Source organism: Bidens hawaiensis, unplaced genomic scaffold (assembly GCF_021521415.1).
Source record: "Bidens hawaiensis isolate Kalapana, Puna unplaced genomic scaffold, B.hawaiensis_p1.1 tig00001721_1, whole genome shotgun sequence".
Taxonomy (NCBI): domain Eukaryota; kingdom Viridiplantae; phylum Streptophyta; class Magnoliopsida; order Asterales; family Asteraceae; genus Bidens; species Bidens hawaiensis.
This window is the reverse complement of record NW_027491098.1, coordinates 1,212,229-1,270,557: the sequence shown is the minus strand read 5'-3', so window position 1 is coordinate 1,270,557 and position 58,329 is coordinate 1,212,229. Positions and strand designations below refer to the sequence as shown.

At 35.5% G+C, this 58,329-nt stretch overlaps 5 protein-coding genes, 1 long non-coding RNA gene and 2 pseudogenes across 6 annotated transcripts; all 8 read right to left on the bottom strand.

Annotated features, from left to right (window-relative positions):
* Nucleotides 1-783: 783 nt before the first annotated feature.
* Nucleotides 784-2,898, bottom strand: LOC143596544 (uncharacterized). The gene is made up of 2 exons (XM_077075297.1): nucleotides 1,258-2,898; nucleotides 784-1,140 (listed from the first exon to the last, which is right to left on the bottom strand). Exons 1-2 carry the CDS (start codon nucleotides 2,896-2,898, stop codon nucleotides 784-786), a joined length of 1,998 nt encoding a protein of 665 aa, XP_076931412.1.
* Nucleotides 2,899-8,975: 6,077 nt separating this feature from the next.
* Nucleotides 8,976-10,088, bottom strand: LOC143595241 (uncharacterized). The gene has a single exon (XM_077074314.1). The coding sequence runs from the start codon at nucleotides 9,995-9,997 to the stop codon at nucleotides 9,137-9,139; it is 861 nt and encodes a 286-aa protein (XP_076930429.1). The 5' UTR covers nucleotides 9,998-10,088; the 3' UTR covers nucleotides 8,976-9,136.
* Nucleotides 10,089-10,785: 697 nt separating this feature from the next.
* Nucleotides 10,786-11,656, bottom strand: LOC143596535 (uncharacterized; annotated as a pseudogene).
* A 4,730-nt stretch (nucleotides 11,657-16,386) lies between these two features.
* On the bottom strand, nucleotides 16,387-17,762 carry LOC143596527 (uncharacterized). The gene is made up of 6 exons (XM_077075287.1): nucleotides 17,727-17,762; nucleotides 17,392-17,640; nucleotides 17,180-17,300; nucleotides 16,750-16,859; nucleotides 16,467-16,682; nucleotides 16,387-16,392 (listed from the first exon to the last, which is right to left on the bottom strand). Exons 1-6 carry the CDS (start codon nucleotides 17,727-17,729, stop codon nucleotides 16,387-16,389), a joined length of 705 nt encoding a protein of 234 aa, XP_076931402.1. The 5' UTR covers nucleotides 17,730-17,762.
* A 41-nt stretch (nucleotides 17,763-17,803) lies between these two features.
* On the bottom strand, nucleotides 17,804-18,729 carry LOC143595234 (uncharacterized). The gene is made up of 2 exons (XR_013146487.1): nucleotides 18,491-18,729; nucleotides 17,804-18,256 (listed from the first exon to the last, which is right to left on the bottom strand). It is a non-coding gene; the product is annotated as an uncharacterized LOC143595234 (long non-coding RNA).
* Nucleotides 18,730-19,613: 884 nt separating this feature from the next.
* On the bottom strand, nucleotides 19,614-22,602 carry LOC143596521 (uncharacterized). The gene is made up of 5 exons (XM_077075279.1): nucleotides 22,545-22,602; nucleotides 21,851-22,424; nucleotides 21,368-21,752; nucleotides 20,252-20,726; nucleotides 19,614-20,179 (listed from the first exon to the last, which is right to left on the bottom strand). The coding sequence occupies exons 1-5, from the start codon at nucleotides 22,600-22,602 to the stop codon at nucleotides 19,614-19,616; spliced, it is 2,058 nt and encodes a 685-aa protein (XP_076931394.1).
* A 6,114-nt stretch (nucleotides 22,603-28,716) lies between these two features.
* LOC143595226 (uncharacterized) lies at nucleotides 28,717-29,803 on the bottom strand. Its single transcript, XM_077074309.1, has one exon. The coding sequence runs from the start codon at nucleotides 29,710-29,712 to the stop codon at nucleotides 28,852-28,854; it is 861 nt and encodes a 286-aa protein (XP_076930424.1). The 5' UTR covers nucleotides 29,713-29,803; the 3' UTR covers nucleotides 28,717-28,851.
* A 697-nt stretch (nucleotides 29,804-30,500) lies between these two features.
* Nucleotides 30,501-31,371, bottom strand: LOC143596512 (uncharacterized; annotated as a pseudogene).
* Nucleotides 31,372-58,329: the final 26,958 nt, after the last annotated feature.

Sequence of the window (58,329 nt, the reverse complement as noted above, 5' to 3'; positions counted from 1 at the left end):
TAACTCCGTAGTAAGAATCCTTGGCGATTTTTATCATTGTTTCACGATGTTGACGTAGAGCTCGGTCGTTGATGCTATTAATGTAACTCCACTATTTTGAACGGCACTCTTTCTATCTCGATCACTGGTGTAAAACGTATAACCATTAATGTCGTACCCTTGATATGATTTAACTCTACAATCTGGACCATCTCCTAATCTTTTCACGGTTTCATCAACATCAATTTCTTTTACCTTATTTCTCATCCACCTCGATAACTCTTTGTTTTGAGTTTTTATGTACCATATATCATCCTTATTCGGGTTTGTTGACCGTAACATCTCCATGTGTTCATTAACATACGGAGCAAGACACGCCATGTGTTTTAGGACCATTAAATGTGCTGTTTGTACATCTTCACGATTTGGGATGATTGCTTTAAGACCAACTACCGCGTGACCCTCAAGTCAACCCGAATGACGAGTTTTAGGAACACCAACACTGTCGACACCCTCTATATAGCTTGTGAAAAAAAAAACAATTATAATATTGTAAATTAATACTAATATATATCATATGTTAATGATAACATTACCTTTGCAGAACTCAATCACCTCTTCAGAAGTATACCCTTCAATAATACTACCCTCTGGTCGATTACGGTTTCTTACATGACCCTTTAAGACACCCATATATCTTTCAAAAGGGTACATGTACCGTAAGTATACCGGACCACAAGCCTTAATTTCTTGAACGATGTGAGCTATTAGGTGAACCATTATATCGAAAAATGATGGTGGAAACTACATCTCCAGTTCACAAAGGGTAACATAAATGTCTTTTTCCCATTTATCAAGTTGTTCAACATCAATAACCTTTGAGTGAATGTTGTTAAAAAACAAACACAGTTTTGTGATTGTATTTCGGACGTCATCAGGTAACAATCCACGAATTGCTATAGGAATCATATGTGTCATCAAAACATGACAATCGTGAGACTTCATTCCAAGCAATTTACGGTCTTTCAACGACACCAATCTTTTAATATTTGAAGAATAGGTTGATGGAACCTTAATATCATGTAAACATTGACAAAATTGTCTTCTTTCTTCTAGTGTTGTATTATAACAAGCAAGTGGCAGAAGAACACGGTCACCTATCTGTTACGGGGCAAGATTTGTACGTTTATATAAAAGTACCATGTCTTTTCGGACCTTTTCACCATCTTTAGTTTTACCCTGAATATTTAATAATAAGCCTAACAAGCTATCACATACATTTTTTTCTATGTGCATAACATCTAGACAATGGCCTACCTTTAAATCTTTCCAGATGGCTCCTTTATTATCACGAGATCTTTTCCCCAACACAGTATTTTTAACTCGAAAATATGGATTGGACCGTGTTTGCATCGTTCGGTGCTCAACCTCTCCGTTAAACTCAACTTTTTTATTCCTAAAAATGTGACCCCTCGGAAGGAATCTTCGATGGTCCATGTATACAAGTTTTTTGCAATTTTTTAAATATATTGAACTTGTTTCATTCTCACAAACAGGACAAGCTTTCTTACCCTTCATCTTGTATCCCGACAAGTTACCATATGCTGGAAAATCATTTATTGTACAGAAAATCATGGCACGCAATTGAAAGTGTTCTTTCTTATAAGCATCATATACCTTTACACCTGAATCCCAAAGGGTTTTTAAGTCATCAATCAAAGGAGACAAGTACACATCAATATTATTACCAGGCTGTCTCGGACCCTGAATCAACAACGACATCATAATGTATTTTCGTTTCATGCATAACCATTGTGGAAGATTGTAGATGCATAAAAGAACAGGCCACGTACTATGGCGACTACTCATGGTCCCAAATGGACTGATCCCATCTGAATTAAGCCCAAACCGTATGTTTCTAGCCTCCTTCCCGAATTCACGATACTTGTTATCAATGGTTTTCCATTGAGGTGAATCCGCCACATGTCTTAGTTTTCCGTTAATTACACGTTCTTCTGAATGCCAACGTAATAATTTGGCTTCTTTTTCGTTTGAAAATAACCTTTTCAGTCTCGGTATAATAGGGAGATACCACAATACTTTAGCAGGCGTTAGTTTTTTTGTCATCTCATCGTCAACGTCACCCGAATCGTTTATCTGTTTATACCTTGATGCACCGCACACAACACATTTATGGTTATTTTCATACTGATTTCTATACAATATACAGTTATTTGGGCATGCATGAATTCTTTCAACTTCTAATCCCATCGGACACATTAACTTTTTTGCTTGGTATGTTGAAATTGGTAATTCATTATCTCTTGGAAGCCTGTCATGCCAAAACACTAACAACTCTGTGAAACTTTTATCACTCCATCCATTTTTTAACTTCAAGTTAAGCAAGTTTAACACTGTATCAAGTTTCTTAAAATTAGAACCAGGATATAATGGTTTTTCTGCATCTTCAAATAGGTGTTGTAAATTTTCAATTTCAGCATCACCCATGTCAGTCTCCATGTCATGTAACATTTCATTTACGTTTTCATTGGGATCATTTGAATGGTTATCATCGTCTATGGGGTCATCTGATTTTTCATCATCACCGTTAAGGTTTAATGAGTCATTGTTATATGTGTTATCAATAGTGGTCGATGACGTGCTAAAATCAGCTAGTGATTCTCCATACCTTGACCAACAATGGTATCTAGGCTTAAAACCATTTTCGAACAAATGTGCCTCTATTTCATTGGTATCATTACAATACTTAAAGTTTTGACATTTGGAACAAGGACAACAAATCGACCGACTTCCTTTATTAGCGCGATGTGCTTCGGCAACCCTAAGAAAACTTTTAACACCTTCCGCGTAAATTTCGGATTGTCGCAAAGCTTTGTACATCCAATCATCACGATCCATCTGAAAATTAAAATAAACAAACAAGTGATGTAAATGTATGTAAACCGGCACTCTAAGGTAGTGGATCCTAACCCACTTTTTGGATATTCTATCTCATATGTATACATTTTAACGTGCTAGCTATTTAAGAAAAAATCGGCAGCATTTCTCCTTAACTCCTCAAGTATGCGTATAAAACGCAAACCCGATGGAGTAGGAGTAAAAGCTACCGTTTTTTCTTACGTAGCCAACACGTTAAAATGTATACACGTCATAATGAGATAGAATATTCAAAAAGCAGTCCCAAAGGGGACAATCCAAAATTTATCTCTATTAGATAAATTTTAGACGGGTATTTCTATAAGGTTATCTTAAATTCATATTATGACAACTATATCATATATAAAATATCTCTTAAAACTAAAACGTACCTTCAATTAAGTGACAAAATTTAAGATGTGAAATTTTGAGCTTTTCTTGCTTGAAGTGAGGAAGAAGGAAGAAGCTAGAGAGTGAACCGTGAGAGGGAAAGAAGATACTATATAATTTTGAAATATAGCCGTTTACAAAATAAGAACAATAATGGAACCTATTGCATTTGAATCGCACCTTTTAGCATTTGATAATATACATTTTTGAACCGCACCTTTTGCATTTGAACCTATTCAACGTTAATTTGTTTAAAAGAACCGCATCTTCTTCTTTTACATTTAATACAAAAACAAAATATTATGAATTTGGTCTAAAGGTGCGGTGGATCTTGAAACCGCACCTTTTGTGTTTAACCCATCGCATCTTATGCCTATTTGTGTACTAGTGACATTATTTAAGATTAGTTTTATCATATTTTATATAAATATTTTTGATTACATATATTAATCACAAGTTTACATATGTGTAAAATTTATGTACTAACAATTTACATAGGTGTAAAACAAAGCATAGATATGTATAAAAACTAATTTTCTAAATTGTAATCGTACATATAGATATAAAAAAAATGATAAAACTACATTCAAATAACATTAACATACAAATTTTTTTATAAAAAACGTTAGTTTTCAATGGTTCATTCAAGTTCTTAAATAATTTAACAGTTCTGTAATGACACTAATCATATATATATATATATATATATTGGGGTACAACACCATTACACTCCTAAAACAAAAACCCTGTTTGATTGGGCGCCACATGACACAAAACGCCCCATTTTGTAGCCCCTCCACTACACAACATAATGGTATTCTACTTCGGTATATATCAAAGTAGTACTGATTAATCATTTTATTTAGAGGATTAACCTACTTCAAAAACTTTGAAAATCTACAATCAAGATAATCACACTATTAGCATATTAATTATATGATATATATCGTAGTTTTTATTCACTTCCATATTCATAAATTTAATAACACAATTTGTATTGAAATTCATACTCCCCCTAAAGTCAATCTAAGGACTTGCAACGCAATCAACTATATGTAAATAGGTCAACGTTGTCATAAAGCCTTATTAATCAACTTTATAGGCAATTCAGCCAAGAGCTAAATTACACAATACCACAATACTCTCTCTCTCTCTCTCTCTCTCTCTCTCTCACACACACACACACTATATGAATATAAGCACATGTTTCTTAGGGAACAAAAAACAAAGGAAAACCATATAACCTTTGCCACGAACTCCGATTGAATTAATTTTAACGGCGTCAGATCCGGCTCGTTGATACTTAAATATATATATATATATATATATATGTATGTGTGTGTGTAGGGTCTAGATAATGTACAAACAAAAAACTTGTTGCAAAACGTACAAGGCAAAGAGAAAAAAAACACGATGACATTTTCATAAATAATATGATTAAAATTGCGCTATAGTTTTACAATTAGAGTAATAGTTATAAGCTACATATAAAACTATAGCGTAGCTTGTTTTCAAAGTGTATTTTCAAAGAAAGTTTGGAATTTGATTTAGAGCGGATGTGATAGTTCGCGAACACGTGTTGTTGCGGATGCTTTAAGATTACGATATATTGTATCTTCATTTTCTCTATTATGATATTTTCTATCTATTTAAACAAAATGTCTTGATTCTATAGCTGGAGGGATAATTAGAAAGAATTTTAAAGAAGATAAATGCCCAAAGTGTATTCACAGTATTAGGCGGGTGGGTATACATCATGGAGGGCCATTGAGGGTGTTGAGGTGGCATATGTGAGACCCCTGGAACACGACGCCATCCCCCGGTCACTATTAACGGGTGCAAATGACCACCATCACAATGATCATTCTCCCCACAAAACCAATTAGTGTTGTATCCTTTCTATTTTTTTTTTAATTTTTTGGTATAAATAAATGGAATGGTGGAGAATAATGGAGACATGTATCCCCACTTGTGACCTATTAGTAGAAGGCTTGGGTTTACTAGTGGAGACCTAAGTTTGATCCCCACACGTGACACTTAGAATGGTTAGACCATCCGTAGTCATGCGTTGTCCGGCGCGTTTTAGGGTATAACGCCGGGGCACACCCCCACCCCCCGCGTTTTGAGTATTTTTTTGGAGCGTCTTGTGTAAAACGCGAAAAATGGGTTTAATATCAAAAATATATCCGTTAAATTCATTATAGATCTTCAATATAGATTAAAAATAGATAAAGAACAAAACCTTAATTGCAATGGATCTAGGGTTTTCAAGTATTTGCATCTGTAGAGGCAGCAAGAAGAAGAAGAAGAAGAGATTTAGGGTTTGTTGGTTTATAAATGGTTGAGAGTTTTTGTTTAGTCCCTATGGTACTATTTATTTATTAGCTTGAACCTTGTTTTTAATAGTATTTGAATTTAAGTCCTTGCAACTTGGTATTTAAATGAATTATTATTTAAAAAAAACAAATAAAATTAATAGTGACGGGGCGCCACGTGGCGCATAACGCCTGGGGGTGGAGAGTTATGACTACACCCTATTTTTGTAAAAAAACATAACTCTGACTGAGCGCCACGTGGCGCATAATGCCTGAATGTGGATAGTTATGACTACACATGGTCTTATTGACAATGAAATATTTGATCTAGACCTTACGATGTTGTCAGTTCGAATCCCGAGCCCATCGGTTTTTACTTCAGCCGTGTGTTACGCTGGAGAGTACAGCTCTTGTGGTAAACATCTGTCAAGTGGCAGCCGGCAGTATGATTTCCTAGGGGAATGCCAAGCCAAACTCTGAAGTTAGCGTGATCCCGGTTAAGACAACATAGTCTAGCTAAAGTGGAGCAATTGGGTTATCCAAATTGAAGAGTATTGTGGTCTAACACATAAAAAACCACCGTTCTAAGAAAAATAATGTTTATTTGTGGAGAATAAAGTACGACATAGGTTGAATATTGAAAGAAAGCTGAGATGGTGATGACGTAACAAATAATATAAAATGATATAAAATTTTGTATAGACACATTAACGCATAATCTTATGCTTAGCATGGAATATTCACCAAAGGGTTTTAAGTTTAATATGAAACATGAAAAGAAAAAAAAACAAAGTTTGAAGAAACACGGATCTAGTCACCCAAAGGGTTTAGATCCAATGAGTCCACATGGTACATGTCAAACAACTACTAAACAATGATACGAGTCCGATCTCCCAAAGTCCAATGACGGAAACCTGCAAAAAAACCACCGTGAGCTCGTTACGGGAAGAACAAGAAGGGGGTCTTCCCGTAACCACCCTCCAACGTGAGATTAAGTACAATACCGGTAAACAGATAAAGTACTTAAGTATTTAGAGTAGAATATTGAGAGCGAATGAATACCTCATGGAGATTGAGATTGTATTTATAGCCGAACGATGTGGGAATGTGATTGACCCAACTGTCTTTTTCTAGAAGATGCTTTCGTAACCGTTTGGACACGTGTCTTCATATGATAGGGCAAGCTGTTTGGCCCATGTGCATGGTTGTAACAACCTGGACACGTGTCTGTCCGTGATAGGATGGGCTAAACTTGGTCATGTGCACAATTATAACAACCTAGCTAACTGTCTTTCTTCTATTGGTTGTTGGGTCACGTGCTTCTCAAGAAAGGATCTTGGTAAATCTTCTAGAAGAGAATTAGTTAATTATAGCTGTCATATGACGTTGCCTTCTGGTCATCTTTGCGGGTGAGAACAGTACCCCGCGGATGACTTCTGAGGGCGTCTAGATCCTTCCGCATGTAGTCTCTAAGATGTGTTATTGTTCTTCCTTTGGCTTTTGAGTTATGCGGGTGATTTATATGTCCTGCGGGTGGCATATGAGGGGGTCCCCTCTGACTCGCGGGTGGTGCTTAAGGGTATTTTGGTCTTTTTGATACCCTACCTCTATAAGGTTCATTATGAAAATATAATTATTTTCTTGTAGTCATTTAGGGTTCCTATATCTCAGTGTTTCTTTTTAAACCTGCGGCTCCATCCACGGTCACAACTCACATCTTCCTTTGTTTGTCTTTCCCAAACACCCTTAATAATTTCGGTGATTCATTAATTTTCAAATACAATTTAATTTGTTGATATATCAATACATATGTTTTAACAGTAACAATGCTACTGTGTAATGCCAACAAATACGTACTTGTTTGTTCTTGTTTTCTGTATTGAAATCATATCATATCACCCTTGACACCATAACTTGTTCTACACTGCACACAAACATCCACTTATATACTTACACACTCAATGGCCGGCCCCTATGGTTACACGGATTCAATTTGTTTTTAATATTGGGCACTCATTTAAAAATGTTGTAACAAATTACATGTGGTAGTTAACGGATAATTAATGCAATAGCATGAACATTTTATAGAGAATATAAGATTGGTATGTTAAGTACCCAGAATCAGGCCCTGATTCGGACATCTAAGTAACCACAAGATTACATTTTATATTAAAAATTTGTATACGGAAGATAAAAGTTTGTATGATTAAATGTACAGGTGGACAAGATAACTGTGATGTCAATATCAAGGACAATCTTGATTACAAGATAAAACAGTGAAAAACTTGGTACAAACAGTCAGGAATCCTGTTTACAGGATGATCTTTTCAGACCTTTCTTCTATTAATTATCAGAAATGAAATGTTTAGCAATAATATATTTTTAGGAGATTTGAATTCAGTTACCTTTTAATGTATTTGCAACTAACAGCTGGACAATGCTTAAGATATATACCATTAAACCAGATCATGCTTGATGGCTGGTATATATAAAACATGTTAATACAGAAAAAACTTGTCTCCAAGAGATATCCTGGCTACTCAACTCTATCTATGAGGTCAAGGGTTCAAATGTGATTTAATGAGTAGCCGTTAAAAGAAAAATATAGCAAAACGTTGACAAATTAAGAATATTAGTTTGATGGCTTGAAATAAAAGCTGAAAACTTTTATTTGAAAAAGAAATAAAGCAGGACTAATGGGAGGAAGATGGAACATGATCTATCCTAAGTGCCAATTTCTTCTCCTTAGAATTTTCCTTTTCAAATGCTTGAGACTACAATTTGGCCATGCGTGATGCAATTTAAGTCAGATGTGCAAATGATTCTTTCGAAAGACCATAAACGCAAAAAAAGAAAAAATGCCACTTGTTTGCAAAAACTTAAATTACTAGTCACTTGATTAAAATAAAGGTAAATCCGGTGCAAAAGGTTTTTCATGGCCGTGGTCCGAGGAGTGTCTGGCCAACTTGGGTCTACATCTACCCTATATATCTTCAAGAGGTTGTTTTCACGACTCAAACTCGTGGCGTACCCGTGGACCTCACGCTCCAAGCTAGGTCACATGCCAACAACCTTACCATTGCTTCAAGGTTTGCCTTTTAAAGGCACTTGAATACATAAACATGCATCTTTGATCAATTGGTTAACACAAAAAAAAACAACAGGCTCAACTCCTTGAGTGATGTTTTCCTGGTCTTTATGTACCCAAAAGCCATTATTAGGGCATACTCAACATGTGTTAATTAGGTGCTCAAAAGCCATTAGAAGAAATCAAATGTAACATGGCCAGATCTGAATCTTCAGATCAATCAACAGTTCATTATGGGAAATCAAATTCCTTCATAAACATAATCAAATTGATTAATAACTAATCAACAACATGAAGAACTTACATCATTGCCTCAGCTCCACCATTAATTAATTATAGTTATTTTGTCACTAGGAAGCTGGTTCTCAAGATCCCTAATACAAATTACAAACAAATAATTAGTATGCACATTTCCATATGATTAGCATTACACATATTCCAGATCTGAGTCATTAACTGCATGATCTCCCAGCTGTTCAAGAAACTCTCTAACCTGAAAGCTTGAATCTATTAATTGCTTGGAAGTTTCCTGATCCATTACTAACTTTTTTAAACGGGTTTTTTCTTTCGTTCTTTCTCTAGCTCTTGCTCTTGCCTCTGCCCTTGACTGTTCTCTTGAAAATGTTTCATGAGATCCAACTTTGCTTTTTTGTGTCAATTTCTTCCCTTTCACATCTACACATTTAAGTCTTGACTTCTTCATTTTGCCATTTTCCACATCTGAATCTCGCTTAATAGTTTCAAGAAACTTGGCGTTAGATTCTTCAGTGAGAGTTGAAGATGAACACTTTCTTGTTTGTGCAACCAAGTCCTTAATTGCAGTTAAAGACTTGGTAAGGAGCCAGTCAAGGGTTTTGCTTGCTTTATCAAACCCTAGCAAATCTTGAAGACAAAAGAACTTTCGTGAGACGTCGATGGACAATCTCACTCTCCGATCCCTAGGGCCTCGAGCGGTGTAGATCTTACTATACCCATCTCTCTTGGAGCTCGGCATTTTCTTCTTATATGAGGAAATCACAGACTCTAAGAGATCATCATGATCTTCAGAAAACTGCTGCTGAAGAACAAAGTCTTGTTCATGTGTGGTAACATCATTAGTGACCGGATCAGGATCATGAGCTGGAGAGCTGTAGGTAGGAGAGACAAAATCGTTGGAGGTAAATAGGTTGTCAATTTGCTGGTGGTAGTTAAAGTGATCGATATCTTTTTCATAGTCAAAGAAAGAATTTGAAGGAGAGAAGACATTGGTGGATGAGGGGACCTGTGAACAAGGATTTGAAGAAAACATTGTAATTCAAAACAATTATAAGCAAGAAAAAAACCATTAACTTCAGTCTAGTTTTGTGTCAACTAGCATTTTGAAAGCTTCTCCCCCCTGTGGCTGTGGTGGTGTTTTGACTTTGTATTGAACTAGTTATTTTAGGGCACTATTAAGTAAAATGCAGAAAATGTACTTGCTCTTCGCATTTAAAAGCAACAGACAGCAAGTGGAGAAAACTTATTCCATTGTTTCGGTATTGTGGCTTTGTTGTATTTAAGTAATCTATTTTAGGATCTGCACACACATGAAACCGAACAAACACGAAAGCAAAAAATGAAAACATTAGGTTTTAACGTGGTTTAGTCTAAATTAACTTACTTCTACGGGTGACAACTAGGTATTCATTATTGAGTGAATGTGAATATATATACACAAGAACATATATATAGAGAGAAACAACTAGGATTTGTAACTTAATGGAGAAGATATCTCCAACGAGTTGTGCTTAGTGTCAGCCGACCCTTGTCTCCTCTTTTTGACATCAACTAAGTTAGGCCTAAAAAACCCAAGAATCTCCCACTTGGTGGCCTCGAATTAATACTTTCGTCTGCACTCCCAATCGTTCTTGTAGGACTAAAATGTTAGCTTATATAATATATTAACTCATTGTTTTCCTTTTGTTATTTGCATGTACTTGGGCCAATGGGCCTTTCCTCGTATATTTGGGCCATGACTATACATATCGTTGTTTTGCCACTAGGATTACTGGTTCTCAAGATCCTAATACAGCATTGCACATTTCCATATGATTAATATTACACATATTCCAGATCTGAATCATTAACCGCATGATCTCCCAGCTGATCACGAAACGCCCTGACCTTAAAGCTTGAATCTTTTGGTTGCCCGGAAGTTTCATGATCCATTACAAACGGGATTTTTGTTTGTTCTTTTTTCTAGCTCTTGCTCTTGCCTCTGCCCTTGACTGTTCTCTTGAAAAAGTATCTTGAGATCCAGCTTGCTTGTTTGTGTTGTTTTCTTCTCTTTTCCATCTACACAATATTTAAGACGTGACCTCTTCTTCTTGCCATTTTCCACGTCTGAATCTCGCTTAATGGTTTCCAGAAATTTGGCATCAAACTCTTTAGAAACAGTTGAAGATGAGTAGTGGTTTGTTTGTGCAACCAAGTTTGCGCCAATCGGTTCGTTTATGGAACGTGGATTAGTAGGTTTATGGAAGATTTAGTCTTTGATTGACCAAGTTTCAATGAACCTCACGTTGCATTAGTTTATCTATTCTATAGGATGGAGTTTAGTATTTTATTGTTTTATATTTACCACGTTTGTTTTCTTTTGTCTATTTAAAAAGCAAATTTAGTTTTATGAAATAGAGGCCCCGTATCTTTCAATTCAATATCTTCTTCATTATTTCCTTTCCACATTCTGATTCACATACACAAGTAGTTCAAGTGTGTTTGGTGTTTGTTAACTTGGGGCCTGAACCAACATTAATTGCGGCTAAAGACTTTCCAAGCCAGTCAAGGATTTTACTTGCTTTATCAAACCCTAGCAAATCTAGAAGACGAAAAAACTTTTGTGAGACGTCAATGGACAATCTTACTCCCTGATCCCTAGGCTTCGAGCGGTGTAGATCTTACTATGCCCATCTCTCTTGGAGCTCGGCATTATTTTCTTATACGAAGAAATTACATACTCTAAAAGATCATTGTGATCTTCAGAACATGTTCTGATGCTGAAGAAAAACGTCTTGTTCGAGTGTTCTAACATCATTGGTGACTGGTGGATGAGCTAAAGAGCTGTAGGTATGACAATCAAAATCACTAGAGAGAAATGGGTTGTTGATTTGGTGGTGGTAGGTAAAGTGAGCAATATTATCTTTTTCATAGTCAAAGAAAGAAATTTTAGGAGAGAACACATTGGTGGACATGATTTGAGGAAAACATTGTAATTCAATCAATTATAAGCAACAAAAGAATCATTAATTTTTAAAACCTCTCTTCTTGTGGTGTTGTCGCTTTGTACTTAGTTCTTTTAGGGCACTATTAAATAAAATACAGAAAATGTACTTGCGCTTCGCATTTAAAAGCAACATATAGCAAGTGTAGAAATCTTATCCCCTTCTGATGGTTATTAGATGTTGTGGCTTTATTGTATACAAGTAATTAATCTACAAGATCTTGAACTACCTGAGGGGAAGTAAGAAAACCATAACACAATCAAAAGAATGAACTTGTTACTTGCACCCAAAATGTCACACTCCAAACTACGACGGAATACACCGGGGCACAATCGATTGCACATTAACTCACAAGACACCATTGCTATTAATGTGACAATAACTAATTATTTGAATTCATATAATCAATATACATCACAATATAAACAAAAACAATCCATTATACAAACTTGCTTTTTATATTTTATAGCCTAGAGTAAGCTAACTATCTTCTCAAACATCCAAATCTTCAACTAGCAAACCTCTAATACATATAAAAATAGAGTTTGGTCAACAATAAGTTGAGTGAGCAATACACAAGTTTAGGTGTATTATTATATGCTAACAATTCATCTGTGAATATAAACCATTACAACATTGATGATATATAACAATTACCAAATAAAATAGACGTGGACTCTTTCGGTCTAGCACAAAGCTAGTACCGGGGTAAGGTATGCATACTCGATGAGGATGATGTGGCCCAATTAAATGCCAAAAAATAAAAAAAAAAACATATAACCAAATAGCATGTCATCGATGAGCAATAAATCCATAAACACATAGTATCGAATTGTGGTTAATGAGATATAGATGTAAATAAATAAATAACTTTGATATGTATGGTATGCATGTTATCCCTAAAAAGTAAAAGATGAAAAAGTGGTGTGTGAATTACTCACCTTGAATTTGGTGAGTTCAAAGATTAAGATCTTGGTTAAGCTTTGGTGAGTCCTAACAAGTAAAGCCTAAATCCAAGTAAATAAAGCTTCTTTAGCATGTGATTGATAAATAAAGGTCAAAGAAACATATATGTATTAAAATAACATAACTAGAAGTTGAAAATGAAACAAGGAAAACGAAATCAGTTTTGGACAGATTTCTGTCACCGAATGCATAAATGTTTAAAAATAACAATAAATTCTTAAAAATTAATAATATCCACTCACCTAAATTAGAATGTAAGTAACAAATTTTATTTAGAAAGTTTCCCAGATTCGGACCCGAGATAGGCTAAAATAGACGATCTTCACGGAGGGTACAGATCGCAAACTAATTTTGAAATAATAAATGTGAAGCAATACGAAATAATAAAAATATAAACAAATAGTCATTAGAACCGTAACTCAATAAAGTTAATGATGGGATTTGGCCTTGCATAATTCTAGTTTGTTATGACCGATATGTGGATCAATCTTTGAAAATCATTCTTATTTTCAAATCTGAAACATTGAAAATAAGAATGTTGTTGACGCTTTGGAATGAATTTTGATGAAAAATTTTAAACCACCTATGATATGATGAATACAATATGTTTGATCATGTATCATCAAAATTCTTAAGATATAAATTAAATAAAACAAAAACTTCAAGAATTTAAAACATGTTACGATATGATCATAATTATAACAAAAGGAAAACAAGAAAAATATGAAAATATAAATTAAAACGTACTTGGATTTGGAAGAACGTTTTAGGGAGAGAAGTAGATATTAATGAGAAAAGGGATGATGTGTAAGGCCAAAAATTAATAATTTATGTCGGTGAGAAAAGCGGACATGAAACGATGGCTTCAACACACACGTTTAGCTTTAATGAGATAATGATTCTAGAAGGATAATTTAGCTTTAAATGGGGGCTTTATGTGTTTGTTGTATGTGTCTTTTCCAAGGTGTAAATCACCCACCCAATGGGAGATCACCCTGGGTGGGGCCGGTTCATTTATTAATTTATCCATCTTTAACCGACAATGAGATCGTTTTTTTATTTTATCTTTATATTATTAATGCTCGGTCGTTTGATTTACCACACCCGTCTCGATCGCTTATCAAGAACTAAATCCGTTCGTTGTCGGATCCGGGGTTTCGGGACCTACAAGTGGTATCAGAGCAGGTCGAATCAACTGATTCAACTTTTCTCTTGAATTTCGGGTTCTATTTCCACGATTACCCGAATCGAGACTTAAACACCCGTTGAAGTTTGAAAATAAAGTTTCCAGATCAGGAAATTAAGTTGGAAATAAAGTGGTAAATAAGCGTGTTTGAAGCTTCTTCTTGTAGATCCGTATGTTTGGGATCTACAAGTGCCAGATCCGGGGGTTTCGGAAACCGTTCCGCTATACGCTAAAAATCCGGCCACCCTACGGTCCTTATCGACGACTATTCTAGAAGTTGATGATGTGAAAAATGAAACGCCGACATACGTGAGTGTCGGTTATTTCTAAACGTGAAAACTATTGTATGAAGATGTGGCAGAGGGGTTTAATGGTAATTGCTGGCGGTGGTGGATCGTGAAAGCCGGTTCTATGAATCGAATCGAACTGAGCTCGTTCGAATCGATTGGATTCCTCTTTCCGGCGAATCGTTTGTATAGGCGGGGTTTTTAGTGGTGGCGACGGTGAATGGAGAAAGAAAGAAAGAAAGAAGAGAGAAGGGCATCAACATGTCACCGGAAATCATTTTTCCCGGTGAAGGATTTTCCGGCAGCGATAGTGATGACGTTGGATATGGATGTAGCGGTGTTGAAGGATGGATGTTCCGGTGAAGTGGTGGCGGGAGGTAGATTGAAGAGAGGGTGGAGGCTAAAATGGTTTGGCGGCGGCGGATGTGGTGGTCGGAATCCGGTTTTCCTATGACTAGTCATCGGAGCTCGATTTTCTGGCAAGACTCATCATGGTGACGGCTGGGTTGTGTAGCTAGGGTTTGATCCTTAACTATCATGATGATGATATCTTTTGTCAAGTTAATTTTGTTGGGCTGGTTTTTTTTTATTAAACCTGCTATAGCCCAAATCTGTTGGTGGACCTTCTGATTATTTTTGTTTTTAGGCTTAAGTATGGATTGTGAATGTGGGCTCTTAGAATATTAACCGGGGCTAGAGGTGCACAAATCGGGTTCAACTGGAAAACCCGAACCGGTTCGAAACCTGTTTTTTCACACCGGGTTGTAAAATGGCACCGGTTCCAATCAAGAACCGGTTCGGTTCCCGACCCGAACCGATGCCCAGATATGCTAACTTTTAAGAACCGGGTAGGGTATGAACCGGAACCGGTTTTTACGTAAAAACCGGTTCCACCGGTTTTTTTTGAAATTTAAATATCATAGCCGTTAGGAACCGGTTCCAACGGCTATATAGCCGTTTTTGACCGTTGGAACCGGTTTTTTAACTATAAATAGGTTATTTTTTTACTCTAAATAGCAAGGTTTGTTTGTGTACTTGTTAAACCACTTCCAAAACTATAAAACACACTCCAAACCACAATTAACCTTAAACCGACAACAAATGGCAACTAATGATGACGTTGTTATGGTGATCGAAACAACAAGATGCCCCGATGTTTGGGTTCATTATGATTTGTGTCTCATGACCGACTCACATGAGTTGGCACGTTGCAAATATTGCTCGAAGTTTCTTAAAGCAGGGTCCAACTCGACATTTCGAAAACATACGAATAAGTATTGTCGAGAGAAAAGAAGTTTGGAAGCTAAAAAAACGGAAGTGGGAGAGTTGTCTGGCTCTACAACCCAAAAATAAGTATTCCCGGATTAAAACGACGGACTTTGTTTTTTATGTTTTAGTTGTTATGTTTAGTATCGTTTATGTTTTAATAATGTTTGTAATAGTTATTTTTTAAATAAATAAAATGTTCGTCGTTATTAAAAAAGTAACAAAAATTAATCATGAGTAACAAAAGTAATTATAATAAAACAAATCAAAATTAATATTAGTTGAACAAGTTACAAATAATTTTACCAAAACAAATAATTACAACTCTTCTTCGTCTTCATTCTCGTCTTCACCCTCGTCTTCGTTATCGGAAGAAACCCCGTCCCCCGCCTCCTCATCATGAATATGACGCTCTATTGGTATTTCGTCTTCAAAGTTCGCCTTGTGTTGTACACGATCCACCGCATCCAAATGGTCCTTTAGGCAAATGCAAACCTCTAGAGACTCGGGAGTTAGTTTTGTTCTTCGCATAGATAACACCCTCCCACTAAGAGAAAAAACCGATTCGGAAGCAACCGTTGAGGCTTGTACGACAAGCAAATCACGAGCCATGGTGAAGAAGAACTCAACTCCACTCTCGGGGAACTTGGTGACTTGCTTGGTGCCCTTTGGTTCACAAGCTACAATTTAACAAAAATATATTCTAGTAAATACTGATGCAATAAAATATATTTTAACACTAAAATAAATTTAAACATATAAACAAAAATATACCCTTATCGATATTCTTGGCCACTGAATGATTTGACCAACCAACGTCTCAACCGTATTAACTTCTGTTGTTTTTGTTACATTGTAGACTTCAAAATCTTTAAATGAATCAACAATGCCATCCACGGAAACCTTGACACAATCTACCATTATTGGCTTACAACGTAAAACCGCACCGATGGTCGGCCACGCCTTACCTTCAGCCACCTTCACTAGTGAGTCACCCACGTTTATTAGCAACTCACATCGGGTTTCGCTCTGCAAGACCATTCAACATTTTTAATATATATGTACATATATATAGCAAACAATTAAAATATATTACCATGATAGGTGGATAGTTGACATGTCCATCAGTACACGTGTCCACTTGTCGTATCGAGTTTCTACCATAGTTCACATTTTTAAACAACCCTCCATGAACTTTAGTGTAGCCTATAAACTCATTATAACAATATCAATTTCATCAATTTATATATATATATAAAAGGGGAGGATTCTGTGCAAAATTTGGTTAACAAAAAAATCATGACCACATTATTATAACAAGAAGCAGCATACCAACTTTTTGGTGCCAACAAAAATATAGCAACATTATTATAACAAAATATAACAGCAAGCATCATAACAACAAAAATATATATCTTTATTTATTTTTTATTTTTTTGGAATAACAGATGAACAATTAACAAATCTAGAATGTGCGTACAAAAGATTTTTTGCAACAAATATATGTATATATGTATAGTCATTACCTATGATCTGGGACACCGTTCTTGATCGCCCGCCGTGCTCGGGTCCAACAACTCGAACAAGCGGGTCTTCTTTATTTTCATTATAGCTTCCATCAGCTATCATAACTTGCTCGACTCGATACTACAAAAAACATTTGTTAAAACATCTAACTATAACATTAATAAATCAAACTGAATTCATTTTCATATAACTAAATAGCATAATCATTTACCAAAGCATCAGCCTTCTCAATCCCATCATCATCAAGTGAATACAGCTTGGTTTTTTTGTTTTTTGTTGCATGACCCATTATAAACAACCTAGAACGTGAGTTTTGTATTCCTTTAAGTCCCGGGTAGCTTTCCTCAAGCTGGGGCCATATGATACTTTGCTTTCGTTTCAAACCTCTATAGCCTTCTCGTCCTACCTTAGGCGTGTTTTTTCTCTTTGAATTACTAGCTTTTGCTTTTTCTCTTTTTTCCTTTACATAAGTCAACAAATTGTCGTTAATTACATGCAAACATATACATATAATATTATTAATATTAATAAACAATTCAAATATACCATAGCCTCCTCACTAGTCTTTTGTATAACGAACAACTTCCATTCTTCTTCATCAATAAATGGAAATTTTTCATAAGCTTTCGGGGCATCGGGACTAGGGTCTGGATTATATATATAATTTGTAGCAGTCCTAGATCGAAAGTTTGTGCCAAGTCTCACAGCCCACCTCCTCATATATTCTTTAGGCGCATCAGTCTCAATCTTCCAAAATTGCTATAGAATAAAAACACCAAGTTAAAATAATAACCAATAATTTATAGGTATTTCATATTAAGTTAAAAATATAATACGTGCCTTCGTTTCTGACCACACGTAATCAAACTCTTTGTCTTCGAATTTTCACATTTGAATATGAATTGGAAAGCAATGTTGAACCGTCATCCCATAGAATGAACTAAATTTGCCAAGTATTTCTGGATCATCATGTAGCGGCATATTATTTTCATCAAATCTCATAGGTAACTTGTCCTCGGGAATTTTAGTTAAAAAAGCAGCAATCCCGCGTGAGGTTTTCTTTATGTTACTCATACCTATGGTGAGTGAAAGTCAAATTAATACACTTGCAATTAAATATAATCTAACAAACTACTACACGTGCAATTAATACACTTTAATATCAGGCCAGGACCACATACAACCCTTTATTTATTCACAACCACATCAGCCCAAACATATAAATAATGAAATTGAAACAAAACAATAACTTTGGTTCAGGTTCCCCACTGCCTAAACAATTAACAAAAATAACTGAAGATGTGACTTACTGTGCTTGTTGAAGAGGCAAAGAGGGCTGACGAGCAGTACAATTTCAGTCAACAGTTCGTCGTGGGTGGGGCTTATTTCAGTGGGTGGTCCGATTGGGGCTGAATGAGTTACTGATAAGTTAGAGTTTGCAATTAGGGGTGGTGTGTGAATAGATTGGCGGTGTACTTAATAGTTTGGCGCCTAATTGAATGGATATAGATCACTGGAGGGAATGTCAAATACTTTTGACTTTTGGGGGTGGAATTTGGCGGTGACTTGGAATTTGGCGGTGTGACTGTGGTGTACAGCATAATATAAAGCCAAATATAATTTGTTTATGTAAATGATAACATTTTTATTAAATGGCTATTAAAACAACAATAGTGGTGTTTAAGTTACGCAAATAATTTGTTTAATTTATGTAAATTATAAGCAAACAATAAAATACGGTTGATGGAAAAAAAAGTTTGGTTTCGGTTTTTTCGGTGCGGTGGGTTTGTGACTAAAACCGAACCGAAAACCAAACTTTCGGTTTTATGATTTTCTAAAACCGTTTGATTTCGGTTCGGTTCTTAACAATATACAATATAGAACACTTATAATAAAACAAACAAATAAAACACATATTTTTTAAAAGTTTTAAATGAAATCACACAAACAATCGACAATGTCTCCTTAACACTCATAATCAAACACGTATATTTATCTTCATCATTCTTATTTATTCTGCATAAAATAAAATTATTAATAAACTGGTTATTAAAATTTTTAAAAAAATAAAGATAAATTATATTAATAAACTGACTATATCAAACCTTCATCAACATAAATCTCATCAATGTCATCACGTAAGTATGTGGTGTGCCTCATATTCTCGTAATCACATGGTTCAATATCGACCGAAAACGGTGGTAGATCATCAAAGTGGTCATCTTCCTCTTCGTTAACGACATTATCGACACCAAGAATATGTCGTTTACCTTGAAAGACAATGTGGTATCTTGGTTTGCTCGGGTCCTTGACAAAAAAAACTTGTGTGACATGTTTTACCATAACGAATGGTTCAGATCTATAGCCGTCGGTTGCAAGGTCAACAAGTGTAAACCCATATTTGTCAACTTGAACACCTGTACGGTTGTTCACTCACTTACATCTGAACAAAGGAATCTTAAAATCATGATAGTCCAATTCCCAAATTTCTTGTATAACTCCGTAGTAAGAATCCTTGGCGATTTTTATCATTGTTTCACGACGTTGACCGTAGAGCTCGGTCGTTGATGCTATTAATGTAACTCCACTATTTTGAACGGCACTCTTTTTATCTTGATCACTGGTGTAAAACGTATAACCATTAATGTCGTACCCTTGATATGATTTAACTCTACAATCTGGACCATCTCCTAATCTTTTCACGGTTTCATCAACATCAATTTCTTTTACCTTATTTCTCATCCACCTCGATAACTCTTTGTTTTGAGTTTTTATGTACCATATATCATCCTTATTCGGGTTTGTTGACCATAACATCTCCATGTGTTCATTAACATACGGAGCAAGACACGCCATGTGTTTTAGGACCACTAAATGTCCTGTTTGTACATCTTCACGATTTGGGATGATTGCTTTAAGACCAACTACCGCGTGACCCTCAAGTCGACCCGAATGACGAGTTTTAGGAACACCAACACTGTCGACACCCTCCATATAGCCTGTGAAAAAAAAAACAATTATAATATTGTAAATTAATACTAATATATATCATATGTTAATGATAACATTACCTTTGCAGAAGTCAATCACCTCTTCAGAAGTATACCCTTCAATAATACTACCCTCTGGTCGATTACGGTTTCTTACATGACCTTTTAAGACACCCATATATCTTTCAAAAGGGTACATGTACCGTAAGTATACCGGACCACAAGCCTTAATTTCTTGAACGATGTGAGCTATTAGGTGAACCATTATATCGAAAAATGATGGTGGAAAGTACATCTCCAGTTCACAAAGGGTAACATAAATGTCTTTTTCCCATTTATCAAGTTGTTCAACATCAATAACCTTTGAGTGAATGTTGTTAAAAAACAAACACAGTTTTGTGATTGTATTTCGGACGTCATCAGGTAACAATCCACGAATTGCTATAGGAATCATATGTGTCATCAAAACATGACAATCGTGAGACTTCATTCCAAGCAATTTACGGTCTTTCAACGACACCAATCTTTTAATGTTTGAAGAATAGGTTGATGGAACCTTAATATCATGTAAACATTGACAAAATTGTCATCTTTCTTCTAGTGTTGTATTATAACAAGCAAGTGGCAGAAGAACACGGTCACCTATCTGTTACGGGGCAAGATTTGTACTTTTATATAAAAGTACCATGTCTTTTCGGACCTTTTCACCATCTTTAGTTTTACCCTGAATATTTAATAATAAGCCTAACAAGCTATCACATACATTTTTTTCTTTGTGCATAACATCTAGACAATGGCCTACCTTTAAATCTTTCCAGTAAGGTAAATCCCAAAAGATTGACTTTTTTTTCCAGATGGCTCCTTTATTATCACGAGATCTTTTCCCAACACAGTATTTTTAACTCGAAAATATGGATTGGACCGTGTTTGCATCGTTCGGTGCTCAACCTCTCCGTTAAACTCAACTTTTTTATTCCTAAAAATGTGACCCCTCGGAAGGAATCTTCGATGGTCCATGTATACAAGTTTTTTGCAATTTTTTAAATATATTGAACTTGTTTCATTCTCACAAACAGGACAAGCTTTCTTACCCTTCATCTTGTATCCCGACAAGTTACCATATGCTGGAAAATCATTTATTGTACAGAAAATCATGGCACGCAATTGAAAGTGTTCTTTCTTATAAGCATCATATACCTTTACACCTGAATCCCAAAGGGTTTTTAAGTCATCAATCAAAGGAGACAAGTACACATCAATATTATTACCAGGCTGTCTCGGATCCTGAATCAACAACGACATCATAATGTATTTTCGTTTCATGCATAACCATTGTGGAAGATTGTAGATGCATAAAAGAACCGGCCACGTACTATGGCGACTACTCATGGTCCCAAATGGACTGATCCCATCTGAATTAAGCCCAAACCGTATGTTTCTAGCCTCCTTCCCGAATTCACGATACTTGTTATCAATTGTTTTCCATTGAGGTGAATCCGCCACATGTCTTAGTTTTCCGTCAATTACACGTTCTTCTGAATGCCATCGTAATAATTTGGCTTCTTTTTCGTTTGAAAATAACCTTTTCAGTCTCGGTATAATAGGGAGATACCACAATACTGCGTTCGTTTTTTTGTCATCTCATCGTCAACGTCACCCGAATCGTTTATCTGTTTATACCTTGATGCACCGCACACAACACATTTATGGTTATTTTCATACTGATTTCTATACAATATACAGTTATTTGGGCATGCATGAATTCTTTCAACTTCTAATCCCATCGGACACATTAACTTTTTTGCTTGGTATGTTGAAATTGGTAATTCATTATCTCTTGGAAGCCTGTCATGCCAAAACACTAACAACTCTGTGAAACTTTTATCACTCCATCCATTTTTTAACTTCAAGTTAAGCAAGTTTAACACTGTATCAAGTTTCTTAAAATTAGAACCAGGATATAATGGTTTTTCTGCATCTTCAAACAGGTGTTGTAAATTTTCAATTTCAGCATCACCCATGTCAGTCTCCATGTCATGTAACATTTCATTTACATTTTCATTGGGATCATTTGAATGGTTATCATCGTCTATGGGGTCATTTGATTTTTCATCATCACCGTTAAGGTTTAATGAGTCATTGTTATATGTGTTATCAATAGAGGTCGATGACGTGCTAAAATCAGCTAGTGATTCTCCATGCCTTGACCAACAATGGTATCTAGGCTTAAAACCATTTTCGAACAAATGTGCCTCTATTTCATTGGTATCATTACAATACTTAAAGTTTTGACATTTGGAACAAGGACAACAAATCGACCGACTTCCTTTATTAGCGCGATGTGCTTAGGCAACCCTAAGAAAACTTTTAACACCTTCCGCGTAAATTTCGGATTGTCGCAAAGCTTTGTACATCCAATCATCACGATCCATCTGAAAATTAAAATAAACAAACAAGTGATGTAAATGTATGTAAACCGGCACTCTAAGGTAGTGGATCCTAACCTACGTTTTGGATATTCTATCTCATATGTATACATTTTAACGTGCTAGCTATTTAAGAAAAAATCGGCAGCATTTCTCCTTAACTCCTCAAGTATGCGTATAAAACGCAAACCCGATGGAGTAGGAGTAAAAGCTACCGTTTTTTCTTACTTAGCCAACACGTTAAAATGTATACACGTCCTAATGAGATAGAATATTCAAAAAGCAGTCCCAAAGGGGACAATCCAAAATTTATCTCTATTAGATAAATTTTAGACGGGTATTTCTATAAGGTTATCTTAAATTCATATTATGACAACTATATCATATATAAAATATCTCTTAAAACTAAAACGTACCTTCAATTAAGTGACAAAATTTAAGATGTGAAATTTTGAGCTTTTCTTGCTTGAAGTGAGGAAGAAGGAAGAAGCTAGAGAGTGAACCATGAGAGGGAAAGAAGATAATATATAATTTTGAAATATAGCCGTTCACAAAATAAGAACAATAATGGAACCTATTGCATTTGAATCGCACCTTTTGCATTTGATAATATACATTTTTGAACCGCACCTTTTGCATTTGAACCTATTCAACGTTAATTTGTTTAAAAGAACCGCATCTTCTTCTTTTACATTTAATAAAAAACAAAATATTATGAATTTGGTCTAAAGGTGCGGTGGATCTTGAAACCGCACCTTCTGTGTTTAACCCATCGTATCTTATGCCTATTTGTGTACTAGTGACATTATTTAAGATTAGTTTTATCATATTTTATATAAATATTTTTGATTACATATATTAATCACAAGTTTACATATGTGTAAAATTTATGTACTAACAATTTACATAGGGGTAAAACAAAGCATAGATATGTATAAAAGCTAATTTTCTAAATTGTAATCGTACATATAGATATAAAAAAAATGATAAAACTACATTCAAATAACATTAACATACAAATTTTTTTATAAAAAACGTTAGTTTTCAATGGTTCTTTCAAGTTCTTAAATAATTTAACAGTTCTGTAATGACACTCATCATATATATATATATATATATATATATATATATATATATATATATATATATATATTGGGGTACAACACCATTACACTCCTAAAACAAAAACCCTCTATTTGTTTGATTGGGCGCCACATGACACAAAACGCCCCATTTTGTAGCCCCTCCACTACACAACATAATGGTATTCTACTTCGGTATATATCAAAGTAGTACTGATTAATCATTTTATTTAGAGGATTAACCTACTTCAAAAACTTTGAAAATCTACAATCAAGATAATCACACTATTAGCATATTAATTATATGATATATATCGTAGTTTTTATTCACTTCCATATTCATAAATTTAATAACACAATTTGTATTGAAATTCATACTCCCCCTTAAGTCAATCTAAGGACTTGCAACGCAATCAACTATATGTAAATAGGTCAACGTTGTCATAAAGCCTTATTAATCAACTTTATAGGCAATTCAGCCAAGAGCTAAATTACACAATACCACAATACTCTCTCTCTCTCTCTCTCTCACACACACACATACTATATGAATATAAGCACATGTTTCTTAGGGAACAAAAAACAAAGGAAAACCATATAACCTTTGCCACGAACTACGATTGAATTAATTTTAACGGCGTCAGATCCGGCTCGTTGATACTTAAATATATATATATATATATATATGTATGTGTGTGTGTGTAGGGTCTAGATAATGTACAAACAAAAAACTTGTTGCAAAACCTACAAGGCAAAGAGAAAAAAAACACGATGACATTTTCATAAATAATATGATTAAAATTGCGCTATAGTTTTACAATTAGAGTAATAGTTATAAGCTACATATATAACTATAGCGTAGCTTGTTTTCAAAGTGCATTTTCAAAGAAAGTTTGGAATTTGATTTAGAGCGGATGTGATAGTTCGCGAAGACGTGTTGTTGCGGATGCTTTAAGATTACGATATATTGTATCTTCATTTTCTCTATTATGATATTTTCTATCTATTTAAACAAAATGTCTTGATTCTATAGCTGGAGGGATAATTATTAAGAATTTTAAAGAAGATAAATGCCCAAAGTGTATAGCGGGTGGGTATACATCATGGAGGGCCATTGAGGGTGTGGAGGTGGCATATGTGAGACCCCTGGAACACGACGCCGTCCCCCGGTCACTATTAACGGGTGCAAATGACCACCATCACAATGATCATTCTCCCCACAAAACCAATTAGTGTTGTATCCTTTCTATTTTTTTTTTCATTTTTTGGTATAAATAAATGGAATGGTGGAGAATAATGGAGACATGTATCCCCACTTGTGACCTATTAGTAGAAGGCTTGGGTTTACTAGTGGAGACCTAAGTTTGATCCCCACATGTGACACTTAGAGTGGTTAGACCATCCGTAGTCATGCGTTGTCCGGCGCGTTTTAGGGTATAATGCCGGGGCACACCCCCACCCCCGGCGTTTTGAGTATTTTTTGGAGCGTCTTGTGTAAAACGCGAAAAATGGGCTCAAATATCAAAAATATATCCGTTAAATTCATTATAGATCTTCAATATAGATTAAAAATAGATAAAGAACAAAACCTTAATTGCAATGGATCTAGGGTTTTCAAGTATTTGCATCTGTAGAGGCAGCAAGAAGAAGAAGAAGAGATTTAGGGTTTGTTGGTTTATAAATGGTTGAGAGTTTTTGTTTAGTCCCTATGGTACTATTTATTTATTAGCTTGAACCTTGTTTTTAATAGTATTTGCATTTAAGTCCTTGCAACTTGGTATTTAAATGAATTATTATTTAAAAAAAACAAATAAAATTAATAGTGACTGGGCGTCACGTGGCGCATAACGCCTGGGGTGGAAAGTTATGACTACACCCTGTTTTTGTAAAAAACCATAACTCTGACTGAGCGCCATGCCTGAATGTGGATAGTTATGACTACACATGGTCTTATTGACAATGAAATATTTGATCTAGACCTTACGATGTTGTCAGTTCGAATCCCGAGCCCATCGGTTTTTACTTCAGCCGTGTGTTACGCTGGAGAGTACAGCTCTTGTGGTAAACATCTGTCAAGTGGCAGCCGGCAGTATGATTTCCTAGGGGAATGCCAAGCCAAACTCTGAAGTTAGCGTGATCCCGGTTAAGACAACATAGTCTAGCTAAAGTGGAGCAATTGGGTTATCCAAATTGAAGAGTATTGTGGTCTAACACATAAAAAACCACCGTTCTAAGAAAAATAATGTTTATTTGTGGAGAATAAAGTACGACATAGGTTGAATATTGAAAGAAAGCTGAGATGGTGATGACGTAACAAATAATATAAAATGATATAAAATTTTGTATAGACACATTAACGCATAATCTTATGCTTAGCATGGAATATTCACCAAAGGGTTTTAAGTTTAATATGAAACATGAAAAGAAAAAAAAACAAAGTTTGAAGAAACATGGATCTAGTCACCCAAAGGGTTTAGATCCAATGAGTCCACATGGTACATGTCAAACAACTACTAAACAATGATACGAGTCCGATCTCCCAAAGTCCAATGACGGAAACCTGCAAAAAAACCACCGTGAGCTCGTTACGGGAAGAACAAGAAGGGGGTCTTCCCGTAACCACCCTCCGACGTGAGATTAAGTACAATACCGGTAAACAGATAAAGTACTTAAGTATTTAGAGTAGAATATTGAGAGCGAATGAATACCTCATGGAGATTGAGATTGTATTTATAGCCGAACGATGTGGGAATGTGATTGACCCAACTGTCTTTTTCTAGAAGATGCTTTCGTAACCGTCTGGACACGTGTCTTCATATGATAGGGCGAGCTGTTTGGCCCATGTGCATGGTTGTAACAACCTGGACACGTGTCTGTCCGTGATAGGATGGGCTAAACTTGGTCATGTGTACAATTATAACAACCTAGCTAACTGTCTTTCTTCTATTGGTTGTTGGGTCACGTGCTTCTCAAGAAAGGATCTTGGTAAATCTTCTAGAAGAGAATTAGTTAATTATAGCTGTCATATGACGTTGCCTTCTGGTCATCTTTGCGGGTGAGAACAGTACCCCGCGGATGACTTCTGAGGGCGTCTAGATCCTTCCGCATGTAGTCTCTAAGATGTGTTATTGTTCTTCCTTTGGCTTTTGATTTATGCGGGTGATTTATATGTCCCGCGGGTGGCATATGAAGGGGTCCCCTCTGACTCGCGGGTGGTGCTTAAGGGTATTTTGGTCTTTTTGATACCCTACCTCTATAAGGTTCATTATGAAAATATAATTATTTTCTTGTAGTCATTTAGGGTTCCTATATCTCAGTGTTTCTTTTTAAACCTGCGGCTCCATCCACGGTCACAACTCACATCTTCCTTTGTTTGTCTTTCCCAAACACCCTTAATAATTTCGGTGATTCATTAATTTTCAAATACAATTTAATTTGTTGATATATCAATACATATGTTTTAACAGTAACAATGCTACTGTGTAATGCCAACAAATACGTACTTGTTTGTTCTTGTTTTCTGTATTGAAATCATATCATATCACCCTTGACACCATAACTTGTTCTACACTGCACACAAACATCCACTTATATACTTACACACTCAATGGCCGGCCCCTATGGTTACACGGATTCAATTTGTTTTTAATATTGGGCACTCATTTAAAAATGTTGTAACAAATTACATGTGGTAGTTAACGGATAATTAATGCAATAGCATGAACATTTTATAGAGAATATAAGATTGGTATGTTAAGTACCCAGAATCAGGCCCTGATTCGGACATCTAAGTAACCACAAGATTACATTTTATATTAAAAATTTGTATACGGAAGATAAAAGTTTGTATGATTAAATGTACAGGTGGACAAGATAACTGTGATGTCAATATCAAGGACAATCTTGATTACAAGATAAAACAGTGAAAAACTTGGTACAAACAGTCAGGAATCCTGTTTACAGGATGATCTTTTCAGACCTTTCTTCTATTAATTATCAGAAATGAAATGTTTAGCAATAATATATTTTTAGGAGATTTGAATTCAGTTACCTTTTAATGTATTTGCAACTAACAGCTGGACAATGCTTAAGATATATACCATTAAACCAGATCATGCTTGATGGCTGGTATATATAAAACATGTTAATACAGAAAAAACTTGTCTCCAAGAGATATCCTGGCTACTCAACTCTATCTATGAGGTCAAGGATTCAAATGTGATTTAATGAGTAGCCGTTAAAAGAAAAATATAGCAAAACGTTGACAAATTAAGAATATTAGTTTGATGGCTTGAAATAAAAGCTGAAAACTTTTATTTGAAAAAGAAATAAAGCAGGACTAATGGGAGGAAGATGGAACATGATCTATCCTAAGTGCCAATTTCTTCTCCTTAGAATTTTCCTTTTCAAATGCTTGAGACTACAATTTGGCCATGCGTGATGCAATTTAAGTCAGATGTGCAAATGATTCTTTCGAAAGACCATAAACGCAAAAAAAGAAAAAATGCCACTTGTTTGCAAAAACTTAAATCAGTCAACAAATTACTAGTCACTTGATTAAAATAAAGGTAAATCCGGTGCAAAAGGTTTTTCATGGCCGTGGTCCGAGGAGTGTCTGGCCAACTTGGGTCTACATCTACCCTATATATCTTCAAGAGGTTGTTTTCACGACTCAAACTCGTGGCCTACCCGTGGACCTCACGCTCCAAGCTAGGTCACATGCCAACAACCTTACCATTGCTTCAAGGTTTGCCTTTTAAAGGCACTTGAATACATAAACATGCATCTTTGATCAATTGGTTAACACAAAAAAAAACAACAGGCTCAACTCCTTGAGTGATGTTTGCCTGGTCTTTATGTACCCAAAAGCCATTATTAGGGCATACTCAACATGTGTTAATTAGGTGCTCAAAAGCCATTAGAAGAAATCGAATGTAACATGGCCAGATCTGAATCTTCAGATCAATCAACAGTTCATTATGGGAAATCAAATTCCTTCATAAACATAATCAAATTGATTAATAACTAATCAACAACATGAAGAACTTACATCATTGCCTCAGCTCCACCATTAATTAATTATAGTTATTTTGTCACTAGGAAGCTGGTTCTCAAGATCCCTAATACAAATTACAAACAAATAATTAGTATGCACATTTCCATATGATTAGCATTACACATATTCCAGATCTGAGTCATTAACTGCATGATCTCCCAGCTGTTCAAGAAACTCTCTAACCTGAAAGCTTGAATCTATTAATTGCTTGGAAGTTTCCTGATCCATTACTAACTTTTTTAAACGGGTTTTTTCTTTCGTTCTTTCTCTAGCTCTTGCTCTTGCCTCTGCCCTTGACTGTTCTCTTGAAAATGTTTCATGAGATCCAACTTTGCTTTTTTGTGTCAATTTCTTCCCTTTCACATCTACACATTTAAGTCTTGACTTCTTCATTTTGCCATTTTCCACATCTGAATCTCGCTTAATAGTTTCAAGAAACTTGGCGTTAGATTCTTCAGTGAGAGTTGAAGATGAACACTTTCTTGTTTGTGCAACCAAGTCCTTAATTGCAGTTAAAGACTTGGTAAGGAGCCAGTCAAGGGTTTTGCTTGCTTTATCAAACCCTAGCAAATCTTGAAGACAAAAGAACTTTCGTGAGACGTCGATGGACAATCTCACTCTCCGATCCCTAGGGCCTCGAGCGGTGTAGATCTTACTATGCCCATCTCTCTTGGAGCTCGGCATTTTCTTCTTATATGAGGAAATCACAGACTCTAAGAGATCATCATGATCTTCAGAAAACTGCTGCTGAAGAACAAAGTCTTGTTCATGTGTGGTAACATCATTAGTGACCGGATCAGGATCATGAGCTGGAGAGCTGTAGGTAGGAGAGACAAAATCGTTGGAGGTAAATAGGTTGTCAATTTGCTGGTGGTAGTTAAAGTGATCGATATCTTTTTCATAGTCAAAGAAAGAATTTGAAGGAGAGAAGACATTGGTGGATGAGGGGACCTGTGAACAAGGATTTGAAGAAAACATTGTAATTCAAAACAATTATAAGCAAGAAAAAAACCATTAACTTCAGTCTAGTTTTGTGTCAACTAGCATTTTGAAAGCTTCTCCCCCCTGTGGCTGTGGTGGTGTTTTGACTTTGTATTGAACTAGTTATTTTAGGGCACTATTAAGTAAAATGCAGAAAATGTACTTGCTCTTCGCATTTAAAAGCAACAGACAGCAAGTGGAGAAAACTTATTCCATTGTTTCGGTATTGTGGCTTTGTTGTATTTAAGTAATCTATTTTAGGATCTGCACACACATGAAACCGAACAAACACGAAAGCAAAAAATGAAAACATTAGGTTTTAACGTGGTTTAGTCTAAATTAACTTACTTCTACGGGTGACAACTAGGTATTCATTATTGAGTGAATGTGAATATATATACACAAGAACATATATATAGAGAGAAACAACTAGGATTTGTAACTTAATGGAGAAGATATCTCCAACGAGTTGTGCTTAGTGTCAGCCGACCCTTGTCTCCTCTTTTTGACATCAACTAAGTTAGGCCTAAAAAACCCAAGAATCTCCCACTTGGTGGCCTCGAATTAATACTTTCGTCTGCACTCCCAATCGTTCTTGTAGGACTAAAATGTTAGCTTATATAATATATTAACTCATTGTTTTCCTTTTGTTATTTGCATGTACTTGGGCCAATGGGCCTTTCCTCGTATATTTGGGCCATGACTATACATATCGTTGTTTTGCCACTAGGATTACTGGTTCTCAAGATCCTAATACAGCATTGCACATTTCCATATGATTAATATTACACATATTCCAGATCTGAATCATTAACCGCATGATCTCCCAGCTGATCACGAAACGCCCTGACCTTAAAGCTTGAATCTTTTGGTTGCCCGGAAGTTTCATGATCCATTACAAACGGGATTTTTGTTTGTTCTTTTTTCTAGCTCTTGCTCTTGCCTCTGCCCTTGACTGTTCTCTTGAAAAAGTATCTTGAGATCCAGCTTGCTTGTTTGTGTTGTTTTCTTCTCTTTTCCATCTACACAATATTTAAGACGTGACCTCTTCTTCTTGCCATTTTCCACGTCTGAATCTCGCTTAATGGTTTCCAGAAATTTGGCATCAAACTCTTTAGAAACAGTTGAAGATGAGTAGTGGTTTGTTTGTGCAACCAAGTTTGCGCCAATCGGTTCGTTTATGGAACGTGGATTAGTAGGTTTATGGAAGATTTAGTCTTTGATTGACCAAGTTTCAATGAACCTCACGTTGCATTAGTTTATCTATTCTATAGGATGGAGTTTAGTATTTTATTGTTTTATATTTACCACGTTTGTTTTCTTTTGTCTATTTAAAAAGCAAATTTAGTTTTATGAAATAGAGGCCCCGTATCTTTCAATTCAATATCTTCTTCATTATTTCCTTTCCACATTCTGATTCACATACACAAGTAGTTCAAGTGTGTTTGGTGTTTGTTAACTTGGGGCCTGAACCAACATTAATTGCGGCTAAAGACTTTCCAAGCCAGTCAAGGATTTTACTTGCTTTATCAAACCCTAGCAAATCTAGAAGACGAAAAAACTTTTGTGAGACGTCAATGGACAATCTTACTCCCTGATCCCTAGGCTTCGAGCGGTGTAGATCTTACTATGCCCATCTCTCTTGGAGCTCGGCATTATTTTCTTATACGAAGAAATTACATACTCTAAAAGATCATTGTGATCTTCAGAACATGTTCTGATGCTGAAGAAAAACGTCTTGTTCGAGTGTTCTAACATCATTGGTGACTGGTGGATGAGCTAAAGAGCTGTAGGTATGACAATCAAAATCACTAGAGAGAAATGGGTTGTTGATTTGGTGGTGGTAGGTAAAGTGAGCAATATTATCTTTTTCATAGTCAAAGAAAGAAATTTTAGGAGAGAACACATTGGTGGACATGATTTGAGGAAAACATTGTAATTCAATCAATTATAAGCAACAAAAGAATCATTAATTTTTAAAACCTCTCTTCTTGTGGTGTTGTCGCTTTGTACTTAGTTCTTTTAGGGCACTATTAAATAAAATACAGAAAATGTACTTGCGCTTCGCATTTAAAAGCAACATATAGCAAGTGTAGAAATCTTATCCCCTTCTGATGGTTATTAGATGTTGTGGCTTTATTGTATACAAGTAATTAATCTACAAGATCTTGAACTACCTGAGGGGAAGTAAGAAAACCATAACACAATCAAAAGAATGAACTTGTTACTTGCACCCAAAATGTCACACTCCAAACTACGACGGAATACACCGGGGCACAACCGATTGCACATTAACTCACAAGACACCATTGCTATTAATGTGACAATAACTAATTATTTGAATTCATATAATCAATATACATCACAATATAAACAAAAACAATCCATTATACAAACTTGCTTTTTATATTTTATAGCCTAGAGTAAGCTAACTATCTTCTCAAACATCCAAATCTTCAACTAGCAAACCTCTAATACATATAAAAATAGAGTTTGGTCAACAATAAGTTGAGTGAGCAATACACAAGTTTAGGTGTATTATTATATGCTAACAATTCATCTGTGAATATAAACCATTACAACATTGATGATATATAACAATTACCAAATAAAATAGACGTGGACTCTTTCGGTCTAGCACAAAGCTAGTACCGGGGTAAGGTATGCATACTCGATGAGGATGATGTGGCCCAATTAAATGCCAAAAAATAAAAAAAAAACATATAACCAAATAGCATGTCATCGATGAGCAATAAATCCATAAACACATAGTATCGAATTATGGTTAATGAGATATAGATGTAAATAAATAAATAACTTTGATATGTATGGTATGCATGTTATCCCTAAAAAGTAAAAGATGAAAAAGTGGTGTGTGAATTACTCACCTTGAATTTGGTGAGTTCAAAGATTAAGATCTTGGTTAAGCTTTGGTAAGTCCTAACAAGTAAAGCCTAAATCCAAGTAAATAAAGCTTCTTTAGCATGTGTTTGATAAATAAAGGTCAAAGAAACATATATGTATTAAAATAACATAACTAGAAGTTGAAAATGAAACAAGGAAAACGAAATCAGTTTTGGACAGATTTCTGTCACCGAATGCATAAATGTTTAAAAATAACAATAAATTCTTAAAAATTAAAAATATCCACTCACCTAAATTAGAATGTAAGTAACAAATTTTATGTAGAAAGTTTCCCAGATTCGGACATGAGATAGGCTAAAATAGACGATCTTCACGGAGGGTACAGATCGCAAACTAATTTTGAAATAATAAATGTGAAGCAATACGAAATAATAAAAATATAAACAAATAGTCATTAGAACCGTAACTCAATAAAGTTAATGATGGGATTTGGCCTTGCATAATTCTAGTTTGTTATGACCGATATGTGGATCAATCTTTGAAAATCATTCTTATTTTCAAATCTGAAACATTGAAAATAAGAATGTTGTTGACGCTTTGGAATGAATTTTGATGAAAAATTATAAACCACCTATGATATGATGAATACAATATGTTTGATCATGTATCATCAAAATTCTTAAGATATAAATTAAATAAAACAAAAACTTCAAGAATTTAAAACATGTTAAGATATGATCATAATTATAACAAAAGGAAAACAAGAAAAATATGAAAATATAAATTAAAACGTACTTGGATTTGGAAGAACGTTTTAGGGAGAGAAGTAGATATTAATAAGAAAAGGGATGATGTGTAAGGCCAAAAATTAATAATTTATGTCGGTGAGAAAAGCGGACACGAAACGATGGCTTCAACACACGCGTTTAGCTTTAATGAGATAATGATTCTAGAAGGATAATTTAGCTTTAAATGGGGCTTTATGTGTTTGTTGTATGTGTCTTTTCCAAGGTGTAAATCACCCACCCAATGGGAGATCACCCTGGGTGGGGCCGGTTCATTTATTAATTTATCCATCTTTAACCGACAACGAGATCGTTTTTTTATTTTATCTTTATATTATTAATGCTCGGTCGTTTGATTTACCACACCCGTCTCGATCGCTTATCAAGAACTAAATCCGTTCGTTGTCGGATCCGGGGTTTCGGGACCTACAAGTGGTATCAGAGCAGGTCGAATCAACTGATTCAACTTTTCTCTTGAATTTCGGGTTCTATTTCCACGATTACCCGAATCGAGACTTAAACACCCGTTGAAGTTTGAAAATAAAGTTTCCAGATCAGGAAATTAAGTTGGAAATAAAGTGGTAAATAAGCGTGTTTGAAGCTTCTTCTTGTAGATCCGTATGTTTGGGATCTACAAGTGCCAGAGCCGGGGTTTCGGAAACCGTTCCGCCATACGCTAAAAATCCGGCCACCTTACGGTCCTTATCGACGACTATTCTAGAAGTTGATGATGTGAAAAATGAAACGCCGACATACGTGAGTGTCGGTTATTTCTAAACGTGAAAACTATTGTATGAAGATGTGGCAGAGGGGTTTAATGGTAATTGCTGGCGGTGGTGGATCGTGAAAGCCGGTTCTATGAATCGAATCGAACTGAGTTCGTTCGAATCGATTGGATTCCTCTCTCCGGCGAATCGTTTGTATAGGCGGGGTTTTTAGTGGTGGCGACGGTGAATGGAGAAAGAAAGAAAGAAAGAAGAGAGAAGGGCATCAACATGTCACCGGAAATCATTTTTCCCGGTGAAGGATTTTCCGGCAACGATAGTGATGACGTTGGATATGGATGTAGCGGTGTTGAAGGATGGATGTTCCAGTGAAGTGGTGGCGGGAGGTAGATTGAAGAGAGGGTGGAGGCTAAAATGGTTTGGCGGCGGCGGATGTGGTGGTCGGAATCCGGTTTTCCTATGACTAGTCATCGGAGCTCGATTTTCTGGCAAGACTCATCATGGTGACGGCTGGGTTGTGTAGCTAGGGTTTGATCCTTAACTATCATGATGATGATATCTTTTGTCAAGTTAATTTTGTTGGGCTGGTTTTTTTTTTATTAAACCTGCTATAGCCCAAATCTGTTGGTGGACCTTCTGATTATTTTTGTTTTTAGGCTTAAGTATGGATTGTGAATGTGAGCTGTTAGAATATTAACCAGGGCTAGAGGTGCACAAATCGGGTTCAACTGGAAAACCGAACCGGTTCGAAACCGGTTTTTTCACACCGGGTTGTAAAATGGCACCGGTTCCAATCAAGAACCGGTTCGGTTCCCGACCCGAACCGATGCCCAGATATGCTAACTTTTAAGAACCGGGAAGGGGATGAACCGGAACCGGTTTTTACGTAAAAACCGGTTCCACCGGTTTTTTTGAAATTTAAATATCATAGCCGTTAGGAACCGGTTCCAACGGCTATATAGCCGTTTTTGACCGTTGGAACCGGTTTTTTAACTATAAATAGGTTATTTTTTTACTCTAAATAGCAAGGTTTGTTTGTGTACTTGTTAAACCACTTCCAAAACTATAAAACACACTCCAAACCACAATTAACCTTAAACCGACAACAAATGGCAACTAATGATGACGTTGTTATGGTGATCGAAACAACAAGATGCCCTGATGTTTGGGTTCATTATGATTTGTGTCTCATGACCGACTCACATGAGTTGGCACGTTGCAAATATTGCTCGAAGTTTCTTAAAGCAGGGTCCAACTCGACATTTCGAAAACATACGAATAAGTATTGTCGAGAGAAAAGAAGTTTGGAAGCTAAAAAAACGGAAGTGGGAGAGTCGTCTGGCTCTACAACCCAAAAATAAGTATTCCCGGATTAAAACGACGGACTTTGTTTTTTATGTTTTAGTTGTTATGTTTAGTATCGTTTATGTTTTAATAATGTTTGTAATAGTTATTTTTTAAATAAATAAAATGTTCGTCGTTATTAAAAAAGTAACAAAAATTAATCATGAGTAACAAAAGTAATTATAATAAAACAAATCAAAACTAAATATTAGTTGAACAAGTTACAAATAATTTTACCAAAACAAATAATTACAACTCTTCTTCGTCTTCATTCTCGTCTTCACCCTCGTCTTCGTTATCGGAAGAAACCCCGTCCCCCGCCTCCTCATCATGAATATGACGCTCTATTGGTATTTCGTCTTCAAAGTTCGCCTTGTGTTGTACACGATCCACCGCATCCAAATGGTCCTTTAGGCAAATGCAAACCTCTAGAGACTCGGGAGTTAGTTTTGTTCTTCGCATAGATAACACCCTCCCAGTAAGAGAAAAACCGATTCGGAAGCAACCGTTGAGGCTTGTACGGCAAGCAAATCACGAGCCATGGCGGATAGAATGGGAAATTCGTATTGTTTACCTTTCCACCAAGCCAACAAATCAATATTGCGAATTTCGTCGACCGTTGCGCCCTCAACATAGTTTGCTCCACTATATCGACCAAGTTCGCTACTTGGTGTGTTTCCTCTTTGCCTCTTAGATGCCGATTCACGAATCCCATTCATCAAGTTTATAAGTGGGTCATTGCACGGCCTACTAGTTGTTGTTTTTTTCACAAAAGACGATCTTTTGCTTGGACCATACATTTGAAAATAGTGGTCATAAATGTCTTGAAGGTTTTTGTTGAACTTGTCCTTCGCTTCCGTCGACAACTTCGGGTCAATCTCGTGCATACCTAAGTTGTCGAACATTTCCTCAATCGTTGTTTCAACCCCTTAACATTCCAATAGGGGTTTAATGCGGCGGCACAAGTAAAGACCGGCGGTATGTTTTCAAAATATTTTATGAACTTTTCTTTCATAACCGCAACAATATTTTCGAAGAGTTTGTTCTTCTCCGCAAAGCTTTTAAAAACACAAGACATATAGTACAATTCTTGTAAAACCCAACAACTAGTAGGGTAATAGACTCCCGATAATTTTGTTGTTGACTTTTTGAACAAGTCAAGATACTCCAACAAATAACCGACTTGGACCCAAACACTTTCCGGAAACATATCGGCCTCGCGTTCTTCAACAAGATTGTTATGAAAAGCTTATAAAGTTTGGCGTCGGGCAAAAACACACTTTAACATATGACAAGTTGAGTTCTAACGGGTTGGAACGTCCCAATTCGGCCCCAAATACTTTCTTTCAACCGACTTGCAATAGTTCTTATATTCAAGATGTCTTCTTTTACCACTTTTGAAGACATCTTGTAACATAAGTCTAAAGTATTTTAAATCATCACAAATGTTTTCATTGTCAAGACCTATTTGAACAACCAAGTTGATGATATGTGCAACACATCGGACATGAAAAAAATTCCCGAAACAAGGTGGTGAATATTTAATGATAAATTTTTCAGCCGCCTTAGTATTGTTTGAAGCGTTGTCAAACGAAATCGAAAATATTTTATTTCTCAAGTTGTAAGTCGTTATAACTTCATCAAGTAATTCAAACAATTTTTCGGCGGTATGTGGGAACGGGAAGTTTTCAAAAGCGATGGTGCGTTTCATCAATTGCCATGTCACCGGATAACCCAATGAGCGGTGACACATATGTATGATTCGGGCAACCCGTGTGGTGCCGACCAAACATCGGTAGTTAAACTAACCATGGCTTCTAAAGAATGAAAAGACTCGATTAACTCTTTTTAGCACACTCCCACAACCTGATACAATGACGTCTTAAGGTAGTACGACTTACATGTGTGTATCTCGGTTGTAGAGTTTCGCGAATCAACGACGTCAACTCGGGTCATCAAAGTGGTTAAACGGCAAACCTCGTTGAATAACGAACTTTGCCATTCTATCTTGAACTTGAGTCGTGTTGTAACGAAATAGTGTACCATCTTTACCCAAGTCAATTTGATCGGTCGCGCCAATCCCTTTCAACGCCTTGCAATATGGCTTCTCGATATGCTTTCTCAAAGTAGAGTTGGAATCGTGCTTTAATATTGAACCACATAGTTTGCAACGAGCCTTTTGATAACCTTCGTCATCCACAATCAAATCCCAATTCTTCCATATGTCTTGGTTGCGGTTATGGTTGACTACCGTAACAACCCTTGGTCCTCCGTAACAGGAACGGGGGCAACAAAAACACTCTTATTAGCCTTATTGTTAGTTTTTTTATGGGTGCCATAATAATATTTAGTTGGATGGTCGGGTAACGGAACGGGTTTGCTAAAGAAGTAGTATTTTAGTTTGTTTTTGAGTTTGGTGGTGAAATTAGTGGTGGAAAACAAGTTATATATAGGTTTGGGCATCAAAAACCGGTTCCAACGGCTATATTACCGTTGGAACCGGTTCCAACGGATCTATTGTCTCTTGAAAACCGGTTCCAACGGCTATATTACTGTTGGAACCGGTTCCAACGGCTAATTGGTGGCTAAAAAACCGGTTCCAACGGCTATATTACCGTTGGAACCGGTTCCAACGGCTACTTTGACTTTTGTTTGACTCTTAAAAAAAACCGCTGGAACCGGTTTTTCCGGGTACGAACTGAACCGGTTACAATTAAGAACCAGGTAGGAACCGGGTTGGAACTGATACTAACATACAAATATGAGAACCGGGTACGATTTTCGGGTACAAAAATACCTAAACCGTATTGTACCAACCGGGTTGGAACTGGAACCGGTTCCGGTTCGGTTCCACCAGTTAGGTTCCGGAACCGGTTTTTTTGTGCACGTCTAACTGGGGCTGCTCACATAAAAGTAATTCAACTACAAGAAATTATGAGCAGAGCCACATATTTAGAAGATGTTTTTGGGCTCTGAAATAATTATTTTTCGAGTTGACCAAACTTCAAACTTATTCGGGTTTTCGTCATTATTGGACTGTGTTCAAAGAGTATTCTTTCCATATTATTCTTAAGGCGCTTAAAAGAGAAATAATAAGTTTTGTCATTTGATCATTGTCCCCCGTATTTCATCGAGCTTGTCTTAAACTATATGACTTAAAGATCCGAGATGGATAAAGAAGCGAGAACTCCTTCATGAATGAATTAGGTGGATCATACCTTGAGGGGTTGATTGAAGAAGCTCCAGTTTATCGGGTTGATTTGCGAAAATGCGATACACGGTTTGACAAAGTTATGATATCATAAGTCAAGGGGTGATTGTAAGGTCAAAAATTGTGACTTGCGATATCAAATTACGAAACCCATTATATATTTAAGGTCAAGTTAATAATTTATGTCGACGAGAAAATCGGACACGTATTTGGCACGCACGTTTAACTTCAATGGGATAAGGCTTCTAAAAGGTATAGTTTTAGCTATAAATAGGGGCTTTATGTGTTTGTTGTATGTGTGTTTTCCAAGGTGTAAATCACCCACCCATGGGGAGCTCACCTTGGGTGGGGTTGGTTCGTTTATTAATATATCAATCTTTAACCGACAAAGAGAACGTTTCTTTATTTTATCTTTATATTATTTATGTTCGGTCGTTTGATTTACCACACCCGTCTCGAACGTTTATCAAGTGAAAAATCCGTTCGCGCGTTTGATCCAGTTGTTTTGGACCTACATGATGTATTTATAGTTGAGGTAAGAATAAAACCCTAACTTGATAAGAAAATTCAGAAGAAGTCTTGAAGAATAAGTTTTTCATAATAGCAATAATAAAAAGTGATAATCAAAATAAACATCCGCCCACTTTCTTCTTTTTATTCTTTTTTTCTTTTTTTTTATAATAATAATAATAATATAATTATATAAATAGAGTTTAACTTTTGTAAATTACAGAAAGCACCCTATAGTTACAATAATGAAACAAATTGATCTTCCAACAGCTATTTAATATATTAATGTATTTTAGTTGAGAATAGTATAAAATAACTTTGGCATTTAAACGTGTTGAGTTTCGGGTTCAAAAATTGACGAATGTTACACAAAAGAGCATCTGTAATGAAGTGTTCTACTAACGGAGCCACGTTCGGTACCTCCATAACCTAAACTTGAAAGGCTTAAAACTCTCTTTGTCACCCGCCTCTGTCTTGGCCATAGAAGTGCTAGGAGGGTTTCTTTCCTCCCACGAAAATCATCCTTAGCGTACGTTCAATGCTTTAAGCTCATTCTTGTTGTTGCTCCACCAAACGACAAGATTGTTCTCTCGATTTCTCGTAAAGAAAATAGATATGATGAGCATTGAAGGCCCATTTCATTGCCATTGCCCCAAACATCATTGCATCACTAATATGAGCCAATAGGATCTAGCCATCTTGGACTTTTTCCTTTAACCAACCAATTTGAAACCTTCTTTGCATTAGGAAACTCCTGGGAGTTCCTAGAAGTGAGGAAGTTGTACATATTGTGCTTTACAACGTATGCCGTGTTTCCACTTAATCAATTTAGTTTATCTTCAACTAAATTGCAATTGTCTAGTTGAATCCTAATTATAAACTAATAATAATACGATTAAACTAGATTAGTTATTAACTAACTAGTTAGATTAATGCATAATTGGTTAATTACAAAATTACTCAATTTGATTTACCAATACACTGTGAATCAATAATAACTATGATCATCTATCTTATTCTATTTAATATTTATTAAATAATACATACATACGTTTATTAGATGAGTATTAGTTACATATCTTAGCTTTGTAGAGTGTACATTAGGGAGGGTGGGGTGGGCACATGTGGCAAACCCCACTCGGGTATAGCTTTCCGCCCGGCAACACGCTACTACCAATCGAATAGGTAGTGTGGGTACGTTCCTTGGTTAGCTATTGCCGAGATGAGATTGTGGACTGAGTCGTTGGACAATGGCATTCTAACCATTAGTATTTAACAAAACATTTTTTAATCTTTTAAATATATAACTCTTTTTACCAATTTAATGCAGTAAAGACCTATATTTTCTACCACTATGTTACAGATATAAAACCTAAAAATCTCTGAGTTCACTAAAGACAATTGTTAGTGGAAGCAGGATCTCGAGGAGCCAGCGTGAGAAGAGGTGATTCTAGCTTGAAAGGAAGTGGTTTGAGATCAACTCCAATAAAATTTAACTGCCATAAATAATACCCACAAGTGTATCTTTTCCAACGATTTAGCTACCGGTAACCCAAAACTTCCTACTCTCGTTGCACCGACAAATACCATTACTAATGTTCTAGAAATCGGTAGGTGCTAATTGAGTGGTTGGGTACCTCGGAAATATACATGTAATTTGTCAAATTTATATTCATATTTATGTGTGTGTGCGCGCGATACAAATATAATACTTGAAAATAATTCAAAATTCAAGTATTTAACATTTACCATAACAAATTAAGTACTTAACAGTTTTGGTATATTCTCTAGGTAAAAAATAATGTATACGGGCCGATTGTCAACTGTCGAATTTCACTAAAAAGCTTCTTGTTATAATTGGACCTAGTTAGACGATTTGGACAACTTTTTTCCGACTAGGTCCGATGTTGGTAGACTAGAACCGACTTTGACCGACTAGCACCTAAAGCCTTTGATTAGCCAAAAGTGTGCCGCTTGGGGTCCTATTAGCACTCAGGCAATGTTTAATCAACCGCTTATGCCGATTTTTGCTACAGTAATCGTTACACTTTGGAAGAAAAAATGACATTCGAATTTTTTAACCGGTATGTAATGAGAAGCCTAACTTATGATGAACCACGGGGCAACGAGTGTGACATTCTTTAATTTTCAAACCCGACCAGATTTGAACTTTCGGTTGTAACGTTGCCTGCTTCTTTAAAGTTTATAAAAGTTAAGTAAAGTTTAAAATAAATTCTTTCAACTTTAATTAGTTATGAAAGTTTTAAAATATATTTTGTATATCTTTCAAAAGTTCACGCGGGGTGGGTGGGGGTGATTTGGGAAGTGAAATTAGAAATAAAAAATGCAAGTCTTCATCCTCCTATCACAACTTGTTTTTCCGACATAAATTCCGAACGTTCCAACCTTAAAGCATTCTTAGCTCATTCTCTATCTATATCCATATAATTATACTACATATATTCTCTAATGTTCAACTAAATAATACTTTTGTATACCATTATCATTATATTTTCTCTCTCCTCCACTCACAACCATTTCCAGAAAATATTAAAAATTATACATGAACAACGACTAATAACCATACTGTAACATCCTGTTTCCCGTTCAGTTAATTAAATAATAATATTAGATGTTATGAGATGGGCTTGTGTTGGGATAAGGAATATGGGTAATGGACTTGGGTTAATAAGGAAAAAGGGAAGACCATGGGCTTAAGCCCATGACCCTTAATATATAAACCATAATCACCTATTAATCCATTCATTTTCACATATTTCATACACCATCCAAACCACACACTTAAGCTCTCTCTCATCTTACTCTCTTTCCCTAGCCGACCCAAGAGGAAAACCGAGCATCGATCCAAGGTAATAATGTTATGATGTTATATCGACCTAAACCTGCTAGATTTAGTCATGAAACGACCGGCCGACACCCTCAACCATTAAAGTCATGAGATCCAGATGGAATCGGGTATAAACCGATCAAAAGACGAGCTCAGGGGTCACCCTAGCTCGGATATGGATCGAACGAGACGAAAAACGGTGCAGAAATACGCTTTTCCGGCCACCGCCCGTTTTTCTGGCACGGCGGCGCCGGAAAGGCGGCGTACGAGGATTAGCGTGACAGAGAATGTTTCTGACATTATCTTACCTAACCCTAATTCGTTACGGAGCGTTAACGAATGAGCTTCATTCGTTAAGAAATTCGTTATGTTAGTTCGTAAAGGAAAGAAGGACGAACTAACCCATTCGCTAAGGCCGTTCGTTAAGTGAGAGCCAGATGAACCTCATTCATTATAAGGTTCATTCGTTAGCCATATCAAACGAATTAGTCCCATTCGTTATGAGGATTAGTTAGTTAGGGGTCAATTCGTTATGAAGGCAAATTCACTATAATAGTCAATTCGTTATGAGGGGGGGTCCATAAGTGACCATTCGTTATGAGCCCCATTCGTTAAAGAACCGGATAACGAATTAGAAGTTTAATAAAATGACAGAATAGTCCATGGACTTAGGAAAAAACGATTTAATTACAAAGAAGCCCTCGAACTTTATGAATTAGCAAATAAAATAATAAATTAGAATTCTAATGAAAAATGTGTTAAGACAGTTAATGGAAATAAATTTTTTCCATTAACTATCTTAACATATTTTTCATTAGAATTCTAGGGGCTGCCGCCCCTAGAACCCTACTGCCAGGGACGCTGCCCCCGGACCCCAGTTTGTTGAGGGTTATGATTTAGCTAGACACACGATATGGGTAGTGATAGTCTATTGATACGTGTAATTGTTAAGTTAGTCGCACGCAACTAAAGAAATGAATAACCATTAACGGTGAACGTAACCGAGTTCCGGTGAGTTTCTAGCCCCACTCCTTGTTATGTTTTCGGGGCAGTGTGCATACTCGATGTGATTAGTTAATACACTTACCTTAAGTGGTATTTGTTTGCCTTATATGATTTATGTATGAACGAATTCTTGTCGGTGCGTGAATGATCTTCGGATATTGCATGTACTGCCAGGTGATGGTTTGATGAATGATTGTTATATGATGAATGAATGATGTATGTACGTATGAAACTTATAATTATATATATATATATATAGAAAGGTATGGCATGATAGTAGGGAAGAAAGGGATTCCGGGCCTTATTAATATCCGAGGATGGAGGGTACCGGACCCTAATAATATCCGAGGAAGAAGGGAGACCAGACCCTAATAATATCCGAGGATGTAGGGCTCCAGACCCTAATAATATTCGAGGTATGTAGCGCGAAATGCTCTTTATAATGTAAGGTTAGTTATGAATGTATACGGAAGAATGACGAACAGGTTAAGTATGTAATGCGTACCTTCGGGCACGTATATGTGTACGTAAAGTAAGTTAGTTGATTAACTAAAACTCACTCAGCGTAGCTTACTTTTAGTATGCACGCAGGTGAGTAGGATGAGTCTGCTCGCTTGAGAAGGACACATGACATGGAATTGAAGATACTGACATCTCAAGGAAATGTTATGATGTTTTAAAGACTATGTTTTATGTTTAAATGACTATGAATGTTTGATAAGACAAGATTTGAAAGTTATGTAATAAATTATGGTTGAAGTTTTATATTCCGCGTATAGTTTTAATTAACTATGATATTTAGAAATGTGTTTATGAGTAAATCCAACGTCCAATGTAGAGCACCGGTAACGGGGCCTTACACATACCATATAATTTACAAATATCTCTCACATATTTTTAGGGAACGGTTTGAGAATGCTCTTGCTGGTGAGCCTTTAATATCCAATTAAAAATCAAAACCACAAAAGTTATTTGATTTGAAATCATTACCTGATCATGTCACAACTTCTATGAACCACCATTTCGAGTTTTTATGCCTCAATTAAAGAGCTAGAGAAATGGGAAAACGACAATTGATGGAAACCGCGTGTAACGTTATAAATAGCGACTCTCACACTCGTCTGCAAGGAAACCACCCTCATCCTTGTGCTCCCTCACTCGAAATCGCATCTCTGGCACAATAAATGTTGTTCTCCGTCGTGTTTCAACTTCGACCAAGCTCAGTTGTTTATCAATTCGATCACCATTCGACTCGTTGTTTCCCTGAACAAAAGCTCTAACATCTAATGCACTAATAGTTATTAACAATCACGAATTTTGGTTTTTAAATTTGAGAAGTCCATAGGTTACCAAAAGTTTCTAAGAAGATGAAACTATATATATATATATTCCTTATATAATTATTTATTTATCTATTTAGAGGTTTTTTTTGTTTTCCTATTTCTTTTTGTTGCTCTGAATGCATTTTGTTTCAAGCTTTTTCTAGAACAACGAATTTTTTGTATTTAGGCTATCGCACATTTTTCAAATAATTTGGAGAGCCCTGTTGCCCCACTCAAGCTATATATGCTATCTTAACCGGGCTCACGCTGGCTTTAGAGTTTGACTTGGGTGTTCCCCTAGGAAACCATAACGTTGACTGCTACTTGACAGTCGTTTCCACCACAAGAGAAAAACTATCAAGCAACACACGGTGGAACAAAAAACCGAGTAGGGTCAGAGTTCGAAGTGACAACCTTTGCACAAGGTCGAGTTCAAATCTTTCATTGCCAATATTCACCCAAAAGTTACACATGTGGGATTCGAACTTGAGTCTCCACTGAAGAACCCAAGACTACTACCACTAGGCCAAAGTGGGGCTATGAGAGTTAAAAGCCATTATCATATTTATAGTTAACATATTTTAGAAAATATTTTCATTAACATCTAAAATAAGGTATATTTGCAAAACTACTGTCTTGATTGAATTTAAACATTCTTTTTAGGAAAATTGGATTATATTAGTCCAAACTATTTGTAAGTCCTTAGAATGGATCTTACAACTAGTTCTTGGATCAATCTAGGTTGTAAGCTAGCGGAAATCACTTACAACCTACAAAGATCTCGGATCTTGTAGTGTTTATTTATTTACATATAAGGAAAGTGGAGAGTTGGTGAAAAGATAAGGTTAGAGAGATAAAGTAGATATTTGAAATTTGCAAAGGTTGGTATGCATGGACATGCTTGCACTATTTATAGTTCAAGTCATGCCATGATTTCTTTCATTCATGTAGGCCCTGAGCCCGGTGCCCTACATTGATGTTGGAATTACTCATAAACATAGTTCTAAATATTAGAGTGAATTAAAACTTTTTGCGGAATATAAAAAGTTTGCCATATATTATTACATAACATTCTATATATTGTCTTAACATCATTCAAGCTTGTCATTCAAAGTAAAACATAATAAAATATAACTTCATAACATTCCTCTCATGATGCTAGCCTCTTCAGTCCAATGCCATGTGTCTCTCTCAAGCTAGCTGCCTTAGCATATTTACCTGCGTGCATACTAAAAGTCAGCTACGCTGACTGAGTTCTAGTTAATAAGGTAACATACATTACATTTAAATATATATGTATCCGAAGACAAAAATTGTATACTCAACTTACGTTTCATTCATAGACACATGCATTCTTACTTCATTACTTTAATACTTTCATATTGTTCATTATTTCCTTCTTTCTTGCTTTATCTTACTAATACGTACATAATCATTCCTACGTTTTAAAGAACAGTTCGCCCTAATTCCTAGAGTATTATTAGGGACTGGTTCCCCTTCTACCTCGGATATTATTATGGTCCTTACTAGGGTCCGGTTCCCTTCTGCCTCAGATATTATTAGGGTTCGATTCCCTTATGCATCGGATAACCATACAACCATACATCTACCTCGAATATTATTAGGGTCTGGTTCCGTTATGCATTATTAACCATACAACCATACATCTACCTCGAATATTATTAGGGTCTGGTTCCGTTATGCATTATTAACCATACAACCATACAATAGATGTACAAATGTTCGTATACATTTACTTGTATACCTCTACTTATTTCTACATTCATTCATTATTTCAATATCATTCATAGACATTCATATAGCATAAACTTACCACTTAGGAGTATGCACACAACCCTAAAAAACATTACATGGAATGGGACTAGAAACCCACCCGAGTGTTGTTTCTTTCTAAGTTAACTGTAATACCATTTATTAGTTGTGCATGACTAACTGTATAACAATTATAAGTATCAATTAACTACCCCTAACTAGATCATATATTCTAAGTAAGTGAAAGCCCTAGATAACTAGGGTCCAGGGGAAACGTCCCTGGCAACGTGGTTATAGGGGCGAAAACCCTAGCAGGTCCAAGGGGCAGAGCCCCTTGCAGGGGTCGAGCTGACAGGCCAACTGGGAAATGTTTTTTTCATTAATAAGCCTTTACTAAAAATTCATCAGAAAATTGAAGTTCAAATGAACCGAGTTTAATTTGAGTCGAGTTTCATTATAATCGATTCGAGTTTTCATTCTCATCGAATTGAGTTTTCATTCTTTTCAGTCTAATCAAATCGAGTTTCAGTTCGATTCGATTCGTTTCAATTCAATTTGATTCATTTCAATTCGTTTTGATTCGTTTCAATTCGATTCAATTCGTTTCATTTCGATTCTATTCATTTCATTTCGATTCGATTCATTTCAATTTGATTCGATTCGTTTCAAATTCAATTATATTCGTTTTTCCTCCAAACGAATCGTGTTTCTCAAGAACTTGATTCGAATATGGTTTTTCATGTCTATCCATTCTGATCACTTTCTTACATTCCGTTATGCCCATTTTACTGATGAAACGAGTTCTAGGACATAACAACTTCATCATCAACATCGTTTGACTCGTCATCATCATCATCATATCTAATCTCAGATACCTCCTACTCCTCCTCTTCCTCCTCCTCCTCCTCCTCCTCCTCATCATCATCATCATCATCATCATCATCATCACCACCACCAACATCATCACTAACACCAGAACCACCAACAACACCATAACTACCACCAACACCAGAACCACCACCAACACCACTCGCACCAACACCACTAGGACTAGCCATATCAGACTGTCCTTTCTTCTTCTTTCCTCTATCTTCATCATCAGAATGCTCCCATATACCAAATACCTTCTTCAAATGCCTTTTCAGATCAGAAATATCTTGATCTAATATATCGATAATCAAAGAGGCGGCCTGGTACTTTCTAACTAGGTCTTCATTGATCTTTATATGAGTTTTGTTCATCTTTAGCTAGTTCTCGTTCTCAGCTTTCAACATGTCGATCTCAAACCTCATTTGAGCGATCACATTCCTAAACTTCTCTTCAATATTGTTTGAAGACTCCATATCATTTTCCAATGATGCAAATTTGAACTCTCACTCGTTATATGTAGTTCTATCAGCGATTGATTACTCAATAATGTTTGTTGATTGTACACTCGCTGCTGGAGAGTTGCCATTAACACTTCATGTATGGCAATCTTTTCTTAACCAACCAGCCTCTCCTTTTCAAGGCTTTCAATATTCTCCTTTTGTTTTCTCCAACGTAATTCATGATCGTTTCCCGCTCTGCCCTATCCTTTTTGGATTTCCTCTAGTGCCACGTTCCTTTCTAGAATAGGATCCGTGAACACTTAAGACTTTTATGACATGCCATTAGACATAGGGTTATGGGTTAGAATCTTTGGACGAAAGGTTGAGTGGTTGACTATATAGGCATGGTTATGGTTTGGGTTTGGTAGGAAGTGATTTGGGTTAACAGCAAGGTTTGGGTTTGGGTGATGTTGGGAAGATGTAGGGATATGTATGGTAAATGGTAGAGATATAGGTGAGGATGTGAATGTGGATGTCCAAACAGAGGTGGTAAGTGGAGAGGTGGAAAGGGAAGGGAACCTAAGTAGGGAGGATCTAGGTGTTGTGTGTTGTGGTGAAGTCTCGGGTTGGTCTGGAGAGGTTGGGAAATCTATAGGTGAGTGTTGTTGTTCAGGGGAAGGTTCTGGGCTTGGTGTGGGAGAGTCGTGTAGGGTAAGCTTGGAGGCTTGGGTTGAGGTTTAGTTCTAGGGACCTTGACTTGTTTCCCTTTCATCACTTCATTATGGCGTTTCATGGTGGTGGGTGAAGAAATGTGTGGGTTTTGTTATGATGGAGTAGGCTCATGTGTGGATACTTCTGTAATTGTCATATTTATTTTCACCATTGGGGCCTTCTGGGAGTCCCCAAATTTTGTATTTGCTTTAATGGTCTCTCAGGCTGTTCTTCCTTTTCTTCTCCATGTTGGGAAGACCCACCACCAGGAGGTTTGATTGTGGTATTCTTCTTCTTCCCTTGCTTTACAACTTTCTTCTTAACAACATTTAACACTTCAACATCAGAATTTGTATCTTCATCATCATACTCATCAACAACCTGTTTCCCAGCATCATTTTCTTCTTCTTCACTCACATCCTCCATCTCAGCAAAAATACCAAACTTGGTCCATGGAACCCTACCTGAATACTTGAATACTGATATCCTCTTTTGGAGGCATTCTACAGCCAAGAGTCAAACAACGAATCTTTAAAGGATGATGAGGCTTGTTAGGTTGTACAAGTTCCTCATCATCTAAGTCTGACTCATTCCCAGGTCCCTTTTCTGGTACAGGATATATTAGCCTTGGCACCTCAGGCATTAAATCATCGAGAATTAACTAAACAAATCTCAGATACAACAACCATTTATTGTCTGAACCCACATGAGCATGCATGCATGAGAAAAAGAGGTTTGAGTAATTGTACTCCAACTCATCAATAAGAATCACAATTAATCCCAACTAGTCGATCCTCAGACTTTCAAAACCTCCCTTCAGATCAGATAGGCAATGAGACACAATATAAAACAATATGTCGATCCTCAGACTGTCAAAACCTCCCTTCAGATCGGATAGGCAATGAGAAACAATATGAAACAAGTACTTCCGGAAGGGTGGAATGTATTGTTTCTCAAATGTGCCTAACATTGCTTTATAATACATCTGAGTCTCAGTCTCAGTAACATTCTCTTGCTTGATCTTTTCAAAGTAGTCAGTCGACTTACCTTTGATCTTCATCGTCCTCCTGATAACCCCTTAATCAATTACCAACTTTTTCCCGACCACTTTTGTAGTTGTAACATCCTACTTTTGATAAAAATAAATAAAAGAAATTTCATTTATTTAATAACGTGTCGTTATTCAGTTTAGATAAATGAAATATTTGAGAGTGGGCTTGGACATTAAAAGATGTAATAAGGGATGATGATGGGCCTTAGGTCCTTGGGCTTAAGGGTATATAAACCCCTTAAACTCTCTAAAACCCTAAACTCTCATTCTTATAATCTGGCCACCATAACACACTCAAAAACACACACAAACACCCTCCTATATCCCGAACGAAGATTCGAAGGAAAAGACCCGAGCTGGTGGGAGTTAGAGCATCATGACGAGCAAAACCTACATTAAATACTAGATCGCGTTTGTAAACCGATTCGTTTAAAGTTACGTTTTATAACGAAACACTTGTTCGGCTCGTTTAGTACCCTATATTTGTACAAATGATAAAGACTAAACAAACGCAATGATTCTCAGTGAAATCCGTTAACATTTGATAGGCTAATTGATTGAATAATGAACCGTGTATAAACATCGATAAAATGCACCATTAAAACACGATGTTTGTATGATTAGGGTTTGTAGGCGCTATACATACGAACCTATTGATACCAAAGATTAGGGTTAATTGAAAATCTGGTGTTGTTGACTGTTATTGTTCCTATCGATTTTGACTTTGACAACTGGAGTCAAAGATTGGATAATATCTGATACGCATTCGTTATGATAATCGAATGGCTGATCATTCGTTAAGAAGTCATAGCGAATAAGATACATTCGTATGCTCTTATAACGAATGAGCCTCCCATTCGTCTTATAGAAGTCACGAATGACCTTATTCATTCGTTATCCATTCATTTGTCATGAGGAGACAGCTAATGGAACCATTCTTTATAGATATATTTGTGTGCTCCTGTGACGAATGAGCCTTTCATTCGTTTCAAAGAAAGCACGAATGGCCTTAGTCATTCGTTATGCATTCATTCGTCTCGTTAAGACTCATATAAAGCCATTCATTATAACAAATGGGTTCATTCGTCATAAGGAATGGATAGCGAATCGTGACTCAGAATATATTATTACTTAAATATTTAATGAGAATTGGTTTTTGATGAAATTTTAGTAAAGGACCTTTAACGGAAATAAAAATTTTTCCAAGCTGACCTGACAGCTCGACCCCTCTGCCAGGGGCGCTGCCCCCGAACCTTTGTAGCTAGGGGTTACCATAACTTAGAAGTATGATATAGTTAGAAGTAGTTAATTTATACGTTTAATTGTTATACAGCTAGCCACATCCAGTTAAAGAGAGGAGTTACCATTAACTCGGAAAGAACCGAGCTCAGGTGAGTTTCTAGCCCCACTTCCTTGTTATGTTTTCGGGCCTTTGTGTATACTCGATGTGATTAGTTAATACAGTTACCTTAAATGGTAAGTGTATGCTATGTTAATGTTTATGAATGATGTATGTATGATATATAAATGTCTATGAATGATGTATGTATGATATATGAATGATTTAGAAAAGATTAAGAGTATTTATGAAGGTATATAAATATAAAAGAAAAGGAAGGTATTTATGAATTGACGGTAAGAGGGTGGCAGACCCTAATAATATCTGTGAAAGAGGGTGGCAGACCCTAATAATATCTGTGAAGGAGGATGGCATACCCTAATAATATCTGTTAAGGAGGGTGGCAGACCCTAATAATATCTGTGAGGTTATAAGGCGAAAGGCTCTTTAAGGGTGGCAGACCCTAATAATATCTGTGAGGTTATAGGGCGAAAGACTCTTTAAAACGTATAAGTATGTATGTAAAGCAAGATAAAATATGAAAGTATGAAGGAAATAAAGAATAAAAGAAAGAAAGTATACACTTATGTATGTATGAAAGGAACATAAGCAGGTTAAGTAAGTAATATGTGTCTACGGATATGTATGAGTAAGTATATGAATGTATTGTATGTTACCTGTTTTAACTAGTACTCACTTAGCATAACTGACTTTTAGTATGCACGCAGGTTAACAAACTGAAGCAGCTAGCTTGAGGGAGACAAATTGTAGGATCTGAAAAAGCTGGCATCAGCAGAAAGATTTGTCATGATATTTAATAAGATGTTTTATGTTATGTTATAAAAGACAAGTTTGAATGTTTGTAATGAATGATTGAAGTTTTATTTATTTCGCGAAAGTTTTAATTAACTCTGATATTTAGAACTGTGTTTATGAGTAAATCTAACGCCAAAGTAGGGCACCGGGACCGGGACCTTACAGTTGGTATCAGAGCATAAGTTCGAGAGAATTAAGCATCTCACATGCTTAGACTCGAATAGAGAATGAGAGTTAAGTAAGAAAATAAAGAAGATGCCAGTTCAAGAAAACCATGTGTCACTCAAGCAAGCTAAGTAAGGGTAATGTACATGATTAATTTCATATGTAATATATGTAATGTAAGAAAGTTAACTTAATTGCCAAAGATAGAATTTATTGATTGTTTGAATGATTGATTAATTGTTTAAAAGTAGAACCTAAAAAAAGTAGACTCACAAAGGGAAGTGTATAGAACACGGAGAGTAATGTGATTAGCTAATCACAGCTGACCACTGTTTTGACCGGTTAGCCTACTGTCCTTGTACTAAACAGTTCCTTGAGTGACGACGTTTGTGTTTCCTTATAGAATACGAATGGCTCAAGCAAGAAAGGTTGCTGGTCAAGGAGGTCGTACGGGACGTCGTGGTATGCCACATAATTTTTGGCTATAATTGAATGATCAACTTATTTTAAATAAAACCTTCATTTTCGGCCATAAATAAATGGTCAACTTATTTTTAAAAATACATGGAGTTTTGCCTATAATAGAACGGTCAACTTTTTTTTATGAAAACATAATTTTAGGCTATAACTAAATGGTCAACTTATTTTTAATATATCAATTAAAAATAACTTTTAATATTAAATTACCTCTTGTGTATGTGTATGCAGAAAATAAGATGAAAGTGTATGGAGTTACTAACACAGTTAACAAAAGGATTGATAAACATTTGTGGTTGATAAGGTATGTTTTTCTTACATATTGTCATGGAACATTATTCTGTATATACTTATAACAGTTTGTTTTGATAAATGATTGATCTATGGATAAAGAAATCGAAGGTAAGGAAAATGATTATTTATTTATGACGAAATTGTTGCAATTTTTAAAATATTTTTCAATTTTTTAATGTTTTGGAATATGCTCATATTGAATAATTTCATAGGGAAATATTTCACAAAATAACAAATAATCAAATACGATATCTAAGGAAATATTTATTAGTGTATGAACTTTATGATTTAAAGTTTAAATTTTTGTTATTTTGAGAATCCGAATTTGATATTCGGTTAGATATATATTTTATTTTTGACATCTAGGAATAAATATATTAATGAATTTAGTTAAAAGTAACATTAAAATCATAATAACTTGAAATATTTAGAAATGGTTATTAAAAATATATTTTTTATTTTAGGCATAAATATTTAAAAATTATGAAATTGTCAAATTAATTAAAATTCGGTTTTTGAATAACTGGTGAAAGTCAAACTATATAACATATTTTTGTAAACTTCATATAAATGGTGAGAATCCGAATTTGAATGGTGAAAATCGGTTTCTAAAATGTCATATTAAATGTGCATTATTTTAAAATGTAAATCACAATAATATTGGAAAATATAATAATATTTTAAATTGCGTTGACATTGGTGATTTAATTAGTTATGATATTAAATTTCAAATGAATCAAAATGATTAAAAAATATTAAATGGACTTTGACCAACAATAACATAAGATTGATTATATAAAAATCAAATAAATTACATGAATTGTGAAAAATACATAAATACATAAACAATAACAAAAATATACATCAATATTAAACAAAAAATAAGAAATATTATCAGCAAATTCTCAATCCATGAAATTAGCTATATCAAGTTGGGGACATAACTTGAAATGAGAAAATTAAATATTAATATTAATATCACATAATAAATAAATTACCAATTATGGAAGATTTAAATTATGTAAACAAATGTAAAATTGATTTTGTAATTGATAACCGGAATATTTGAATCGCGTTATCGGAAAAACGAAATAGGGAAAATCTCCATTGTATCTTCGATTTTGATATAAAACCTAAAGAGATTATAAGAAAATCATAAAATAAATAATATAAATAGAAACAAAAACGGAAAACAAAAACAATTGTAAATGAAATAAGGAATAATATGATAATCGGACATTAGAGTAGCAAATAAAACCTTACCGAAAACCGTAATAACTTCAAAATATCCATTCAATCTTGGATTTTGATATACAACCTAAAGAGATTATAACAAAATCATATAACAATTAAAATAAGTATAAAACCTTACTGGAAAATCGTAATAACTTCAACATATCAATTCAATCTTGGATTTTGATATACATGCAACCTAAAGAGATTATAACAAAATCATATAACAATTAAAATAAATATAAAACCTTACCGGAAAATCATATAACATTGTTGGCCACTAGAGTATAAAATATAACCTTACCGGAAAACGATTAATCCCCTACATTACCGGAATATATGAGATGGTGGAGGTAATAAGCCGAGAGAGAGAGAGAGAGAGATTAAAATAGTTAGGGATGGAAAATTATAAGATTTAAATAAGATGTATGAGATGATTTGGCAATAATAGGAAAAGAAATAGGTGACTTGGTAACGATGTGGCATTAATGTGGACACCATAGTTAAATGACATGTGAAGCATTGTATTGCTTTAATAGTATTGTAAAATTAAATTACTGAGGTTCTAATATATTGCTACCGTGACATCTATATCAATGATTCTGATTACAAGAGTAATCGTTGGAAATTATAAAACCAAAATGAACAGTTAAAAGATATGTGTTCTTGTCAGCACCTGCATATATAATTAATGTACTTATATACACATACATATATGAGAGAGAGAGAGAGAGAGAGAATGACAAGGCTATGCGTATATAACGATAGCTTATTTCTCTATAATGATAGCTTAACTTTCAAGCATGCAATTTGACACCGATTTCCACAAGATATCTGTTAGTGTTAGGTACGTGGTAGCTAGCTAGGCAGATTGGATATCACCCGGGTTAATAAGGTACTCTAATTACTTTTGTACCATGTTCCCACCCTTCATGTTGTAGGGTCATCAACAACTTTAGCTACATAATCATCTCTCTATAAGCCCTTGAGTTTACAGGGTTCTATATCTCTTTACTCTATTAGTGAGAATGGTAATTAATCTTGCATCTTTTGATAAATGTAACAATATTTGGCAAAACTTTTAAAAAATTAAGTTTGCTATAAGGCACACCAATGCCCAAGACTCTAAGAGGGTGCATGATCATGTTGGTCGTGTGATATAACAGTTATCGAGAAACAGATAATTTTGATCGGTTACGAGCGTACCAGCTAGGACACGGCATGACCGTGTGATGAGTCAAACCAGAATTCTTAAATGATTTAATTAATGTTCTTATATTTCATATGACCATTTCTGCGGTTACGCCTCACCTTCTGTTAAAGACAAATAAGAGCTTCATTTGCGACTTTCTAAAGTTTGCATTCTCTCTCAGTTAATCTCTCCTGTTCATTCACTCAAAGCATTGTGAGATCAAGTTGCATGTTAGATTTTTGTGTATACCAAGGTGTTAGGACCATCCTCAGAAGTGTTAGAAGGCTGTGATAATTTATATCGTCGTCGTAAGCACTCGAAAGGTTTAAATTGTGAATTTCTTTTTAGCAAAGGTGTTCCAACGAGGTACTGGTATAATAGGTGACAAACATAAGCTTGAAACTGTTTAGAACCCTTGTCTTAAACCTTGAACATCAAAAATCAATTGGCAAGTTTCCTTATTCGGATTCCTAAGATTAAATCATGTTCATGCTTTTGAACCAAGTCAACAAATGAGTTTTAATTACATCCAAGAAAATCAACGACTGTTAGTGTTGGGTTAATCGAGTTGTTCATGTGTCGCGGGTCAGCGGGGTCAGCAGTTACGGGCGAAGAGACTAAACGGTCCAGGGGCAAAAAGGGACTTTTATTAGTGGAACTGGACATGAAGTTTATTGAAGTCTTTTGCAGCTTTGCTGCATTTAGTTTATATTTGATTTATTTAATAGTTTAATAGAATGGGCTTTGTATTTTGGCTTGACCTGATTCTGTAGAGTTAAACCTTTGAAGATGTTGGTTGGCTAAAAGAAAGAGTCACGCTTTTACCGGTTCACTAGGTGGTTATAGGTTTTTATTGGTTGTTATTTTTCCTACGTTTGCTCTTGTAAGGCTATAAATAACCTCAATTGTCTAATGAAATATGTAATATGTACCTTCTTCTTTCATATAATAACAGAAGCTTTCATTTCACCCTCTACATATTTTCTTTCATATTGACGTACAGTGTGTGTTATATTTGGGCCTGAACCACTACTTAGAACCAGTGTTGCAAAAATCCCGACTAGGCGCCGGTTAATCGCTAGTCCCCGCTTCACTGATTAATTTTGGCTAATCGGTCAATGGGCCAGAATCGACAGTTTCCGGCGAAGATTCCAACCAAAATTAGCATTTTCCGATGAAAATTCCAATCAAAATTAGCGATTTCCAGCGAGATTAAAGCCAATTTGCAGCCAAAATATGTATATGTATGTATAAAACTGAAAATTACATATAAAAATGTGTGCGTGTGTATATAAAATTGAAAATTATACATTACATTAAAGTCCTATCTGATTAATCCCGATTAATCGCTAGTCCCCCCACGGCCCGACTAGCAACTACCAATTTTTACAAAACTGCTTAGAACCATAAACTTGACTCGACTTGCAAAAAAGTGAGTTTAACTAGTTTTAAATTAAACTGAAGTTTTGATAAACTGCATGTAAAAACTCAATTCTTTATTAGCTTCTGGCTCGCTGGCATGAGCTTGCTTAAGTTGGTATCGGGTTTTGGTCTGGTTGTCGGCTTGTCGCCGACATGCATGTACATGTCTTGGTGCATGAACATGCTCCCGAGAAGGTCCGATGGCTCGCACTTGGTACACGATCATGATTTTATTGAGTTACGAGTAAATAAATAATAAATAGAAAATAATTTAATTAAATTATGGAATAGTACAAAAAATAATCAAGTTTAACTAAATAATCAAGAAATTATAGAGAAAAAGTGACATCTTAGCCGCCTCCATATTTATAGCTGTCATGGGGAACATGGGGAAGCATGATTGGCTCAATTTGAATGTTTATTGTGATTGAAAGCTAAATTTCAGTGTGTATCTTTGAAAACATTTAATCATATTTTATGTAATCTTCCCTTAAATTAATTATTATTGTAGTTAATATATTAAAGAGGTCATTTATTTACTTTGTCTCTTTAAACTTCGGAGTTTTGTGCAGGAGTCAGGTCACCGTTCTTCAAAACAAAACTGAATGGGTTGATAATAATTTAGTAGGCCGAATGAATTGATCACGTGGGCTGAGTATTTATTTCATATTCATTCTCGTTAACTAGGCTGGAGGAAATGGGCTTGATTGTGACTTCAATACTAGATTTCAAAAAGAGAGAGACGAGGAGGAACATGTCAGCGAGTTGGATATCAGACAAATTTCTGAATTTGTAGATCTAATATTTCTCAGTCTTGAAAAAATTGAATTCCAAAAATCACATGTACGTACGTTCATTAACAAGGATTTATTAATCAACTTTGAAGATAGATTACAAACGGGCGAAAATGGTTTACTGTCGATGCATGGAACGGGCATAAAAGAATCAACACTAGACATCATGAATAAGAGAAATTCGTAACGTTAATTATGATCCCAAAAAAGAAAAAAATGTTTAAAGCACAAAGGAATTAATTTTTCAAGGATGTATGAGGTTATAATCCAAGGAAGTGTTTATGATGATTACCAATGACCACACAAATTCCTATTAGCAAAATAGTTTTGGCTAGGTTACAGAAGAGGACGACATGATCAATCACTAAATCAAGAAAATCCAACTCATCAAGACATGAAGATCAAGTTCTATACCAAACTCATCGATAACGAGTTGGAAGTTAATGAACAGGCCGGACTCAAAACATTTGAAAGACAATGTTGAAAGTTTCGTGATATCAAGTTAAAAAGTTTTTCACATCAACATATTTGAATGAAATGAGGAAGGGACGTTTAAGATGGTTAAATATAAAGTAGAGAGTTAAAAACTACATATCAAAAGAAGGCAATCATAATGAAAGACGGCAATTTATGTGCACATTACTAATCTTTTGCACCATTCATAACTATATAAAATTTTTAGATAAACAAGAAATGGAAGATATAGCTACATATGATGATGATATTAAGAAAGTCTTATATCAAGCATGCACTTACATGGTTCTTGATGGAATTCTTATAAACAAATTGTAATTGGGCTAGCTCTTCTTCTCCGGGATTAATTAGAACAAGTCGGTTTACTCAATTAATTTATAGTATTCGGTGCAAAGAGGAGGATACAAGTTCGTGACAAGGCTAGGAACAAGATTTGGGGGTAATTGCAAGGAACATGGGATATGGTTGGAAAGAATCAACAAGATTAAGGTTGCTATGCATGATGTATATATGTGCATAGGGTATTGAGGAACCAAGAGGCGGTGTTCTTTCTAGATGATGTTGAAGATGTTAAGGAAGAGAGTCCATGCGATAGAAAAGAAAGTTATGCAACTCAACTGAAGGATACGAGGTTGATGATGAAGACAATTAAAGCTATTCCTTAATTAGATAAATACAAAGTCAAGTTTAGGGGTGGTATTAGAACTATGTATTTGTTAATAATGTAATGATGTCACTAATGTCACACAATATTACTTTAGGTAGTTGAAGTTGGTTTCGCCGGATAAGTAGTGACACCATGCGTAGGAATGTGTCCCTTCCTTGAATTTGGTTCACAAATAATATTGAATAATAAGAATGATTAGTGTGTATTTGATCTTTATGATTTCCACACACTTCTGAAAACTTTATGCACAAACACATTCATATATTCGACAAAATCACACT

Bases quoted from the DNA above. Each gene is read 5' to 3' on its own strand.
- LOC143596544 (XM_077075297.1), bottom strand. From the start codon at position 2,898: ATGGATCGTGATGATTGGATGTACAAAGCTTTGCGACAATCCGAAATT. The intron at 1,141-1,257 runs GTATGTGATAGC...GCCCCGTAACAG, and splicing joins TTATGCACATAGAAAAAAAT to ATAGGTGACCGTGTTCTTCT.
- LOC143595241 (XM_077074314.1), bottom strand. From the start codon at position 9,997: ATGTTTTCTTCAAATCCTTGTTCACAGGTCCCCTCATCCACCAATGTC.
- LOC143596527 (XM_077075287.1), bottom strand. The intron at 16,860-17,179 runs GTAATGACTATA...ATGAGTTTATAG, and splicing joins AACGGTGTCCCAGATCATAG to GCTACACTAAAGTTCATGGA. The intron at 16,683-16,749 runs GTAATATATTTT...ATGGTCTTGCAG, and splicing joins TCAACTATCCACCTATCATG to AGCGAAACCCGATGTGAGTT.
- LOC143596521 (XM_077075279.1), bottom strand. From the start codon at position 22,602: ATGGATCGTGATGATTGGATGTACAAAGCTTTGCGACAATCCGAAATT. The intron at 22,425-22,544 runs GTGTTAAAAGTT...CCAATGAAATAG, and splicing joins ATCCGAAATTTACGCGGAAG to AGGCACATTTGTTCGAAAAT. The intron at 20,180-20,251 runs GTAATGTTATCA...TTTTTTTCACAG, and splicing joins GGTGATTGACTTCTGCAAAG to GCTATATGGAGGGTGTCGAC.
- LOC143595226 (XM_077074309.1), bottom strand. From the start codon at position 29,712: ATGTTTTCTTCAAATCCTTGTTCACAGGTCCCCTCATCCACCAATGTC.